We start from the raw sequence: 60948 nt of genomic DNA, 5'->3' as shown, positions 1-60948 counted from the left end.
GGAGAGCATTTGCTGATATCAATAAGACTGTTGGAGGGGGGAAAATCACGAAACCTTTCTCAAGTATGTTATATTCATTGAACATTTACATTTTGTATGATGATTTCCAGACTGGTAAATTAAAGTAAATTATATATCTACTGGATGCTCAGATCAACGAGAAATCTAATATTGATATTATCTACAAATTTTTTTTTCAAAATCTGACTAAAAACACAAAAGATATAAGAAATATGTGAAAATATAAAAAAAGTTACTTGTCCTCTCATCTACAGATTCAAAAATTAGAACGACGGGATATTTAATTTTGTTATCCTTAACCGAACGGATTGACGGACAGACAAACTGAATTATAGAGTAGTTACTACTTATAACTATATAAACATTAAACATGTTTGACATAAAAAATTACTTTATTCACAAAAAAATATTCAATATATTCCAAGAATAATAATACACAACACAAAAAAGATCAAAATAAATGATCAAAAATAAATGAATAAATGTGGTAAGACAATGAAAATATAATTTAATTATAAAATTGTTTAAATGATTTTTTTTCTTCATTATAATGAATTTGGTGTATAAAAGTTAATTCAAGTAGATTTAGTTAATTTGTTTTCTTCAAGATATTTTCTTTAAATTAGCGCAGCTATTTATCATTTTAGACATGGCCGTACGTCACTAAGGCAAAGAAAAGAAACACTTATAAAATACAGAAATATCATATACTCTGTAGAAAATTGCATAAATATTAAGGCAAGTTGATTTTAAAAAATAATATAAAGCTTTTGAGACATTACTCCAACTAAAAATGATCATAATTAAAGCAAAATTTATTAATTTTATAGCTGAAATAATATGTCTACACTAGGGTTGGGCCGGATACTTTTTTGGCAAGATACCGGATATCCGGTTGATTTCTAGTTCCGGATATCTGGCAAACGTTCGATATCCGGCAAATTAACGGATATCCGGCCGGATAACCGGATATCTGAAATTATAATTCAGCCGGATATCCGTTATACAGATAGTTTCAATATCCGGAATCTGGTAGGATATTGAAAATGGCCGGATATCCGGCCCAACCTTAGTCTACACCTTACAAATATTTGTGATGGTTTACAGTGATGGTAATACGTTGTTTTTAAAATTGCTCGTTTTTTTTAATCATCAGCTCGACTTCCATGCCTAATATTATATAAATCGGTTATAATAATTATGGATGTAGGGTCACGTAGCTGATTTTCCATTGATAAAAAATCGGTCCTACCCCAAACGTAGGAGTGGACAAACGCAGGAGTCCCAAACGTCGGAGTGGACATTGCTTAAGTAAAACCTAGGAGTGTCCGCTATTTTAATGACAATTTTGAATTTCTTTTATACCCCTGACTACAAAATAATGATTACTAGCCTGCCTAACTAAGAAAAATAACAGGACCGAGGGGGGGAGGGGGTTGAAAAAAAAATTCAATACTGAAAAAAAAATTTGGGACTCCTGTGTTTGTCCACTCCGACGTTTGTCCCAAAAATCCTGCGTTTGTCCACTCCGATGGTCTTCCACTCCTACGTTTGGCGTGAAACCAAAAAATCATTTTATTTATACGTTAAAAACTATTTATCCGTTAAATCATTCATCAAGGTTTATCTCTATCCGTTATTTGATGCATCTTAGCTATCCATCCATCTATTTATCTATTTAACCTAAGTTATTGAGCCAAGAAATAACCCAAGAAGAATTATTTGTAGTCTAATGTCCCTTTCCTCCCTGACCAAACTAAAAAATCCACAAAATTATTTTAAGAAAATGTTCCAACTATGTTTGTACCTGGAATCCTGATTATCCTGCTGGTCCTCCTGTTGATTATCTCCAGACCTGGATCTTGACCTAAATTAAGAAAATTTAAGCAAAATTGTACTTATCACTTATAGCGTGTCAGAATATTAATTTATAATTCAAATTGATCATTTTGTTAAAAAATTGCCTAAATACAAGATTATCTTTTAGGGCACGCCTATTCTATTTGAACTTAATTATAAATATGCATTGCTTTGCTTATAATATTGTACCTAATTCAATTGTCCTAGGAAACATTATTTCAAAATCAGATAAAAAGGATATTTGCCTCAAAACAAAACATTGTTGTAAAAAAAAGTTACATATCAGCATGTTTTAAATGGACGTAATAAGTTTCTGCAAACAAATATAAATTCTGCCTAATTTATGATGCAAAGTTTGAAATAAATAGGACAATTATAACATGTCTAAATTAACGATATGAACTAATCCTTACTGAAAGACAGAATCTAAATTATAGAAAAGCTTCACTTCAAGACAATTTCTACGAAAAGAATACCGTGAACGAGAGTTTTCATTCTTAGCTTCATGATCTCCGTTTCCGTTTACCCTGGCAGCGTCAGCTGATCTGGAGCGAGACCTGGCGGATCCGGACCTGAAAAGATAAAATACTTTTGTACACGATACAAGGATTACAACATCCAAAAGTAAAAAGAATCCTGAAATGAAAAACGAACAAGATAAGTAATTGGTGGGAGTACAATTCTCATACCAACGAAAAAGCGATCAGCAAAAATTCAGGAAACCTTTACGAAAGCATGAACTACAGACAGACATACAAAACAATGTATAGATAATATGCGCATATGTCATAGGAATCTTCTAAAAAAGTGACATAGCCTAGCTTAGTTAAAGAATTCATAAAAAAAAGGTTGTACCTATTTGACCGGGAGCGTGACCTTTTGGAGCCTGATCGTGACCTCTTGGATCCTGAGCGTGACCTTTTGGAACCTGAGCGTGACCTCTTGGAGCCTGAGCGTGACCTCTTGGAGCCTGAGCGAGACCTCTTGGACTTGGAACGGGATCTATTAGATTTTGACCTGAAGAATAAATGTCTTAATTTTTTACACTTTGCATAGATTTCCCTTTAAATTGTGACTGTCAAAATGATTCTAGGTACCATTTTTAAAATTAGTGTTTCTAAGGGGTTGTGATTAAGCCAATTAATTCAATTTGAAATTGTCGAAAATCGAATATTTAGTTGGCGTAAAACTTGTTATCTAATGTAACTAAAGGGAAGTAAGTAGGAAGGGGGGGGGGGAAATAAGGGTTGCGGGAAAATTTTCACTTAGAATTGTTTGTCAGAATAGCATTCCCTAGTCTCTGGTGTTTCCTGTCACATTTATTAAAGACATTAATAACACCTTCCTGAAAAGTAGCCAATTTGGGCCAGCATTTTCCGAGATCTTTGGCCTTTAGACAATAAATCATAGGTACTCCTTAATAATATAGAATAGGTTATTACCTGGATCTTGAGGACCTCTTGGCCTTCTTAGAGTCTGATTCATTCTTAGAGCGAGACCTAGACAGGAATAGTTTACAGAAATGGATATATGTTGAAAATTTATCGTCAATTTAGGTAGCTAATATGGAACTCATTCATTGGTCAGTTTGTTCATGGGAAAATGGGGTGGATGGAGGTAATTGTTATTTTAGCCAGCTGTGATTATCAATTTATCAAATATATCAAAATAAAGTGATTTTTTTGTTTAACTTAAGTTTGGTGAAAATTACCTAGTGTTTATTGTAAGCAAGATTTCTTGCAAATGACCCAACTCTAACTGCCCACTACTTTCTATCTTTGAATTATTTGTATTTTACCAATCAAATTTAAAATACATATTACCTGGAGCGCTTGGATCTTCTGGAGGACTTGGATCTGGAGCGACGGGAATTGGAGCGACTGCGTCGAGACCTTAAATAATAAACATATTTTGTGGCAAATACAAATAGCATTGTAGAGAAACAAATCTAATGAAGCTCATATATGTTCAGGATATTTATCGGGCTCGAAGCCTTCCTAATCAACACCATAGTCATTAATAATGGTAGAAAAATGCTTTGGCTTATAAACAGCCGTAACGTATTCCTTACTTATACATTTGGTAAAAACATATTTATGTAGTTGTACCGCTACAATTGAAAAAGTCATAAAAACCAAATATAAACGACTTGAAGATATAAAGATACAAAATATTCTTGTCACTCAACTTGTCATTAGTCTTTTGGCACTCCTGCGTTTGTACTAGGACCTTAGTTGGTTCCAGGACAAACGAAGGATTGACAAACGTCGGAGTGGACAAACGCAGAAGTGTCTAAATACAAAGTTCATGAAGTATTTCTATACAGGTTAAGTTAAGATATGAAATTACAAATTAATAAGCCCCCCCCGCAGGGGTTACGCATCAAAAAAATAGGTTAGATTTGACCACTCCGACGTTTGTCACGACTGCGTTTGTCCTAGGACCATTTAGTTAATATTATTCTTACCTGGACCTTGACCTAGAGCGTCTCCTGGATCTGGACCTGGAACGTGACCTCTTGCTGCAGTCAACCAGCTTGATAGCCCTGCCATTCATCTCATACCCGTCAAACTTGTCGATTGCCTTCTCCATATCGCTACGAGTTAAAAACTCCAACAAACTAAAAAATAAATCTGTAATGTAAAAATGTTATGAATAGATATTTTTAGCATCGTATTATAAACAGCTTTCCGCGGATATAAAAATAAAAAATTATAAGATCAAAACCAGTTGTGTTGTAACTTTGCAATGGAGGGAGGGGACATTGAAATGTTTATTATAATATTACCCAAAGTTTTTTTTAAAAATTTTCTTTGGGGAATTGTAAAGAATTTTGATTGGTTGGTGCATTTTTTATTTAAGAGTCTAAACATTTCAACCACTAATAATAATCTACAGAAAGGCTAATTTTATGCATCATTCGAAATGTACGTCAGTTTATAGGTAATTTCCATCTCTTTAGATTTAGGTATCTTTGGTACTAAAAATCAGGGAAAAGACCATGGCGATAAAATTATGCACATCCCTAATGACGATAAAGAAAATCACCCCTTTTGTAGATAAAATTAGTGGTTTAAACCTTTGAATACTCAACAATCAAGACTTACTAAAGTCCCCAAAGTTGTTAAGCCAACGAATAAGAAAACGTTATTATAAAACTTTGGGGACTAGTGCTACTAAAATTGCTTACCCCTCATTCTTGCGCTCCCTATGAGCATCAGCATAGCACACCTCAGCAACACGTCGCATAACATCCTTTAAATCCTGAACATCAACATCATCTTAATATCAACGCATACAAATCTGAGTGGTGGAATCATTGTGTGGGTTAGTTGGTTGTAAGAATTGGGATTTACGTGTCTGTTATTAAAGAGATCTCTACTACAAAATTTCAGAAATAGCTCTAAAGGGGGTCATATTTTGCGTATTTTCCGTAAAGTTTGGTGTTGGGTATTAGTCAAATGCTCGTATTAAGTTAAAATGTTTTTAATTATGACCAATTGTATATATTATGAAATGGTCTATAATTAAGAACAGTTTGACTTAATAAGAGCATTTGACCCAACACCCAACTTTATGGAAAATACAAAAATATGAACCCCTTTTAAAAATTTAAATTGAGTGGTTGTTCTTTCATCAAAAGTAAATAGAGGAAATGTAAAAAAGGACAAGATTTTTACAAAATAGAAAGATTTAAATGAATTACCTAGGAATTTATAATTAAAATTTCATTAAAAACACAATTCTTGTATACAAGACATAAAATCCCAATCCTTAAATTGGTTGTGTAATGTGCAGATACTGAAAAGTTAGTACAGGACAAGACAAAACATGCTGTAATTGGCGATTCCTTAATATTTTTAAAGATGTTACATACTGAAGCACTATTCACAAAATCGGGATCAACTGCAGTTCACGGTAAAATATTTCTGGTAACGAATATTTCCAAAAATCTGTGCATTTTAAAGGCTGCTAGCTGCCAAACGGCTGAACGTACAGATTATACCCGCACATAATTTTAAGCGGCATAAGAAGGCCTACAAAATAATCTGGAATAGCCAAGATCCAATGATGCACAGGGAAAGCTTCACTAAAGAAAAAACGCGTAAAACAGGTCTTTTTCGCGCATTTCTCTGCACTGCGAGATAATTTTGCATTATTGATTTATGATTTATTTGTAGGCCTTCTTATGCCGCTTAAAACAGTGTGCTGGCATGATCTGTACGTTAAGCTGTTTGACAGCTAGTAGCCTTTAAAATTCATAGATTTTTGGAAATATTCGTTACCAGGAATATTTTAACGAGAACTGCAGTTGATCCCAAAATCGATTTGTAAAGAGTTATCGGATGTATTAAAAAGTTAGTAATGAGTATGAATTTGAGCTAATATTAGTGAATTAAAAGGTTTCAGTTACAATTAGGATTTACATTCCAGTATGGCTTCGAAACTGATTACCTAATATCCGCTGGATTTGAACCGGTTTTCAGCTATACTGACAATCAAATTATTATTAAATATGAAAATAAAAATCATAAAATTATTACCAGTTTTGTTAGTCAAAGCTTTTGGCCCGTCGGGGCTTACAAAACTGGCTTTAATATTTTAACTTTTTATTTTAATATCTGCGGAAAGCTGTCTACAATACGATGAGAAAAATAAATATTCCCAATTTATTTAATGAAGGAAAATAATTTTTATGAAAATCAAATCTTAAGAAACCGCCATTAAACTAATCTAGGATTGTGTCTGGGCATGCAATTGCATGTGTGTTAGAATTCAAGGTGTCCCTATATAAAAAAATGTCTGTATCTTACCCCTCCCACTCCCCCCCCCCCCCCCCTTCACTCAAGTGCCCCTTGAGGCCTCTAGATAACGCAAGATAACGCATAGATAAGATAACGCAAATTGCCCAACTAAATTATGAAAACATCCCTTCCAACCTTTATATCAGCCTCCCATTCTCCCTTTATAAGGGGGGGGGGGTGAAGTTTTGACAAGCGTAAACCTGGCACCTAGGCTTTATCTTAGGACTGAGAGGATAGGTTATTAAAGATGAAGTCATTCTTATATGATGAATTTCACGAAGTTTTAAGATTTTTTGGATAGACCTCCAGGTGGTCTCTGTACAGGTAAAAATGAAAAAAAAATTTTTTTTTTTAAAGTTACAGGTCAACTTATAAAACAAAATATGCATCTTTTTTAATGTTATTCACATATTTGAAGAAAAAAAGATGCATATTTTGTTTTTTAAGTTGATTTCTAACTTTTAAAATTTTTTATTTTTTTTTATTTTTACCTGTACAGAGACCACCTGGAGGCCTGCAGCCCCGGAACCTGGAGGTCTATCCAAAAAATCTTAAAACTTCGTGAAATTAATCATATAAGAATGATTTTATCTCTAATAACCTATCCTCTCAGTCCAAAGATAAAGCCTAGGTGCCATGTTTACGCAAATGTGTCAAAACTCCCCCCCCCCCCCTTGTTAACTTTGCTTTTGATGTTATTATCATGCAAAGCATGTAAACTTAAATCTCTAGAACTTCTAAAATGGATTGAAAAATACAAAGTATACCTAGCTCATAGTTTTAAGCTTTAATGTAAGCAGAATGTAAGCACGTACATATTATAAAATTAAGAAAAACATCTATAACTTATGATACAGCTCATATGTGGTATAAAAATGTATGTATAGTAATATAAAACCACCCATTAGTAGTATATCAAATAACATAAAAAAATACCATAAAAATTATAAAATTATTATATCCCATTTAAAATAATAAACTAAAAGACAGATATATGTACAAAATAATAAAAACAAGCATATTCTAAAGGGCCACCCCCCCCCCCCCCCCTTCTTTACATATTTGGAAAGTCAAGTTGTTTCGAATGGAAAGCACTTAGACTATTTGGTTAAAAAAATTCTATATAATTATAAAGGGACTAAGCACCTTCAGCAGTAATAATAATCGTTTTTTGTGAATATACAAGATTTCTGATAATAGAGTTATATTAACAAAAATAAAGTTGTGCCACGGTTTATAGAAAAAATTTAAAATGATACAAATTTTTGTCCAAATAGTATCAAATATTTTGTTGAGTTCAATGTGTAATTAAAAGATCAAGACAAAATATCCTAAATGTACATTTTTATAGTTCATTTAGCTCACCTTAACAGAACTATCTAAATTTACCAAAAAATGTCTAACGTTATTTCTAGAAGGTGCTTTATATCACTTGCTTTATTTTCAAAACTTTGGGTCTAGCGTAAGGGGGGGGGGGGAGAGGGTGATGCAACCATCTCGTAATCAATGCGCAAATGGCACTTAGAATCCGAATTACGTTTTGAAACTTGGTAGGTCTATTTTCCCAAAATCCAACAATGATTTGAAAAGTAACGGCTATCAGCTGGCGACACAGCCGTTAAGCCATTTTTTTTGGAAATTTTCAGGGCAAATCCGCCACAAGCCCAATTATACTATCAAACTCTTTGCTGCTAAAACGGTAAAACGGCTGAGCCGTTAGCCGTTATTTTTCCAATTGTTTGTTCGATTTACTACTAGTACATTATATAGTACAATAACCGGGTATAATAGTATTATTATGCAAGCAAGCAACAAGCAAGTTAGAGACATTTAAAAAAAAATATTTTGTTGAAATAAAATGTTTAAAAAATTCCAAAACTGAGGGTTACTTTTCATTTAATTTCAACAATTCTTCAATTAGTGCAAAAAGTAGGTATAGTGTAGAATAACCAAAGTTACAAAGAAAGGTGCAGGAAAACACAACCAAATATGAAATCAAATAAAAACAATTGAGACACTAAACCTTTCATAGGAATAATAATAACAAAACTAATAATAATAATAATAAAAGACGGCAATACTAGCCATACCACGTGGTGGTGGTGTGCAGAGTGTGTTTGTGTGTGTGACTCACAGGTAGCTCAGCTAGGAGCAGGTCTGCTCTGCCCGCTGGTTATACACGGGGGGTCATCTTTAGGGTTACACGCGCCGTCGCATAGGTTTACGGGACATCAAAAGGACCATTTAGGACTCTCTGCAAGTCACTTGGCTGGCTTTATTTTTCTTTGACATCCATCAAGAGAGAAGCATATTTACCACTGTGGCAAATACGACATTTTAGCAGAAAACTACGACATTTACAAAATAAATGTCGTATTTTCCTGATCAAATGACGAAATTTGGCAGCTGGAAGACGACATCCTGCTAGCAAGGTACAAGGCATCCATCTTGCAATGTGTAGCCGACGAAGAATGGGGAAGGGGAACAACACGCTCATCATCTTAATGGTTGTCAGGACATTCTCCCCCCGGATTGGGAGGAGACACACTGCCGGCGGCGACATCCTTCAAGGCTAGGAGGACCAAACCGGACACACATTACGCATGCGCGGGGCTGCGCAGCGTACACACACACGCGCGAGGTACATCCCTCTTGGCTCCCGGGGTATGGGACACACACACGACCTCAGGGGGCTCACGGCAATAGAGGCCAGGCCAACTTTTAATAAGATTCAATAGTCAGCATTATTGAAAGAAAAGTTTAAAATAGAAGGACATGTTTTGAAAGAAAATGAAGAAAATTATAACTTTTAATTAAGATTAAAACTCCAGTTCTATAAACTTTACCAACCCTTACTCTAGCTACTCTTATCATAATTGAATAAAGGGAAAAATAACTTTATAATATGCTGGCTTTAAAAATAAGCATTTTATGCAAAACAGAACAAAACAGATGTGATTTTGTCATTTAAATTCAGAGTATAGACTAAAATGCTTATCTCTAATTGCCAGATCTTTTATGCCTTAAACGGACCAAACAAGTACTTGAAAAACAACTAGTGGCATAGCGCTGATATAGGGAGGGGTAATCATTGTAAATATATCGTAATCCAATTATCAAGTAAACTTAGATTCATCACAGAAAGATGAATAACATAGCTTAAAGGGGTAGTTGCATTTAAACTTGAATTTAGTGAACTGAATATTTTTTTCTGTTCAATAGTTTAAATTACATCTATTGGACATATAAAAATTTGAAAGAAATTTAATTTTCTACTAGATAGTTTTAAAAATATCAAGACTTGAAAATCATATTTTTTGGATATAGGCAACAATATTGCTGTCCTGTTTTCATAAACATAGCATAATGACTATTTTTGTGGTGCCTAATTGATTCCTATTTATTGCAATACAAAATCATTTATGTTAGAGGGTATTCTTGTAACTTATGCTTGCAATCAGACTCTTGAAATGCACTTCATGCAACTATCCCTTTAGGAATTTAAAAAATTAAAGACAATTGATAAATCTTTAAGTTAGATAAAGACTTTTTTTTATTACATTTTGGCATTAAATATCTATTTCTACGAAAACATATATGTATTTTTAACTTTCTTTGATGTATTTAAGTGTCCTACAATTTGGATTACGAAATATTTACTATAATGCCCTCCCCTTTGGTTTTTAACATAAAGATAACATTGCAATATTTGTTTTTCAAAGTATTTGTCCTTATCAGAAGCCTTATAAATGACCGACTTAAAAAAATTGAACTAAAAATGTAAATGTTGAATTACTAACCTGCCAAGATACCCTGGTGCTCAGGTTCTCCACTACAACCTTGTACTTGGTGCGCTGTGGAGGACCATATTTGTCCATCCAGGGGGCACGACTAAATAAATAATTATAGATAGATAGGCTGGTATTATCAATAAATCACGTTTAAACAAAGGTACAGCCATTTTTATGATCAGTAATCACATAAAATATATACATCCAAATACTAAAAGAATGTTTGGGATAACTTGATAAGATAATGGTTGATAATTAAATTGCTATCCATCTCTAAGATGATAAACAAAATTACCTCTTCTTTAATTTGTAGATTATAATTATTGGTTGAAAAGTTTAAACACTTCCATGGTGTAGAACTAACTGATCAAAATCTAACAAAAGACCTTAAAGTTTTTGAGACAACGAATATAATTATAACGTTCTTATAAACCTTTGGGAACCAGTCTAATTTAAGAGTCCAATATCCCCTCCCCCCTGCAAATATAATAGTTGGTTACTTACCGGCCAGTTCTCCTATCTCTGCTTCTGTCTCTCCTTGTTCCACGAGCTATCTCAACTTGTAGCCTGATAAAACGTTTATGTTATATTGTTATCAAATAAAATGTTAGTAAAATTAATCAATGGGACAATGAATCTAAATTCAATTCTTTGGTTGTCTTCGACTTTTGATACTGTGGAAATAAGGGGTGGGGGGGGGGGGGGGGAGTTCTGACACTTTTGCATAAACAGTGATTATATGCTTTGTCTTTGGACTGAGAGGATAGGTTATTAGGGATAAAATCATTCTTATATGATGAATTTCCCCCAGATTTAAGATTTTTTGGATAGGCCTCCAGGTTCCGGAGCTCCAGGCCTCCAGGTGGTCTCTGTACAGGTAAAAATTAAAAATACGATTTTTTTTTGAAGAGTTAGAATGTAACTTATAAAACAAAATATACTTCGTTTTGATTGTTATTCACATATTTGAAGAAAAAACATACATATTTTGTCTCATAAGCTGACATCTAACTCTTAAAATTTTTTTTTTTTTCATTTTTACCTGTAGAGAGACAACCTGGAGGCCTAGAGCTCCGGAACCTGGAGGCCTATCCAAAAAATCTTAAATCTGGGGGAAATTCATCATATAAGAATGATTTAATCCCTAATAACCTATCCTCTCAGTCCAAAGACAAAGCCTATAATCACTGTTTACGCAAAAGTGTCAGAACTCCCCCCCCCCCCCCCCTGAAACCAACTTAACGTTTCTATTGTGGCTAAATCAAAATGCTACTACTACTACCCCCAAAAGATGGTATTATGTGAAAGGTTTAGGGGAACGTGAATAAAAATTATCAACCTTTCTCCGAGGAAATCTCTGCCATCCATTCCATGAACAGCATCCTCTGCATCCCTGTAAATAAATGAATAAATATGGAGAAGCTGCGCTACTTAAAAACAAGTACCTAGGTATATATAGGAATCTAAAGGGATAAGACAATGGATGATAATTGATGTACATATCCCAAGTGATGATACACATAATATTTTGTAGATTACAATTAGTGATTGAAACGCTTTGACACTTGGAACTAGTGTAATAAACAGCCCAATGTGCACTCCCTTCCTGGGTAAAATGATATTAATGGCGGCTTCCATAAAGGCTAAGTCCAATGGAAAAAATCTAAATGGAAACAAGAAGAGTTTTATTAAAATCAAAGTGTAACCGTGTCAAATTCTTTCTTTAAAAAAATACAAATACGCCTATATATGGAATAATGTCTTTTCTTGTATTCATTCGAATCCGGTGGATAAGAACCGGTTATAATCCATACGAAAAAAATGCATCGTATTATATCAAGCTTTCTACGAATATAAAAATGTACAATCATATCCGCGGAAAGCTGTTTATAACACGATGCGAGAAATAACTATTCTTGTCTAAAGACCAGTGTCTTTCAAAATGTTAATTTACGTTTTAGAAAGGTTTCTATTTATCTTACTACCTATATATTTACTCCATACCTTGGGTCATCGTACTCGACAAATCCATATCCATATTTGACAAGAATATCTCTGATTCTGCCATACTTGTCAAACTTTCTCTCTATGTCTCTTTCCCTCACGTCTTTGGCCAGGTTGCCTAAATACAAAATTATCATTGGGTAAATAGAATATATATCTGAAAATATAAACACATAGGCATTTTGTCTTTATTGTAGTTGATGTGATATCTTTAGTGTTCTCATGTATATTGTATAGGGATGAAATACAACCATGCGAGGTAATGAAATATTTCTGGTATTAGCTCAAAGCCAGAGAGGGGGGAGTTATTTATTACACTATTTCTCAAAGTTCTATTCGTTGGGGAACTTTATTGAAATTTGATTGGTTGGTTTATTAAGTTAAGTGTCCAAACGTTTTAACTACTGATTGTAATCTATAGAAGGGAAAATTTGTTGAACATTAATTGATGTGCCATTGTCTTATCCCTTTATATCTCTGACTCAAAGCCCACTATACACCAACTAAAGATAGAAAAGCTACTATATTGTAGTTGAAAGTTAATGTGTAGGCAAAACTAAATGTTATGAATTTATATTTTATGCTATCAATGATAAAACCAACACATAAACCTATTAAGTAGCTAGGCTTGTAAAATACCTACCAAGATATACTCTACAACCTCTCGACATTTTGTGACAATTTTATCTGCAAAATAAAAAATTATCTTAGATAATTATCAATATAAAATATATATGTAAATTTTTGATATATAATATATATACCAATAAAAATATTAAAAATAGGTAGGTAACTATTAGTACCTATTAGATATAGAGATTAAAATATAGAAGAATATGTATAGGAGTATTCTTTTTAGATTCAATACGTTGTCATAGTAAGAGAAGCTTCAGTTTAAAAGTTTCTGTAATTGAAAGATAAAAGAAATATAATATTTAGTCTGCTTTGTTTACAATTTGCATGCGTTTTCCCTCAAAGTGCCAAACAAGCACAGAAACTCATCCCCTCCCCCTATTTAAAAAAAAAACAATGGGAGGGGAGATTTTTATTTGTTCTTTACCTCTGCGGCGACTTCATCAAGTATAACTTAACCCAACATAGCTTAAGATAACATATTAACAGACGAAAAACGCCCTCTTTACTTATTTTTTCTTTGTTAATATAATTCTTATATTTTTCTTTGTTAATATAATTCTTATAAAGGATGGGGGGTTTCTTTGCATCACCTAACACTTTGGGAGAAACCGTCATTTGTTTCTCAAAATACTTTGTTTACAGTTTAGAATTTGTTGGCAGTCAGATGTAATAACCAATGAGGAATCTTGATGAATGCTGGAACAAAGGAAGCTAGTGTGGTCCATCCCTCCATGGCCAACAGATCTTTTATCTGAACAAAAAAAAGATTTGCTAACAATTTTTTTTTTAATGTTGAACTTTTTCTTCATTCAAATTAAAAGCAGTGTCATTTTAATGTTAAAACAACCGAGTTAAATGCGAGATTCACATACCACAATTTAACTGCCAATTTTATTTAGGTAAATATGCCCCTTGGTTAGGGGAATCTACACAAAAAATATCTTCTTAAGTGGTTCTTTTTAAAATCATTTGATTTTTGTTGGGTCATTATGAAATGCTTTATTATATCACATTGTATGGAAATCTACATAAACATAGGCTGTGCAAATTAAAAGATTAGTAACAGAACGCTAACTTGAACTTTTTTAATGCCATGTTCTATTAGTTCAATAGTTGTTATTTTAAATAATAACTAGCGGCTTCGCCCCTAGCCTCTAGGGGCTTTGCCCCAAGAGGTTTGATCAAACAAATTTTTCGTATTTTAGATTTAAAATAAAAAAGAAAAAAAATTTTTTTTGGGGGGGGGTAGTCGACCCCACTATTTCAATTTTAGTTTTATAAAGAAAATTTTTTTTTTTTTTTTTGGGGGGGGGGGTGTATTTTTCATTTTTGGGGGGGTTAGGGGTGTCCGACCCCCCAAGAAAATAGTTATAAACCTTCCCGGGAACTATGAGAAGCTACCCTGTAAAGGAGAACCCGATCGGTTCAGCGGTTAGCGAGTTCCTTCGCTACAAACAAACAGACAAACACACAAACAGACAGACATCGTTCTACTTTGTATTATTGACTAGCGACTTCGCCCCTATCATCTAGCATACGCTGTCTGTTTGGTCACATAAATAGCCTTAAATCACCCAAAACACTTATCAAGCTTCCCTAAAAAGTAAACCCACTTCGTGCAAGCATTTTCCGAAATCTTTATCCTTAGTAAAAAACCTTACTACTTTATATTATAGGATTACCGTTCTGGTACAAATAGGCATCTGACCATCAACGTCACTGAAACCATACTCCCGTGCCAGATCCGTGGTTTGCAGGATTCTTCCAGTTTTCTTCATTATAGCAGGATCTTTAGTATAGGTTTAGCTTGTAACTTGACGAAAACAGTCTTGTCCTTGGGTAAAAAGCAAGGGTAGGACGGGACATTGGCCTGTTCATTACACTAGTTCCCAAAGTTTTTCAATATCGTTTTCGTATTCGATGGGGACTTTTATTGCTTTTCGATTGGTTAATTAATTAGGTTGAGTGCCAAAACGTTTTAACCAATAATTGTAATCTATAGAAGGGGTAAATTTGTGTACCATTACTGGGTAAGTACATTAATTTATCGACCATTGTCTTACCCATGGTAGAAAGCAATATCTATCTTCAAAGAAGTTATCAACAAATCACTAGGTAGATATTAAATTTCATAAAGTTTTAGGCTATTATTTACCCTACCCTAGTACCCATCCCTTCGAATACAAAACCCCTACATTGTACAACTCCATGCTGGGGGCGTAGCCACTTGTAATTTATATTGTAAAGTTACATCCCTGCCACAAGATAGACAATACTTTTTCCAGCAAACTCAATTGTTTCTCCTTTCTCAAATATCTTACTTGACCTAAATAAAAAAATTGTTATGTTACTTACAGATAAAGTTAATGCCGAAGCTTACGGGTTTTTGATAGAACATAACCATAGGGTTTATACTTGAGAAAATTCAGAAAGACACTTTTATATTGCCACTAGGGATATCCTAAGTGCCAAGTTTAATAGCATCATGGCTTACGTGAACTATAATACTAACTTAATTTTGTTTATACAAATATTATCAAATACTAACTAAAATTAATATGAAGTAACTAGTAAGGTTTCTTTTTATCCCTCTTATCTCCTTAATCACTGCACTGATCTTATTGAGTTTAAAGCTATTGGTATATAATTTCCGAGCAACATTTTTTTATAATTAAAATGCAAATAAAGGCTTAGGGTACATCCACTTAAGCAGAAATGTGGATCCAGATCCGGACTTTTTTGAGTCCAAGGATCCGGAGAAGCCTAATATTTGTCACCTATTAATTTATGTCTGTATATTTTATGTGTAGTAAAATATATCTATTTGTTGCCGTTTTATCTATGATCATTTGATGTGTCAATAAATCATGCTATTCCAGATAACTGGGGTTTAAATTATCTTTGTCTATTACAGATCAATAGAATGTGTGTCTGTCTGTATAGTGCTAATTATGACCCAATCTTTAAGGTTTAGGTTCAGACTTAAAAATTAAAAGTATTTTTGACTTCGAGATTAATGAACAAATATTTTTTGAAAAATTTGGTGATTTTATTTTTATTGTCAAGGATCCGGTTCCGCACTGACCAAATTTGGAGGATCCGGATCCGCATACAATCAATGCGGATCCACAACACTGCTTAAGTAAAGCATAAAAACATATTTGTTAGACGTTTCGAAATAGGAACAAGCACTTACTTTGTAAGATGTGGAGTTGGATTCTCGACAGCTGCTGTGATCAAATAATCCTAAAATATTTAATAATCGTATCATATAAAGCATCTAGTAAGGTTTTTAGTCTAAAGCTAAAGATCTCGGAAACTGGTAATCAGAATTGATTTTACTTTTCAGAGAAGCTTGATTAATATCTTTGGGTGGTATTTGGCTATTTTTCTGACCTAATTCGCCCTTCCCTAGATTCTAGGGGTCAAGCAACTAGTCCTATTGTATAAAGTAGTAAGGTTTTTAGTCTGAAGCTTTACATAATACCCGAGATGATTAATAATATTTTTCACATTATAATAGGTGTAGAGCGTTGCTTCCCCCCCCCCCCTTCACCAACCATTTGTTTATTTATTACCTGGATATATTCAGTTCTCACAGGTCCTGGCCACAGAGACACAGGCAACATTGTACTTATTACCTGGATATATTCAGTTCTCACAGGTTCTGGCCACAGAGACACTCAGGCAACATTGTATTTATTACCTGATTATATTCAGTTTTCACAGGTCCTGGCCAGAGAGAAATGCAGGCAACATTGTATTTATTACCTGGATATATTAGTTCTCACAGGATCTGGCCACCGAGACGCACAGGCAACATTGTATTTTTTACCTGGATATATTCAGTTCTCACAGGTCCTGGCCACAGAGACACACATGCAACATTGTATTTATTACCTGGATATATTCAATTCTCACAGGTCCTGGCCACAGAGACACACAGGCAACATTGTATTTATTACCTGGATATATTCAATTCTCACAGGTCCTGGCCACAGAGACACACAGGCAACATTGTATTTATTACCTGGATATATTCAATTCTCACAGGTCCTGGCCACAGAGACACACAGGAAACATTGTATTTTTTACCTGGATATATTCAGTTCTTACAGGTCCTGGTCACAGAGACACACAGGCAACATTGTACTTATTACCAGGATATGTTCAGTTCTCACAGGTCCTCGCCACAAAGAGACACTCTGGCAACATTGTATTTATTACCTGGATAAATTCAGTTCTCACAGGTCCTGGTTACAGAGAGACACACAGGCAACATTGTATTTATTACCTGGATACATTCAGTTCTGACAGGTCCTGGCCACAGAGAAATGCAGGCAACAATGTATCTATTACCTGGATATATTCAGTTCTCACAGGTCCTGGCCACAGAGAGATGCAGGCAACATTGTATTTCTTAAGTTCATGAGCACAATCAGCCGCCATCCTGTCACAAGCTGCCTACAATTTAAAAGAACGGTTACGTCAATAATATCTTTTGAAATTAATAGGGCGATTCTTTTCGCGTAATTTTGTAAAGGTGTGTTTTTTAGACTTGAAAACAGGAGTAAAACGCTAACAAAACTATTATTGACAAGAAACTTATTAGGTAACAAAGAAAGCATTAACTTTTAAGTTAAGTCCATGAAATATTTTCTAATAGTGGATATAGAATACGTGGATATTTTGAGAGATTCTCGCATACATTGAAAAATTTTCTTCCAACTAGCTAATATAAAGATTAGGGTTGGGCCGGATACTCTTTTGGTAGGATACCGGATAGTTTCAATATCCGGTATCTGGCCAACCCTAATAAAGGTACACCCCCCCCCCCATTCCACTCCCCCTAATAACTTTACCTCATCCTTCCCCTGACCATGAAGAAATATATTGACCTACAAACAACTTAGAAGACTAAAGGGTGTGCAAAAAAAAGCGGACATTTTTATTTTTTAAAATTGAAATTGCGCGGCTTGTGTTAATAGTAGAAAATTCTTATGCATATCGTTAGAACCTTTATGAACTCTAGTTTTTGGAAATATAGGAACGAATCCTGTGCTACGTATAGTTAGGGAGCTACGTGGTGAAATGTTCCTATTGCCTTAAAACTTAACTTGCGAGTAAACCAGAAAATTAAAAAAAATATTGAAAAAAAATAAACCTATTTTTAAAGCTTTTTAAATATTTGTATTTATTTGTCATATAAATCTTCTAATTGAATATGAAAAAATCTACGAATATTTGTATTAAAATCATTCTTTTACAATGGATCATTCAACAAGGTATCAAATAAAAGTTGAGATTGAAACTTTTATGAATAAGTACCCTGTAGCAAGCATAAGAGAGGTTAGACAAATTTTGAAAAGTGGATCTGCATCCCAGGTATGGAATAATCTTACAAGACAAACAAGACCTCCTTTCCTGGTGAGAAATTACACTAAATGCCAAGAAACAGGTTCGTCGTTAAAGCATAGAGGATTTAATGGGCGGAAGAAAACACCATAGAGTGTACAGAAAAGAGTGAAAAAAATGTTATTGAATAAAAAAACACCTGGATTAAGAAAAGTTGCTGCTACTACAGGTGTTTGTGTTTCTACTGCTAGAAATATTCTAAAATCATCGAAGGCTAAACCGTACCACAAATATAATATTGTTGTTAGTTTGTTAATAAATTAGTTAATTTTATAATTTTTCTTGAATACATTGTTTAAAAATAAAAAATAAACTTGTTTTGCAATTTTTTTATTTAATCTTTTTATACTTTGATATTTGATAATTTACTCGCAAGTTAAGTTTTAAGGCAATAGGAACATTTCACCACGTAGCTCCCTAACTATACGTAGCACAGGATTCGTTCTTATATTTCCAAAAACTAGAGTTCATAACGGTTCTAACGTCATATGCATAAGAATTGTCTACTATTAACACAAGCCGCGCAATTTCAATTTTAAAAATGTCCGCATTTTTTTGCACACCCTTTATAATAGCAAACTAAATTGACGAGAAGAATTTCCCTTACACAATATCCACTTATTGTTTATCCATTAGCCATTGTTTAATTATTACCTTTCCAATGCCATATGCACAATTGAATAGATACTTAAGTCCTCCAAAGGAGGAAATATTGATGATAACACCGCTTTTTTGTTCGACCATAATCTTGCTCGCCAGCGTGGTACAGATATAATGATTCCTCAGACCCACGCCGTTTATTGTATCCCAGGTATTGATAGGATCAGTTTCCCAAAATTTCTTTCCTACAACAATAAAAAATATAAATTTTCTGTCTTTTTGTTTATTGATACACAACGTGTGCACAAAATCTAAGTGTCTTCCTATTAAAAGTAAATCAAGAGAGGGGGAAGGGGTTAAATAACTTTATGTCCCCATCCACTGGGCCCTAAGCAGAATTAAAATTGTGTCGTTGAATATCAGCCAATAGCGTCGCAAATATTATTAAAGCAAAGTCGCTAAGAGAACAGAGATCAATATGCTAGCAGACGAAAAAGGTCTCCTACACTGGTGTGGTCAGAGTTATACATCTAGGTAAACTAAATACATTTATTTTATAACTTTAAAAAAAGGGATGGCATTTATTTCGAATTAATCCGCCAATTTTTAAACCAAAAATCCATGAAAATTTGGTTATTTAACTGGGACTAACCCGGAATCCGCAACAGTTTTGCATGAATCTAACCAGAATACCACCAGATTTCGTCCCTTGGATTTCCTTTCCTGAGATTGGTTTTTGATTCGAGTTTAATTCTCTTTCTTTGAAAGCTCTTAAATCTATTAAACCATCCATGAATTGAATACCTGTATTTGTAAAAATATGATTAACACCGGCATAGGCATTGTTAACCAACACATCCAATTTTCCACTTTGTTCATTCTTTATCCGATCAAACAAACCAAGCACGTCTAAATAAAGAAATTTATTTGAAAACACTATTTATTTTACAAAACTAGATGCTTCTTGATAGGTGACTAACAAATGTAGAGCAGCAATATGAATATATTCTGACGTATAAAAACATGACTAACCAAAATCATTAAAAAAATTAACCTACAGAAGTTTATTATTTGTCCTGTTATGGGTTTAAAATCCAAATGAAATTGATAAATTCCATATTTGCTGTTTTAATATATTCAGGTGATTGTTATGTAGTTAATATAAACTAGCGTCTAGGGACTCCACATACATTCATAGGGCAGACAATAAAGGACCTTAATGGTTACCTAATATTTAGAAAAAGCAGTAAATTGGAAGATATTAAAAAAAACACCCACTGCACCTGTATCATTAGCATGGTCCATTATAACAGGAACAGCTTTTCCACCTCTGTTCACAATTTCGGCGGCACAATCCTTCAAATTGCTCTCGGTTCTAAAATAAATTTCTGGTTTAATTATCCATGGTTATTAGTACAGCTACTCTATATTTAATGCATTTCGGTCAGAGATGATAAAAAAACAGGTTTTTTTACAAACAATTTTTTTTGTTTAAACCTGTTTTTTTTTGATAAAATTTTTTTTTGTTTTTTTTAATAATATCCAAATTATAGGCCTGCCCTCCCCCCTTTTTTACCCCTCTCCCTTCTTCTCACCCCCCAAATGGGGGGTGCCCAAATCTGCCCAAAAGGACCCAAAAAAAGCCATCCCAAAACCGCCCGACCGATTTGACAACCCTGACTGATACGGTAATTTAGGTTTTTGACAGTTATTTACTGTATTGTTTACGTTATGAAAAGTCAAAAGATATAACTGGAAAGATAGGCCTTTGTATAAATATTTTTTAAAAAAACCATCCCAACCTTGGTGTTTTTGGTTTTTTAAGTGGTTTTTTTATGCCATCTCAGATTTCGGTACGTATGTCATTGTCCATCCTACCCAATACAGCTATTGCAAATCTAAGTACCTTTACATTTAATTTATTGAAAAAACCTGGTAGTCATTGACAAAAAAAGCGAGCCCAGATATTCCATCCTGGGAGGGAGGGCACATTGGGATGATTATTACACTAGTCCCCATAGTTTTATAATAGTTATTTTAATCTGTGACTAAAAAAATTGGGGACTTACATTGAATTTTAATTGGTTGGTTCATTTATTTATGCGTTCAAACGTATAAACCACAAATTGTTCTATAGAAAGGGTAATTTTGTGTATCATAATGTGGATGTACATTAATTTAACGGCCATTGACATATCCCTTAAAGTCCCAGCATTCCATGATAAAAATTCTAGTGTACCTGCCTGTGATATACACAGTGGCTCCTGCCCCACCCAACTGTAAAGCTATCCCCCGACCAATGCCTCTAGCCGCGCCCGTCACCAAACATATTTTACCCTGTAGCCAAAAGAAATTCTAGCTTATGAAATAGTACGACTAGAAACTATTTTGGATTGATATTTATCGCATCGTATTATAGACAGCTTTCCACGGAAAAATTATAAGATCAAAACCAGTTTTGATCGCTCCGAGGGGTCCAAGCTAAATAAACTGGTATCAATTTAATGATTTTAATTTTAACAATCGTGGGAAATTGTATATAAGTGATGCTATACATGATCTTTTAGCGTTAATAAGAACCTTTTCTAATCCAGCAAATATTATTCGGTTTCGAAGTCACACTGGAATACAACGGTATTCATATGAATTTATTGTTACGAAAATATAGATTGACTAACAAAAAGTTTTCTTTATTGTCTTAAGCTAGAATATCTTTCCTGAAGGTTGGGCATTTTGCTAGATACACTTATTCTGAAATTATAATCTGGATGAATAATGTAGACAATTTTGGGGGATAATTTTTATACCTTTTCTTTAGAAGATTTTTGTTTCCAATTTTGGAAGATTTTTAAATGTACAAAACATTATTGATTTTTTTCTGAAATTCTTTAAAAAAGAAAAGGTACCAATTGGAATATTTTTTTTTTATAGACTAAGCTTTAATTATGAACTAGAAGTTTAAATAATATTTTGACTATGTTATAATAAACACTTAATTAGTAATTTTTATTAGTGTTATGTTTAAGTTCATAAATTGAAGCTTATTTAAACAGACATACAGTGGACATTACTAAAACAAATAAAATTACCAAAATATTTAAAAAGCAAATATTTATCTATTTCGGAAACCTTAGAACGACACAAAAAACTTCGCAAACACTAAAACTTCCCCAAAACAGAAACTTAAAAAAAAAAGAATATCCAAAACTTTTAAACGTTCAAAACTTGATAAATTCTTTGAGCAATAAAAATAAAAGATTTGGCTGTAAACTCAAGTCCAACATAATATCTGTTTATTATTAAATAATATATATTTATCAATTATATATTAGGTAGACCATAGCTAAGGAAATCAAGTAAAAAACTTGATTTTTTTATAATAAGGACAGGAACTTAAATTTTTTTTAATAAAATAAAAAACAGTAGAAAAACAATTTTTGTTTCCTAAATGTTAGATTTAAAGTGTAATTTACTACTATTTATTTATAAAAAAAACTAAGCTCCTGTCCCCATAAAAAAAATAATTTGATCACAATACAAGAAGATAATGAGATATAGATGATGGATAAACCTAAACAACTGGTTTATTAACAACAATGAGCAGCAAATGCTGGGATTCAAACCTGTTTGTCATATTCTAACCCTTCAATCAAAATAAACGTTGGACTAGTTTGGTTTCCGTTTAATTTAAAATTTTAGATCAAAAAAGTATTTTTTGTTGATGTAAATTATCTAATATAAATGTTTTCTATATGAAATTTTGAACATGATCTTGTTTTTTGAGGAAGAACGCCCAGAATGCTGCAAGGCCCAAACCGGTTCCTGAATTGAATAACAACTATAATATTTTTTGTTTTGTTTTAAAGGTTAGGTAATAAATATCAGGGCTTAGGGAGCTGTATACTAACTTGAATCCTAAATTGAACAAAAAATTGGAAAAGTAACGGCTGGCGGCTCAGCCGTTTAGCCGTTTTTTTGCCTATTTTCAAGGTAAATTCATCATCAATTACGTAGGAATCAACTTTTTAAAACATATTTTTGGTTTAATTCCTGTTGAATGATAGTAATAACCATTTTTAAAACTTGTAGTACCAACAGCTACCGTCTAAAACCGTTTGATAGCGTTTTGGAGTGGGAAAGAGTATCATGTGGAGATAGGTTTCGTGACTAATTTGCAATATAGATATCCAAAAAATGACAAAACGGCTGAGCCGCCAGCCGCTACTTTTCCAACTTTTTAATTTTGTTCGATTTAGGGAAAATAGACCAACCAAGGATTACTCATGCAAAAGTTCTGATCGAAATTCGAATTCTAAGTGCCATTTAATCACTGATTACGAGATGGTTGCATTAAACCCCCCCTCTTTTTAAAAATATTAGGTGCATTGGCACGGCTCCCCTCTGTGATTTTTTTTCATTTTGGGGTTTCCTATACCTTTAATGTTTTAACGGTAGTTACAAGTACCACATTCAAAATAATATAAAAAAAAATCATTCAAGAAGACCCAATCTAGTGTATACATATCAGTAGGACATATTGTGTATATCTTATATGACCAAACATATCTTAGGACCATTGTTTTACGATCTAAAAGCCGCTTAATCCTTTAATTTTCTGTTTATAGTTGTCATTCCTGTGCCCAAAAGAGCTTTTCTAGCGCCCGCTGTTGACTTGAAGAGGGCCCCGGTAAAAGCTCCGCTCACCATTGACTTGGCTTCTGTATCTTCCTCGCAAACTAAACAGATAATGGATATTTAATATTAAACAGAAAGTGATCACTTTACCCCCCCCCCCAATACTTTTTAATATGAGGGTGGTTTTGTGATTGTCTATTTATGCCTTTTTATTAGTCCCCAAAGCTGTATAATAATGTTATCTTATTGGTTGGCTTAACATCTTTTAGAATTTTATTGAATTTCGATTGGTTGGTTCGTTAAGTGTATAAACGTTTCAACTACTAATAGTAACCTACATATTTGGTACTTTTGTGTATTATCATTGGGGATGTACATTAATTTAACGGCAATTATCTTATCCCTTGAGATTCCTGGTTAAAATGTTGCACCTGTTTTAGTGAGAAAGAAATGTGTGAGTGAGTAAACGACAGCAATGGAACCCAAGGCATTCCCAACACTAGAGGATCCTTTCACACAGTAATTCAAAATCTGCGTTCTTCGCATTTTTCCTAAATAAAATTATGGTTATAGATTAAATAAACTTTATCATACCTAAGCCTTAAAAGTATGTTAATCTGTAATAACTGTACTTACATTCTTATCTATCTATATATCTATCAATCAATCTAAATGTCTATATGACTATCTATCCATCTACCTGTAAAATCGCTCTTGGCAGTTTTTCTAATTCCTTAATATTTTAAATAAGTACTTACATTCCTATCTATCTATTTGTATGTTTATTTATCAATATATCCAACTGTCTAGTTGACTACCTATCTATTTACCTGAAAATGTTTTTTGGCAGTTTGTCTTATTCTATAATATTTTAAATCAGTACTTACATTCCTATTTATCTATTTGTACGTGCGGGCACATTTTATACTCCCCATGCGCCCGTTGTTTTTAGATTACAACACCCCTTTCAAGTTTCACAGGGTTTTATATTGGCCCAGTAACCCTTGCCAATGTGTAGTAATGTGAAAATCTTAAAAAGCTTACAAATCGACCCGCTCTACTGTATAGTTGACTATCTATCTAACTACCAATAAAATTAACTCTTGGCAAATGTCTAATTCCATCATATTTTAAATAAGTACTAACAATTTACAAACCTATATAACTATTCATCTATCTATTTAAATGTTAATCTATCTATAAATCAAACTAAACTATCCAACTGTAAAGTTGACTATCTATCTATTATACCTGTAAAGTCGCTCTTGGCAGTTTGTCTAATTCCATCATATTTTAAATCATTACATACATTCCTATTTAACTATGCATATATCTTAATGTGTATGTTTATTTATCTATCTATCAATTATTCAGCTGTCTAATTAACTATCCATCTTTTTACCTGTAAAATCCCTCTTGGCAGTTAACTATTCATCTATCTATTTAAATGTTCATCTATTATAATTTATCTCTCTATCAAACTTTATTATCCAACTGTATCGTTGACTATCTATCTATTATACCTGTAAAGTCGCTCTTGGCAGTTTGTCTAATTCCATCATAAATTCCATAGGTACCACCTAGACCTGCTCCAATACAGACTGATGTTCCGATAGCTGTGAAAGATTTCTCCATCTACAAAGGAATAATAGGTAAATTGGAGGCAGTTATAAAGAAAATTTCATGATATTAGCTGTTTTAAGGGGAAGCATTAGTAAATACTAAGGTTTCCACCTACAACAGCTAAACTCAGAAAATATTTGTTTCCAATAATTTAATGATTTTTACAACTCGGGTATTTGTGATTAATATCCTAGTATTTTTTATTAATTATAACTCTGTGAAATACTTACCCCTCCACGTTTAGTTTCTTGATCAAAAAGATATTCTGGCGAAGATTGGAGATAGTTTGTGTCGATATTTAGGTATGGTGATAATCCCTGGAAAAATAACGTTCGTCAGTTATTTAAAAGTAACGACTGTGCCCCCCTAAAGGCCTCTAGGGGCACTTTAGGTGGTGGGAGGGGGGAATCAACCTACCTAATCCTATTTTTTTTTTTGTGGGGGGGGGATTTTTTCTAGTGGCGATGATTTAACTAAAATAAATATAAATCTTTCCAGTACGTGCCTACTAGAAGTTACATTGTAAAGGAGGGAGGACTAAATCGGTTTAGTGGTTATCAAGATCGTTTGGTACAAACAGACAAGACTCGAATACATCCTGATAGTTTTAATAAAAGAAAAAAGCTGCGGGGCTATTATGGTGTATAGTTAAGTGAAACATTGTCAAAGGTCTCCATTCGAAAATATTGTAATTTCAAAAATAGTTATTTTGATTGGAAGGCCTTCTTCTAACTGAAATACACCCTTCTAACGACAAGTACATGCATTATTTACTAACTGACCAACAAAAAATCCATTAGGTAAGTGTAGCTTTGTAGACAAATATAGAATCTGTACCTGTAAATTTGACTGTCTAGGGGCGCCTAAACCGCCCAGTCCACCAAACAGACTTCCCGCATTTCCTTCATTGTTTTCCATCATTGTATCAGTATCTTTATCTGTAACACACATTATTTTATATAAGGATGTTCCTGTTCACAGATCACCGGAAGGCGAAAGTAGTTTTAGAATTTACATTTTCCCGCATTTTCTCCCAACAAGGGACGGTTCGGATTTCGTTTTCTAAATTTTTCATTAGACTAGATAGGTATGTAAGAATCATAATCTAAAATAATCCCAGATAGCCCGTTTCCAGGGGTGTATATTCTGCATAAGATTTATTTTTTTTCCCCGGCTACAAATTTTTTTATTTTTTTTCCCCCCTTGTTTTTTCTCTTCAAGTAGGGGGAAAATGAAAAAATATTTAAAGAACTCTATATTTTATTTATTTTATCCCACATACCACACATTTTTTTAGTTTTTTTCTCCAAAGAGGGGGGGGAAATGGAAAAAATGTTTTCAGTTTTCTTAATTTTTATATTTTTTTTCCCTCCAACCACTTATTTTTTATTTTTTTTCCCCCCCCCTTAGCCGGGGATCCCATGCAGAATATACACCCCTGCCCGTTTCAAAAACTGCTTTTACCTTCCGGCGAACAGTGCAAAACCTATGAAATTATAATTGACATCCAACAATTTATAAGACAGGACAGACTAATATTCTTGTTAAAAAATGGCAAATACGTAAAATGAAACATTTATCTTAAAAAGACCCATTTAAAAATTTTGACTTAGGGTATAAGATTAGTTATTTGTCGCATCGAATTAAAGACAGCTTTCCGCGGATATTAAAATAATAAATTATAAGATTAAAACCAGTTTTCATTTTAATTCTGGTGGAATGGTGGTGACATATTTGGAAAATTGTCTGTAATACGATGCTATGCATTATTTTTAAGTATGGCTAGGAACCCGTTCTAATCCAGCTGATATTAATCGGTTTCGAAGCCATACTAAAAAATGTTAACAAGTATTTGTCTGTCCTGTTTTACTGTTTTCTTACAAACTTTCCTTCCCTGGGTGAAACAAAAACCATGTAAATAACGCTAACACTAACTAAAAAAATTTAATAAAATTTACAAAAAATGTGATTGGTGACAAAAATACAATTGTATCAAATAAGAAAATATATCAATAAAAAATGCTTTGTAAAAATACAACAATAAAAAATACAATTTCAAGATCTTTCTGTAAAAATAAAAAATAAAATGCAAAGTGAAATCAAAAAGTGTAAATAAATAAATAAACAAACAGATATAAAAACAGGAGTGTATTTTCTGCACAAGATTAAATTTTTCCTCCTGCGAAAAATTTAATTTAATCCCCCTAGTTATTATTAAATTTCTCATCATTTTAGACGATTTTGTCTCTGTAGATAAAAGGACAAGTAGCTTTTTGCTGATTTTTCAAATATTTCACAGAACCTTTGGTATTTTTTGGTCCAATTTTCTAAATTATTTCTTGATAATAGTATCAGCTGATGTTTTCGTTACAATTTTATTTTTTTTTCATTCTCCCCCCCCTAGACAGGAACCCATGCAGAACATACACCCCTGTATAATAAATAAATCGAAAATACAAGAAGAAATTAATTATGAATATCACAACATTTCATCACAATTAAAACTTTATAATGGCTATAACTAAGCAGGATACAGACCAATGTTATGCAATTCATCTGAAAATGAACCATATCCTTACATAAAAGTAACAGAATACCTACCTATAAAAATCTGTTCAGCATTTTTTTCCAATGAACAAAATATTTAGGTAAGTACCTAGTAACTAAAAAAAATATGAAAATAGTTGACACGTAAAACCAAATTCTTAATTTGACCCAGACTTATGCTAAATTATAGTAAATCTTCTTGTCTACAAATATCCCCAAAATCAACTGAACTTTTGACCTTTTTCTCAAGTTTAATAGGTAAAAATTGGACTTTTATGTTACAATATTGTGATTTTTCTAATAAAAATAAATAATACAATCCATTAATGTATACAAATCAATAACAAACACCTGAACACAGATTTTTAATCCAGTTTATCTGCAATTTTCCATGCGCCGACGGCATACCGCAGCCACAGCAGAAAAATATCTCTAAACATTTGTATGGCTGCCAGAACAGGATTCAACTTGGAGCCGTCGATTTCTGTCCACTTGACAGCCACCTCGCTCACCGGTATGTCCACCATTTCGGCGATTTTCAGCATCTCCACGTCAAACGCCCAACGTTCAATGTGGATTGATTTGAAGATCAAGGCGGCTGATTGCCGTGTTAATAATTTAAAGCCGCATTGGGTATCTCTGAGTGCAATTAATAGTTGTATTTAAGTTTCGAAGATTATTAGAGGATTATCTTGATAATGTCGGTAAATATTTAAGTTTTTATTTTGTAATTTGTGATTTATTTGCTAAAAGATAAAGATAGGGTAACTACGCGTTGGTATTATTTAAAAAAAATTAAATAAATAAATAATCAGATCTTTATTTGCTTGTAGCAGCTTTGTTTTGCCTCACTAAAATCAGTGAGGCTCGCTAAAAATTTAGAGAGGATAAATTTGCCTCACTAAAATTTTAGTGGGTCAAACTGATTTTAGTGAGGCAAAAGTTTTTTGAAGAATTTACCTCTGGTCTTTAACATAACTAATCTTCCACGAAACCATTAAATAAAACTAACTATCTAAGAGATCTTACTAGACAATGTAAAACACTAAGCTACTTAAGTCAATAGGAAAAAGCAATATATATTTATAAATACAAAAATGCCTGATATTTTTGACAGCAAACAGCCAGACACACAAATGAAAGCCATACATAAGGATTGTGCGGAAAAGGGAACGGGATGCAATACTTTCATCCTAGAAAAAAACATAACATTATTTACATTGTGATATCTAGATTTCCCTCACGTTTTTTTTTGTTAGTTAATTTATTTCTTGTTGATAAGAAACAGTTTCAAGTTGTGAAGGAAAGATTTTTAACATTAGACAAAGACTATTATTGCCTGTAGTTGGGCATTTTCTAAACTTGAAAGCTATATAACTGAAGTTTGAGTCTTTAAACTTGTGACAAGAATGAAGAGAAAAAAATGATTTGTCTTCAACTATTCCGTACGTCAAAGTTTTAGTAGGTATATTTTTATTTTTACTTCATGGATAACAAACATAGCATGCTTTTAAAGTAAAACATAACACTTACTAACCTGTAAATGAGCTCTGGACCCGCAAACCAGCCCCTGCCCATTTCTCTCAACCTTCCCCAATTCTTTCTCCATCTTTAACAACTCAGAAAATGTGGTTGCGCCATCCGCATCCGCGAACAGTAAGTTTTTGCCGCGTGCCCGCAACATTCCCATGCGGACGGCTCCGCCTTTTCCGCGGTTAACCGCACATGTTAGCACACGGAATTTGTCGGATGAAAGACCATAGGATTTGGCAAAGTTTTGTGCTATCTGACTTGTATTGTCCTAAAATAAGTTACATTTTTAAAATCTGATTTAAGAAAAAATTAAATAGTAAATTATAGAATATCTAGGTATTGATTGTACGCAAAAGGAGATTTTAAGTGTTAAGATTTAAAAGATTGTACTACGATTGTTGAATGTTTAACAAAAAATTAATATATTTATGGAGTAACAGTGCTACTATAAAAGACCAGTACACTGTACCAGTGTACCACAAGTGGCTATGCCCACCCATGGGAGAAATGAGGCAGAAAAATAGCCTACACCCATTCAAAGATTTTAATTTAGAAATAAAATAACCTGAAACCATCCTAAATACTATGTGAATCCTTTCTAAAATGGGAAACTCAACCTATTCAAAGGATAAAAATATCTTGACGGACTAACAAAAAATCTTACTAGGTATGTACTATAAATATTAGGATAAAATGCTAATACCTTAGAACCATCATCTACGACAATAATTTCATACGTGGATTTTCTTCCCTCTAAAAACTGAACACTTTCTTTCAGCATAACTGGCAACCTATCTTTTTCATTGTATGCTAAAATTTGACAGAGATATAATAATGTTTGAAGTGAAAAAGGAGTAGGGTGCCTTTTATATGAAACATACCTAAGTAAAAACTTTTACAATCTGTTGATATTGAAATATCGATCTGTAATTTGATTTATTGATTTTATCATCATTATCCTTCTTTAAAAGTAACAGAATATTTGTCTGCTCTGTCTGTAATAAATGATCTCTAAAACACCAGAACCAATATGGTTCTCCTTTAGTGTAGCTTTACATAGGTGCTGGGAAGGTCTTAACTGTTTTAGGGGACGGGTACCACCTTTACTTTTAAAACTTAAAATGAAGAAGAGGGTTCAACTCCCCGCCCCCCCCCCCCCTCCATTTTAAGGGCCCCTAGAGAACTCTAGTGACGTAGCCGATAGTAGTAAAATAATGCAATATTGATATATCTTTATCCCTGGTATAATTACAGAAAGATCAAGGCTCCACGGTGAATCTATACTGGGAAACAAACCTTCTTTACCATTATAATACTTTTCCTGTTATTTTAAACATGTTAAAGATTGTAACTTATTTAAGAATTCCCTCATAATACATAGCGATGCCATTTAGCATACCATAAACCCGACTTTTTTATGTAACCCTTCGTCTTTTTATCTCTGTTATAAATGTTAACTTGTTACTCCAATGTGTAAAAAAAATTAGTTATATTTCTTAAGTTTATTATTAGCTGAATCTTAAAGGATAAGTCATTGAACGTTACATTGATCTACATCTTTTCTATAACATTGGTTAAAAAGATAGGACACTGCTAGTTAAAACCAACCAAATAAGATTTAATAAAAGCACCCCTGTATTGAATCCAACGATTGAGAGAACTTGTCTGTAAATCTTTGGATACCATTATACATTACAATTACATAACATGTATATTCCTGGGTATGTGTAATGATATCAGGATACGGATGTGTAGTGATTCTCACTGCTAGGCTGCAGAGTATAAACACAACAAATATAAATATTATAATATATTGTACAAGTTCTAGCATACAGCATGGCGACTCCATAATGTTGATGTAAGCTTTTATTCGCTTACTTCTTCAGTTATTATATTTTTTTTTTCTGAAAAAGTATATACAATTAGTAAGTTAATTAGCGTAGAAACGACAGAACACTTTTAAAAATAAACACAATAAAGGGATAGTTGCACGAAATGCATTTAAATCGAATTTAGTGACCCTCATATTTTTTTCTAGCTGTTTAATGGTTTAAACTGTATTTAAATATTTAAAAGAATTTTAATTTTCTACCACGTAGTTTTAAAGATATTAAAACTAAAATAGTGACTTTTACCTACACTAATAAGACATTTTTGGACGTAACTCATAAATTGCCTGGTAAAAGTTTAAAATACCTTTATTGCTAACCTATATTTATAACATATTCTACAAAAACTTTTAAAGGTTCAATTCTACAAGTACGTACCCCCAACTTGTTAAATGCACTTCGTGCAAGTATCCCTTTGCATATATGAAATGTATACCTAGGTATTGGATGCCACATTCACTATTAAAAACAAAAATAATACAAAATATAAATGAAAGTGCTAGATAAACTTCTATGTTCTAAAGTATCTTGATGTAGTTAAACCAACAAGAAAAATAATAATAAACTGTAATACAGGATTAAATCAAACAAATTGTATACCAAGACAAGATTCTATTCAAAAGTTAAGTCCCAGTTTATAAGTGTAGTGAATATTAGTAGTGAATAAAGTAAACTGTAGACTAGAGACAAATATCATTAATTAACGATTAAGGACTCATTTAAATGAAAAAAATGCTCATAAATGTTTATAGTAATCTATAAATATATAGTTGTACGTTTAGGAAAAAGTTAATTACGTGATTTTCAACCTATTTCATCACCAGTAACTTTTTAAGTTTATTGTAAATATTAAAATCACTTCTAGTAAACGATACAAAAAAAAATTGCTTGAATTTCAAAAGATAAAATATTATAATAAACAAGTTTAATACAAATTCTTTATACAAAATTAATAAAACATTAATAAAATTTACACAAATTAAATAACATAACTTATTCATTTAATATTATTTAACTTTTTTAATGATTATTTTTGCTTTTTTTCATAAATTTGACGTAATTTTTATTGACGAAGGAGCATGGAGGCGATACAGTTACCAAATATGAAAATCAAAACAAACATTTTTCATATTTTTACAAATATTTAAGATATAAAGTTGAAATAATCTTAATAAATTTATAAAAAAAATAATACGTTATAATTTTATAAATTTCAGTTTTAAATCAGTTTAGACATAAAGTTAGAAATAAGTCAACGGTAGTGTAAATATTAAGTTCAGTTTTGGCAACTGTGTTTTTAGCAAGGAGATCAATGCCGCGTCATTTTATTATGTGTCATATAAGGAATTTGGGAGCATTAATTAATCTTACAGCGAGGCTCTGATCTCTTTGATAAAATTTGGAGGCAAGAAAAGATACCAACGGTCTGGTCTAAAGGTATAATCATAAAACTACCTAAGAAGGGAGATTTGTGATAATTGGAGAGGAATTATGCTGCTTTCTATCCCAAGCAAGGTCCTATGTAAAGTTATTTTAAACAGAATTTATGAGAAAATTGACAATAAACTGAGAGAAGAACAAGCTGGATTCCGTGCTGGAAGGGGCTGTGTTGACCAAATTTTCACCCTTAGGACAGTTATTGAACAATGTGTTGAATTTAACAAGCCACTCCATGTAAATTTTGTTGATTTCTCTAAGGCCTTTGAATACATACACAGACAAACACTCTGGAAAATACTAAGAAGCTATGGTATACCAGAAAAGATGATAATTATGATAACTAAATTTTATGACAACTTCCAAGCCTGTGTTTCAGTTGGAAACAATAAGACATCTGATTTCTTTAAAATAGCACTGGAGTTAGACAGGGATGCATTTTATCACCTATTCTATTTATATTGGTCATTGACTGGGTGATGAAGAAAACCATAGAGGACAAAAAACGTGGTCTTCAGCTGGGCATACTAGGACACCTAGAAGATATGGACTTTAATGATGACCTGGCACTGATTTCAGAAACAATTAAACATCCTTAAGCTAAGACAGATAGACTAGTCAAATATGCAGGACAAGTCGGGCTCTTTGTTAATGTCAAGAAGACCGAAATTATGAATATACCTACCTACAAACACTGATCAAACTATTACAATAAATGGTGAACAATTGAATCAAAGCAACAAATTCACCTATCTGGGGAGTGTTATCAGCAGTGAAAATGGCTCAAAAGCTGATATTAAAACCAGGATTGATAAGGCTAGGGTTGCTTTCAACAGTCTACACAACGTTTGGAATTCAAAGAAACTTGCTCTGAAAACAAAAATCAGACTTCACAACAGTAATGTGAAATCAGTTCTTCTTTATGGAGCTGAATGCTGGAGAACTGTAAAAACTGAAACAAATCAACTTAAAGGACGCCTGCAAGAAATAATACGCTTTAACTGCTGAAAGACTGCCACAAGAAGACCCAATACCCCAAATTTAAAGCCTTCAGCTTCAATAACAAAAAAGTTCTAGGCATTTCAAAATAGCATTTTATGTACAATGGAATTGTTGAAAGATTTCCAATGCTCATAAAAGAAAAAAACAATATTAAATTACGTCGCCTAGACACAAAATTATAACCTTATCTTTGTCAGAAACTTAGATTGCATGTAGCTAATTATATTTTTACAATAAAAACACCACATTTCTTAGTCAAAATCTATGAAAAAATTCGATTTAAATTGCATTTTTAAACGAAAATCATAGCGGAAACAAAGGTGTAAACTAATACAAGCTTAGCTGTGATTGGTTGTTAAGCTGATTCAGCCTTCTGATTGGCTACAGTACATTCGGTACAACGCAAGTAAAACTTAATTTTTTAAAATGATTTTGACTATAAAAATGGGTATTATTATTGTAAAAATATAATTAGTTACTGGAAACCTAAATTTTTGATAAAAAAAGCTTATAATTTTGTTTCTAGGCCACGTAGTTTAGTTTCAAAGTTTTCAACATGAGCATTGCAATTCTTTCAAAATTTTCATTGTACATAAAATGTCATTTTAAAATGCCAAGAACATTTTTTTTAGAAGCTGAAGGCTTCAAATTTGGGGTATTTGGTCTACTTGTGGCAGTCTTTCAGCAGTTAAAGCGTGGTATTTCTTGCAGGCTTCCTTTAATGCATTTCACAATAGTTGCTTAAGAAGAATTTGCAAAATATTCTGGCCAAACAAAATATCCAACCTTGAGCTGTATGCTAAGACCAAGTGCAATAGTATTGAAGCCAAAGTAAAATATAAAAGACTAAGGTGGCTAGGACATGTGTTCAGAATGGAACAAAATAGGTTTCCAAAAAAGTGCTTAAAATGGAACCCCACTACTGGTATTAAATGTAAACAGGGACGACCAAAAATGACCTGGAGGCAGAGCACGGAAAAAGACCTAATTAATTGAAAATTTACATGGGGAGAAGCTGAGAAACTTGCCAAAGACAGCAGGAATTCATGGAGGAACAAGGTGTCCATATTCTCTAGCCTTCACAGTCAAAAAGAGAGATGCGCCTGATGATGACAGCGAGGCTATTCCGTGAGATTTCTATGGTCGGACCTCCACGTGGTCCAAGCGGGAACATCCATCCGGATGGCTAACCGACCAGGAGGCCAGAGGAGACAAAACTGTAATGTATACAGGGCAACCTGGAACCTGCAGCCGTCTTTTTTTTTGGCAACGGAGGGGGAAATCAGTAGCCGAGTTCTCTTTCTCCTTAAAAAGATGTAGGCCAGACACTGTTAGTGCAAACGCACGAGCAGTAGGCAGTGTACTATCAGTACAGAACGCCCTAGAAGAAGAAGAAGAAGATTTCTGTGACGATAAGCTACCCTGTAAAGTAGAACCCGATCGGTTCAGCGGTTAGCGAGATCCTTCGCTACAAACAAACAGACAGACAGACATCGTTCTACTTTGTATCATAGACATAATTTTAATTGCAGAAGGGATAATTTTGATTCTTATTAATTCATTTTTCGTCCATTGTCTTGTCATATGATCGATTAAACAGTTCGCGAGATATTTCATTACATAAACATAGACAGGCAAACATCCTATTTTTCTGTTTTATGTTGTTTTATGATAGTGATCTCTGAATAATATCGTTCTTGTTTCCTTCCCCAAAACGAATCAATAACTCCCTCCCTGTTTTTAGGCCCCATTCTCCCCAATCATCACGGATAAAAGGATAACTCTGTTGCTTTTAGTTTATTGAAAATCAGATAACCATTATATATGCATTTTTATGTTGTTAATAAATTTTACGCGTTTTTTTAAAGAGTCATCAGCGAAAGATAAACCCCTTTCTGACAAAAAAACCTCCCTCTCTCTACTTTAGAATTTATCGACAACCCATCTCAATTTTTGAGAACTTTTAAAAAAGAAACGAGCTTAAAGAGTACATTTAGCTTTACAGGATTAGAGAGGTTAGAAAAGGTTAGGTTCATATACAAGTTAGCCCCACAGGGCTCGGGCACCGCAATTTAAGAATCCCCCGCAGGCATTCTTCAATGTCCTTTCATCCCTGATTACCTTACACGGAACTCGAATTTCTCCTTTCCCTTTTCCTCCAGCCACCTCCACATGTTTCCTGATATGTATTTATAAATCCGCAAATTAAATGTTTTTAAAAATGCGCGAAAAAAAATTAAAAATATATTTTTTTGAAAAAATGCTTCAATGGACAATCTTAATCGTTCAATGCTTAAAATATATTTTATGTGAAAAAATATTATAAAAATATTTTGGTAAGTGATATAAACACTTAATTTCTCCCCTACTTCCCCTTTCCACCTCTCTATTAATTTTCCCTTCAAAGTCAAGTTCCGAGGGTCATATTTTACTAGTTTAACATTAGGATTTGGATACTTTACAGTCCCATTATATGATGTGATTATTATACTTTATTGTCTATGGACCTAGCTGTAAGTGAAGCCGGCACTAAAACAACAAATAGTCGCCATCTTGAATTCTTCCATTTTCCCGACTCTCAACACACGCTTTTGCAGGTAGCAAACTTTTTATGTTTTATGATTTTTACATCTTTTTAATGGTTAAAAGTGCCATTTAATGATTAAATTCATAGATAGACTCGTTAAGAATCAAATAAAAGTATTTTTGTACCGATTTTTAGACAATTAATGAGTTAATTCTGCATTTTTTATGTTATATTTTGCACGTGATTATAATAGATAAGATTTTGCTTTATAAATAAAATGTCTTGTAAATATCATACTTTTAACAATTATTTGACAATTAACCTTTTAACTTAAAAGCTTTTTAAGTAATATTTATCTATATCTTTTACCTATACAAAATATTTTGTTAGTTTTTATTATGTTCCTTTTTGTTGAAAACATTTTTTTCAATAAATTATACCTATTTTATATATAGCCTATGTTATTGTTACATACTATTGACAATTTTCTTATTTACATATTTTTTCATATTTATTATAATTTGCACTTGGGAAGGGTGGGGGTTAATATATCCGCCCTTATTGTCAAAACTTCCCGTGGTATTGTTAATTAACCTTTCATGTGATTTCCCTACTAAAATTTAAACATATCTGTCTGTCTCACAGTGGCCCTAGCGTATCGATCTTTTGTTGGAATACTTGACCTTAACAGTTGAAACTGTCATAATTTTTTTTATTTTTAGGAGTTATGACTTTAATTTTTTCCTTTTTCAAAATTGGGTTGCATGTATTTTAATAGGACAATTTAAAACTATAATTTATTTCATCAATTCTACTGTTGTTTTACCAAAATTTTAACCAATATGTTTGGTCTATGAAATTTGGGGGATGTACTTCAATTTATCATTAAGATTCCTGTTAATATCTTTTATTAGCATGAAAATATTCCTATATAGATACATAGTTACTTAGTACTATTATATATTGATATATATGTGTTATTTTAGATCCAACTGGAACCAGAACTTTTTTGTGGGTTCTTATTTCATTATTGTATTTATTTTTTTAATTGTATTACCTACCATTATTGTTATCTTTAGAAAATATTAATCTAAACTCAAACATAAAAAAATGAAATCTCAAACCCTTTAAAATCACTGACTCTTCATGATGCAAAGCAACCGTAAGTTAAAACACAAAAGTAAAATCAAAATCACAATGGAAAAATCAAAACTAAGGGGTGTATGGGGGCAGCGCGTGGAACCTTACCCATCCCTGTCAAGCCACCCCGCGAGGGGAGTGGCTAGGGGTGGAGGGTTGTGGTGGATGGATTGATGGTGGCTGATGTCCTCCATATGCTGAGATGTGGAACGGTAAGAAAGGTTGCACACACTATTCTTACACATGAAAGTCTCCATTTAAAGCCATTCATCAAAAAAAACATACTCAAATTTATTCAAAAGAAAGGATTATTACCATTCAGGGGTAAGGTACAAGTATTCTATTAACAAATCGTAGCTTTATGGACATGATTCAGTATTTTTATGTTGGCAATCTCAAATAACATCAATTAAATCTTTGTTAAGCTACACTGACTTACTATACGATTTGTTTTTAGACTTGGAATACCAAAAAACTTAGACTAGAAAATATTTTTTTGCTTTCTTTTTCAGGCAATTTATTTCAGTTTTGTTCCAGAAGTCAAATTAAAAAAAAACATTTGGAATTATATAGTAGCTTTGCTACTAATAATATTTTAATTTGTAGCAAGAAGGAGACTGTTTGATTCATAAACATTTATATCCTTACACCAAAAGACTTTTCAAGTGATTTCAAAATGAATAAAAATAAACTTTACCTACCTACCTAGCCATTTTGATTGTGAAAATTAAATCAAACTAAAATCAACATTACTATCAACAGTCTAGAGGAGACTGTACCAAAATATCAATTATTTTTTATTTTATTATTTGTAAACTTTTGTTTTTCTTAATTTTGTTTACCATATCTTCTATATACTTTAAGTCTTAATTTTTTGTGAACTTTTGGTACTGTAAATGGTTGAAAATACTTTAATGGATTTTTAAAAAAAATTACCCCAAAAATTCATCTAATTTGTCTGTTTTTGTGTTTTCTATTTTGTATAGGTATTCTTCATGCCGTTTCTACTTTTTTCCCCTTTGGAACCAAAATTAAACCCATGAAGGTTTTTCCAGTTTGGCTTCGGAACTGATCAATATCTGCTGGATTAGAACCGGTTCTCGGCCAAATCTTGTATAACCTCTTTAACAGAAAATTTTATTACGAATATTAAAATGAAAAATCTAAATTAATACCTGGTTATTTAGCCCGGTCCTTCGGCCCAACAGGGCTAATAAAATTGGTTATAATCTTAAGATTTTTCTTTTAAAATCCGCGGTATGCTGTCTAAAATACGATGCAAGAAAAGGACTATTATTTCGTTAACTATTTTGTTTTCAACATTAAACAGTTTTCATAATTTTGAAAGATATTTTATCCAGACTTAAAATCCATTTATGTATTTTCAACCTCTAACTTTATTTCTAAAATTAACTATATAAAATATTTCAGGCGCCTCTCTTGTTTCCTTCCTTGTTGAGCTAAACTTACACACACACCAAAATGGCTGCCGAGACCCATGAGGATGACCGCAAGCTGTTTGTGGGCGCCCTCCCCCAGGAGGCAAAGGAGGAGGATATCAAGGAATACTTTGGACAGTTTGGAGAGATTGAGAATATCAATCTCAAGATTGATCAGATGACTGGAAGATCCAGGTACTTAATTTTTCAGGGATTTTAGGGAAGGTAATATAGGTGTATATTTTCCATCCTACTTCAATTTCTCAACCACCATTCCTCTTATTTCTTTCTACAATTAAAACGGTATAAAAAGGAATATTTCCTTATTTTCAATGCTGAGGGGAGGGGAAAGGGGGCATACAACTCTGTATGGGGAAAAATCAAGTAGTTGGTTGATGTTTGTTATTCGAAAATGTAACTTCAGAGTTTATCTCAAAGTCTTTCAAACTTTAAAAACCAGACTTGTAATGTTTTAACATTTCTTCAGTTCTTTCTTATCTACCTATCATTCTTAGCATATGAGTTATTGAATTTTATAGGGCACTAGTATAGTTAATAGGTAGCTACGTGCAGATACTATCTTAAGTTGGTCAAGTTAACGGAGTAATAGCTAAACCAGATGTGTTTTTATTTCTGTAATGCTGTGATACTTATGCACGTAATCTTAAATTCCCTATCTGTAACTTTTGTTTACCTAAAGTACCTAGGTACCTATTTACTACCTAACCTATCTGACCTTACATTGTTTAGGGGCTTCGCCTTCATCGTGTTCAAGGAAGTGTCCTCTATTGACGCAGCTATGGCCAATGACGCACATGTTGTCAAGGTAATTATCCATATAATAAAGTAACAGGATGTCGGTCTGTGTGCAAGTTTGCACCGAAGGATCTCACTAACTGTCGAACTGATCAGGTTCTTCTTTACAGGGTAGCTTCTCCTAGGTCCAAGAAAGGTTTAAAATTATAACACTAAAATTAAAAGAGGGGGGCGGGGGTAGTCGAAAGACTGATAAATTGAGACATAAAAGACAAAAAAATAGATAGGTAGTTTGAAACTATCCTAAACTTTCTTTGACTTTTTGATGAGCTTTCTTTCAATTATAAATATATTGTAGGGTAAGAAGGTGACCTGCAAGAAGGCTGAGGCCAAGCAGGGCAAGATCTTTGTTGGTAAGCTGCCAGCTGGTGACGCTCTCTCCAAGGAGGACATCCAAGCTCATTTCTCACAATTCGGAGAGGTAAGTTCAGGGACTGTAAATATCAGGATTCTAAACTAAATGGATAAGACAATAGCAAATAAATTGATGTACATCCCCAATTATGCATAAAATTACCCCTTCCGTAGATTACAAATGATGGTTGAAACGTTAGGAAACTTAACTTACTGAACCACCTAATCAAAATTCAATAATAGTCCCGAAAGTTCTTAAGCTTATGAATAAGAAAACGTTTTATACTAGTGTAATTAACAGCCCAATGACCCCTCCCTCCCTAGTAAATTACACTGGTACCCAAAGTTTTTACCTTGTTATCTCATTTGGTGGCACAGAGAGTCAAAAACCTTGGATATTTCTATTGAATTTTAATTGGTTTGTTCCAAACTAGCAGTGTCTTAAACTATCACTAATAAGGATGTACTTGTACAACAATTTAGCATCCATTGTCTAATCCTTCAAGATCCCTGGTTATTATTAAGGAATAAGGTTAGCCAAACTAATATAATAAGGGGGGGGGGGGGCGAAAGTGACACTTTTTGAAACCAAAACTAAAAGTCAACAAAGGAACTCAACTAAAAAAAAGAGTTACAGGTCTGAGATTTTGCATGGTAGTTGCTTTATAGGGGTAAAATATGGAACTGTTAAGAAACGGCGGCGCAACCGCCGAAAACCGCCGTTTCCCGCCGAATTTTTTTTTTGTCTTTTCTCGGCGGTTTTCGGCGGTTGCGACGCCGTTTCTTTACAGTTCCATATTGTACCCCTATAAAGCAACTGCCATGCAAAGTGTCAGACCTGTAACTTTTTTTAGTTGAGTTCATTTGACTTTTAGTTTTGGTTTCAAAAAGTGTCACTTTCGCCCCCCCCCCCCCCTTCCCCTTTATATTGGATATGGATAAATATGAAGGTCGTTGTTCCTATTAAGCGGTACCCATATAACATATTTTCAGGGGTATACATTTCAAGTTGTCTTCCCCTCCTCCCGTTCCAAGTTAAATTTCTATCTTAAATAGATAAGATAAGTCATTGTCACTTATCACTGTTTTGCTATTATGAAATCTTTAAAAAATGTTACTTATCTTTTCTCGGGGATGGGGGAAGTACTAATCTTTTATCTTTAGCAAGAGTCATTCTGGTAATGCGATAAATTAATGTTTACCAGCGGTGTATGCATTGTATATTCTGCATCGGATCCCTTTCTGAAGGGGGAGAGGCAGGGTTTCGGATCCGCATTGATTTTTTGCGGATCCGGATCCTCAAAATTTGGTCAGTGCGGATTTGGATCCTACCGAAAATATGCGGATCCTTGCGGGAATAAACAATGAAACAAATTTAAGATAATTTTTAACATTTTTTCACCTCATTGGTGAAAAACTAGAAAAATATATGGGAGGGACGATAATATAAAGAATAAAATAAAGAGTTCGCAAACCATTTTCCCTCCTCAGGGATAAAAAAAAACTATGGGGGGGGGGGGATAAATATTTTTGCAGCTGGGGGAATATACACCCCTGCCCAACTGACCTAACTTTTTATATTATTTTATTTAATAGGTTGTTGAGGTGACCCGCCCCGTGGACAAGAGCAAGGACAATGAGCCCAAGTCTTTTGGCTTCGTCACCTTTGCCAGGGAGCACGTGGCCAAGGATCTTGTCAAGCAGGTCTGTATATGATATATATGTTTCTAGTATGGCTTAAAAACCGATTAATATCCGTTGGATTAGAACCGGTTCTAAGCCTTACTGAAAAATCATGTATCGTATCGTTTTATATTAAGTTTTCTACGAATATAAAATCATATTATTAAAACCAGTTTTGTTAGCCCCGAGATGCCGAAGACATCTGCAGACACTTGTTTCTAAAAGCTTTACTCTGAAGTTAGTTCCCTATAACTCTATACTAATGGGCTGGGGGATTGGGGTTTCTATGGTAGACTACGAACAATAGGGGAAATTGAATGAAACATTATTATTTACCTATCCAAAATGCCATGATTAATATTGACGTTGAATCTATATTTCAGGGCGAGACCACAATCGGCGAGCACACACTCGAGATCAAGAAGGTGACGCCAAAGGACCCTGCCGCCGCCATGATGGGTTACGGTGGCGGAGCCGGCGGTATGGGCGGCTGGGGATTCGACCCGTACGGAGGCTATGGCGGTTTCGGTGGTTACGGCGACTTTGGCTATGGCTACGGCGGTGGACCCGGATGGGGCGGATTTGGAGGCGGCGCTGCTGGTGGAAAAATGCGCGGCGGAGCCGGCGGTCGCGGTGGAAGAGGGCGGGGACGTGGAAGGCCATACTAGACTTTGGTGGTCCGCCTGCTGCAAGCGTATGCCAAAGTTTTCACAAGAGAGCATTGTACCTAACCTTTTTTTTGGGTCATAACGGTTCTTCTAATGTCTACAGTGCAAATTTAAAACTTTGCAAAAGTCGACCTTAGATTAACTTAAAAGCCTAACTATCGTAACATATAAGTAATGTATTATTGTTTTTTTCTTCATATTAATTGAAATGCTGTTATTTTATTATTTACATTATCAAATTGTTCAATGAGATTAAAAATTAAAGAATTGCTGTGACCGAGCAGAATAGGCGTTAGGAAAATCATACACAGGGTTTCAGAATATTAACATCTTTTCCTTAGCTTTTTTCTGTTTGCTTGCTATGCATTTCTTTATAGTAATATCTGACACTTAATTTTTATTATACACCCTTGTTTGTACTCTTAATAGTTGTAGAGATGTACTCTGTGTACTAGTTTAGTTGTACTTCTAGTACATGTTATTTTGTTTACTTTTTACAATCTTGTGTAAACATATTATTAATATTATTATTGTCCTGTTATTTGTGCGTGCATTTAGTCCAGAATAAATGGGACTTTCATGTCTATGTTTTTACAAAAAAATGTTCACTTTTTTTAAAGCAAAGTTGTTCTGTATCTACAGTGTCCGTTTTTCAGTACATTATATCCTTACTAAAATAATTACATCGTGAAAAAAGGTAGTCAAAAATGGATTTAGAATACGTGGATATATTCACCCAGTAGGAGGAGGGGGGTGGGGTATCGTTGATTTAGCCAGCTGGGAGTATCGTTCTATTTTAGCGATGTAAAATCTGGTGCAATATCCAATTAAAAACATTTTGATTTTCAAAAAAATCTTTTATTGAAGAAAATAATTATGTACCTTTGATTTTTTAGAATAGTGGTCTCCTAAGATATGGTCTTTGTGTGATTGAGCTTTTCTCGTTGTAATTGAGTATTTTCTTAAATAGTTCATGCTTTTACCTATTTGGGGCGGGATTCTCCTAAGATTTCAAGTGATCATCTTAAGAACCCAAGGGCATCTTCCGCTTGTAATGGGATGCAATATTCTAACGCCCACTGGTGGATAGGTATTAGTTTAAGTAATGGACAATCAATTCTTTGATTGCTAGACCTTTGCCTGAGAAATCCTGACGGTGCATGGTAGTGAGTTGCGCCTGTTTAAGGGCTAAGGCATTCCCCCAACTCTTATATCGCGCACTTGACATTGCAGCAATAGGAACCATTTTAACGTCTTTAGTTATGACGCGGTGTCGCGCTGAGATTCGAACTTTTCACTTCTCCGACGACGAGTGGATGCGCTACGTTGATGTTGTAGCCCTAATTCTCTGAAGTTAGGATTCAGATGCACATTGAGACTGAAAGTGAGAATCCTTTGGTTAATCTTAGATTGGTAAGCTTCGCGCACAGCTGATTGTATTCTCTGTTACACTACAAGCTGACCCGCAATTCTCGTGGAAGCTAGATGCGCTACGTATTCGCCACGGTCGTATGTTAATAGTGATGTATGCTAGTCTATACTAGACAGTAACTAGGGTCACGTCGGTCAGTTCGTTCCAGTAAGAGAGTGTATTCAGTTACCTTCAAGTACTTCAACTTTGAAGGGAGGGGACAATGAAAGTATGCTGCCTTTTTTTCCCTTTCACGCCATATTTATCAGCTGAACATTATTATAATCAGAGGGATTATTAATTTACCATCCATTGTCCTAAACCTGCACAGATATAATCCCTCCCTTACTCCGCTATACTGATCCAGGGTGTAAATTATACTTGTACCCAAAGTTTTATAAATAATGTTCTCTGCTTGACCACTTTGGGTTCTTGTTAGGTTACTACTAAACTTAAGGGCCCAAACATTTTCACCATTAATTTTATTCTTCACAAGTGGCTATGCCCCTAGTGGCCTCTAGGGACACGTAAAATTGTTTCTTTCAATCTATTTTAAAATCAGCTATTTGCCAAAAATATTTTTTTTGTCGGTAGATGAAGTTAGTTATTTTTTTTCAAATTGCATAAATGTCCTCAGGGCGGCATTATTTTAATTTTTCGATTTCTCTGGGGAGGGTGGTGGTACCCTCACCCAAAATAGTTTTAAACCTTCACGGGACCTATGAGAAGCTACCCTGTTAAGGAGAACCTGATCGGTTCAACGGTTAACGAGATCCTTCGGTACAAACAGACATCCTGTTACTTTATTATAACTGGATAAGTGATAAATTTAATTATCATGAATGAATGTGAATATTTTTTCCGACTATTGTCTTATTCCTTAAATCGCTGTATAACTAAATGTTTTAATGGCCTATATAAGATTAATGATTGTGTTCAAATTTGTAAGATAAAATTACATCTTTTAAAAAATATACATTATATCTCTTATTATTTAAAGTGTAGGTGTGTGTGTCGTAGTGTCATAGTGTTCAGATTAGACTTTCGATTTTGCTAACCGCTGGACCAATTGGTTTATGTGATATATCTTCTATAAATTCTACTAACTTGTAAAAATATTTTATTATTGGGGAAATGTAGACAAAAAAAGTTTGGCAACCTAAACAGTAAACATGTGAAATGTGATTAAACAAGGATGTCTTAACCTCTTTTCGAGGAAGCTTTGTGTTTTTCAAGATCGAAATTAATTTCCTTATTCCACAATTCCAGTTCAGAAAAAATGTCGTCTTTGCTTAACTTTCCTAAAGAGTTGCGGCATTGTAAGATTGTTTATGTTTTGGTGACTCCACGTTACTTCTGATTTATATGTGTGTGGATAAAGACATTCGGAGAATTGAGTCGGGCCTAACATTGGTCTCAGAGTGCGTGAATAACCCTAGTATGCCAGGTGCTTAAACCATAAGAACTTCAGGTAGTTTTTTCTTCGTTTTCGTATATAATTGTATGGCATATAGGATGGATTTATTAAGTTTTAAGGCTCTAGCCAGCTACACATGAAACTTTATTATGATTCAAATATTATGTTTTAGTAATTTTTATGTGCTTATATTTATGCATTTAACAATGGTCTATAAACCAAATAATTTTCCTTTAAAACCAAAGTACCCAAAGATTCTTTAACCATAAGAAAAAAAGATTTTTTTTAGTGCTCAAAGTTTTAAGTTAACGAGTATTATTATATTCTGTTTATTAATTGATCTTGTAATTTCAGGACTTTGAAATAGTTTGTGTCAATAAATCTATACTCAAACCTGCTGTTGAACTTGATGGTTCCTGGTATTGGGGGTTTTGCCTTGAAAGACTAAGATCTCTAGAACTTCCCACAAATTCGGAAGTCACACTTAACCAAAGTGTTATGGTTAAGACAAAGGATGACAACATCGATAAAAGCGAAGCTATGAAACGATGGGACAAACAAACATTAACACTCGTAAAGTGCCCGAACTAAATAAGCAGAGTACAGTGTATAAGTGTAAACAAAATTTTAAGTAAATTTGTGGCAAAACTGCTTAAATACAGGATACTGTTTTAGGACATGCTTACATTTTTAGGACTTGATTATATAGATATTTTACTTAAAAATTTTACCATGTTGTAATAGGAATCAGTATTCCAAAAATTAATTATTCCAGATTAATAGAATAATTATATCATACAAAAAGAAATTTCAAAAAAGTATAAAAAATCAGCATGTTATAAATGGACGAACGATCAGTTGCTAATTTCCTACCTGAATGTTGCAGGAATCAACATTTAAAGTTTGAAATCTATAAGACAATTCTAACATATTTAAATTAATTTAAAAAGCTAACCGTTCCTAACCTGAAGACAAATAAAGAAAGCTGTTATTAGTGTGTTAAACATTTTACTTAATCCAACTTTTTAAAGTAGGGTAGTGCGGGGTTAATGCGGTAGGGGGGTCTAATTCCTGTCACTCGACCAACTTTTTTAAAACCGTTTTTTAATGGTGTTCTAAACGTTTGCGAGAGATCTTCAGAAAAGCAAAGTTGTAGTTTATTGCCTATACTTTCATTTCTTACTTCAGCAAATTTTTGTCAGATCACTCCTTCTACCTATGATTTTTTTGCCCTCAAAAAGTTGCAAAAAATTTGCAAAAAAAAATTTCAAAATAGGCCATGTTCAATCTAAAATTGTGAAAAAATGTTAAGTCCTATCGACCCCCGGGTTTTTGTAAAATGAAAGATATGGCATTCATTTATCGTTTGCAATTGGAGGCGTTGTTCTAACTTGATTTTTTCATAATTTTTTTTTCGTCTCAAAAAAAGGGTCTATTCCGGTCACTTTTTTTACTTTTTTTTATTACTGTATTTATAAATTTATAATACCCTAATGTTTTATTTAGGTGATCTGGAAGCATAAACAACCTAAATGCATGACCTAAGCTTTAATCATTGCCTTGCCTGTTGTGTGATGTACATTACTAGTCATTTTACTGCTTGTATTATGTCATGTTTTGTTGCCTAAGCTTTTCAATTTGTAAAGACATTAAAAATTTTTCAGACACATTTTTATAGTAATGGGAAGAGTATATCACCCAAAGGAATGCCTTAAATATTTTCCTGAAGATGTATCAGCTGCATTGGCTCATGTAAGAAGGGGTATGTCTATTAGAAAGACTGCTAGAAGATTTAAAATTCCATATGAAACCCTTGCATCTTTTTCGTATAAGAGGGTGTTCGAGATTTTTGCGCGGTTTGGATTTTTTATGTCAAATCGGCTAGGATTAGACTAGAAAGGAGTTTAAGGTGTCTATAGAAAGCTCTTTGTATGTCCTAACAAAAACTCCCCAGGATATGGGTTCTATCTTCAAGATTTAGAGTACATATTCAAGATTTTGCATTTTCAAAATTCCTGTTGCATAAAATGTGTTGAAATATTAGAGTTAGACCCCATATCATTTCGAGTTAATTGTCAGGCATGTAATTTTGCATCTTTAGACACCTTAACCACCCTTGTAGGTCAATCCTAGCCAATTTGAGACAAGAAAAAATGTATCAAAAACTGCTGTCAAAACTGGCAGGATTTTTAAAATTAAAAATTTTTTGGGAAAAAATCACTTTTTTCAAGAAATTCCAAGACCTGCGAATCAGAAATTGCCTCTAATTTATGTATAAAGCTTAAAAAAACCTAATCATATAATAAAAAGTATGATTTTTTTTTAAAAAGTTTGCATGAAAAAAATTGATGTTTTTTTTGCGATTTTACCGACTTTTTTAAAATGGGCAAAATGTGGTCAAAAAATTGTCTGATCTGCATGCGACTAGTACTGTTAGAAAGCTAATGACCTCAGCTTTCTACCCATAGTTTAAAATGTTAAAAAAAATATTTTAAGGGGGTGTTCCACCCCCCCAAAGTCAACTGACCGAAATAGCCCCACCGCACCGTGTTCCAGAAAAGCCAAAATATGACAAAAAATCATAGAGAGTGTATATTCTAAAATTTTGATCAAATTTTATTTAAATAGCAATAATTATCCATATATCTTTCATTATAATAGCGAAATTTTGAATATCTCCATCCTGGCTGGCACAGGATTCCAGCAAACCTTGAAGGGTCATACAGGTAAAGAGCAAAAATATTTTGTTTGCCTTAAACTAAGCATTTTAAGTTACCAAATACTAAAATATCCTATACTAGTACATTACATACCTATATGAAATTTACGTGTTCAAGTCAATTTCAGGGTCCAGGTATGATCCTGCAGGTCCTGATCCCCCAGAAATCTTTAAATAGCTCTTTAAACCGTAATTTTTGACCTATAGACTTCAAATCTTAAACATAAGCTTTTCTAACAAGTATATATGACCTACTAAAATTATAAGAAAATCTGCCGCCGTTTTCCAGCCGCCCGCCGCCGCCAAAATTTATATTTTGAGATTTATAATCTAAAGTTTACATACAGATAAGCCTATTTCTTATTTATTTTCAGTGTGTTTATGTAGGGAGGGAGGGGACAATGGGCTGTTTATTATAATTGTCCCCAAATTCACCAAATAGCGTTTTCTTATTTGTAGGCATAACAACTTGTGGGACTTTTATTGAATTTTGATTGGTTGGTTTATTAGTTGAGTGTCCAAACGTTTCAAATACTAATTATAATTTATATAAGGTGCATTTTGTGTATTAGCATTGGGAATGTACATTAATTTCTCGGCCATTGTCTAATCCCTATAAATCTCTGATATGTAAGAATTACATTTTATTTTCAATTTACCTGAAAGGAGGCAATTTCTATCTTAAACAATACAAATTCTACTTGTCTTATTTTAATAAGTATGGAAGCACCTTTGGCAAAAGGTTTCTTAATAAAAGGGTGAAGGGAGTAAATAATGCTACGAATTAAATAAGAATATATATTTGAACTAGAAAACCGCATACAATTTTTTAGACTTCTAGCTTTAATGTGTTCAGATGTGGATATAAGTTGGGCATTTCCCCCCCCCCCCCCCTCCCCAACTAAAAAGGTAAAATTTTTCAGATAAGAGCCTAGATATTTAGGGATAATCTTCATTTAAAACTTTTCTTTACTTTTAGTTTAAATAAATATGTATTTAAAATAAGTAGAAAATAAATTACTTTTATATCTTAAAAAATTGTTATTTTTTAGTAGACCCTAGTATCTAAAAGGCTTGAAAAAAACAAACTTCGCATACATTCGCATACACAGGGTAAAGTTCTCTGATATTATACATACATCTAATATCACCATGTAAGAGGGTTTGCTTGCGCTCTTTTGCGCTTAAGAGATCTGAAACCAAACGTAAAATTTTCATTAGAAGAAAATTGTCTATTTTACAGAAATTGGGTATGCTAAGAAAACCATCTACAATTACAACAAAAAATGGAGATTTGACTTCTTTTAAAGGCTATACGTATAAATTATTACATACTGATTCCAAAAATATATAATACTTAAAAATAGCTTTAAAAATAAAGGGTCAACACTGTTTTGAAATGTAGTTTAGTTGACCTTAAAAATAGTTGTTTACAATGATGAAAAGGAACTTAATTCCATACCTCTGGTATAATTACACAGAAATTTCTTATTTTTCATAGTAAAGACCTAATTCTTTCGGCTTTATTTCCAAAAACTTGTGTATATTACTAAACAATTGTTTAAAAGTGTATTTTCCAAAATGTAAAAAACGATTTTTTGTCACTCTCTGGAACATAGTGCACCGGTGGGGTTATTCCGGTATAGGCCAACCGCCGCCCTTAAAACCGATTTTTGACCGACTTCTAGTTGCGAGATCTTAACGGGACCAAGACAGGCTTCTTTGTTATTGCCATATCTTTCATTTGCACTCTTAAAAACCGGAAAAAGTTTTTAGGGAGGATGTTTTTTTTTAAGTTGAAGCAAAAAATTGACCGGAATAACACCACACTACCCTAGCTAATCTACTTTATAATTTGAAATGTCCTTCCGCATGAAACGACTAAGAGGAAACGTGATTTTCTCGTCTCCTTTTTAAGATAAAAACCTGAAATTTTGAAGGATTAATTAAGTTGCCATTCTTCATATTTTCATCAAGTTTCGTAAAGATTCGTCAATTGATTGGGATGCTAGATCGATTTATACATTTTCAGGTTTAAATGATTTTCTCGACTTCAATTCAAGATAGACGGCTGAAATTTTGAGGGATTCAATAAATTCAAATTCTACATACTTCTATCAAGTTTTTTTTTTTTTTTGGGGGGGGGGGGAGGTGCCTGTTTGATTCTTAGACTTTAAAGTTTTCATGATTTTCTTACTCCTATTCAAGATAGACGGCTTAAATTTTCAGTGATTGAATAAGTTCAAATTCTGCATATTTCTATCAAATTTCATGAATATTTGCTTTTGCTAATTTGATTCCTAGATTTTAAAATTTTTATGGTTTTCTTTACTCCTATTCAAGATAGACGGCAAAATTGATTTTCCGAAATTAAAAAAGTTCACATTTTACATATTCCCACCAAGTTTCGTTACGATTTGGTTGTTGGTAAAGATAATTTTTTCGGTTGTCCATCCATAATTTTTGGTCTTCGCTACTTATGGATGTTGTCATTAGTGTTGGGCCGGATATCCGGCAATATAATCTTTTATATTTTATAACAAAATCTCTGCTATTTTAAATTTTAAATGGCTGTAATATTCTTATTATTGAAACTAGAAGAACAGTTTTTTCTAAATATATGTTCGTCTTTATGTAAATTTTATATTAGAAATCTCAAAACATAAATTTTGGGTGCTACTGCAAACTGGCGGTCGGCAGGTAAACGGCAACGGATTTTATGAAATTGTAATATGTCATTGAGACATATGAAAAAGCCTACGTTTAAAATTTGAAGTATCTAAGTCAAAAATTGCAGTCACAAAAACCGATAAAAGATTTCTTCAGACCTGGAGGTTCAGGACTTGCAGGATTAAAGCTGGAACCTGAAATCTACTTGAACACCTATATTTCATATAAGGATGTACGACTATAGGATATTTTAGTAATTGATAATATGAAATGCTTTGTTTAATTACAAAAATATTTTTACTTTTTACCTGAATGACCTTGCCAGGTTTACTGGCATCCTGTGCCCACAAGGAGGTATTAGAAAAATTCCAACTTTCAGTCAGTGTGATACCCATATTTCGAAAGTCACTCAGATATAGCCCTTTACCTTTCATACACGGACAATGAGATAAAAAAAACAGAGAGGGGGGGGGGGGCTGACAGGCGTTCAACGCCACCTCTCCGCCCATCCTCCAACCGTTAGGGGTTAATATTACAGATTGAGGGTATTAATAGTTCAGTAGACTATTTGCATAGAAGAATAAGAATAGTTATTTCTCACATCGTATTGTAAACAGCTTTCCGCGGATATAGAATGTACAATTATAAGATTAAAACAAGTTTTTTAGTCCCGAGGTGCCGAAGGCACGGGATAAAAAACTAATTTTAATCTTATGATTGTATATTTTTATATTCGTAGAAAGCTGGATATAATACGATGCTAGACATAGTTTTTTTCGTATAGATGAGAACCGGTTCCTATCCACCGTATTCGAATGAATACGAGAAATTGTTTTTTCCCTCCCTTAAAAAAAATCTTTGACGTTTTTGATTAAAATCTAATTTTTCAACCACCAATTGAAATCTAAACAAAAAGGGAAACGGCCATTGTCTTATTTCTTTAGATTCCTGAGAAATAAGGAAATATTAAAATAACTAAATTAACAATTAACTGATCCTATTAATTCAGACGAAGTAAGAACCTTATTATAAAATAAATTTATTTCTTAAAATTTTGAATTCGGTAACCTTGGTATCAAAGTAACAGAATGATCTCGCTAAACGATATAGTTCTCCTTTATAACGTAGCTTATCATATTAACTAATTTTGGGGAGGGTACCACCACCCTTCCAAGATTTCGCCCCTAAAGAAATGAGCCCTCCTTAAAAATAATTTTCTTTACTTTTTGAAACTATTATTTAAATGAGAGGAAGTCAACTTGAGTGCATCTAGAGGCCTCTAGGGGCGTATCCTCTGGTTATCAATATAACTTTGATAAGTAATAATGAGTAAATGTAGTGTTTGATTGTGTTATTTCAATATAAAATGAAATATTTTAGGCCAACTAGGTTATCAATATAACTTTGATAAGTAATAATGAGTAAATGTAGTGTTTGATTGTGTTATTTCAATATAAAATGAAATATTTTAGGCCAACTAGGCGCTGCCACATATATTTTCCTTGGAGAGGTATTTCAACATAAAATGAAATATTTGTTGTTGTATACGTATTTTAAGCCAGATGCATGCGCAGATATTTGCCAAATTTCTTCATAGTATGAAATATTTGTTGCTGTTGAAACATTTTAGGTTAGCGGCATTAGAGCCGGGTTAAGCAACAGGTCTGTCTGTACCGAAGGATCTCGCTAACCTATGAACCGATGTATTTCTCTTTTACTATGTAGCTTCTCACGGGTTCCGAGGAGATTTTTCTTTTAAAAACAAAAATTGAAAAACAAGATTGACATCATCCATAAAAGCGAAGCTCTGAAACGATATGACAGACGAATATTAACATTTGTTGAGTGTCAGAACTGAATATACAAAATATGAAAATATAAGGTTTGACAAAATTATACCAACGTAAATTTGTTGCAAAACTTCTTAAATACAGAATTCTGTTTAAGGACATACTGACATTTTTAATACTTGATAAAAGAGATGCTTCGCTCATAATATTGTACCTTATTGTAATAGGAATCAGTAATCAAAAAATCAGATCAATCGGATGTTTTTGTCACATAAAAAATTGTTATTAAAAAAGTAAAAAAATCAACATGTTTAAAATGGACGTACGGTAATGATTATAGAGATTAATATATTAATAGTAATGATTATAGAGTTGCTATGCTTTCTAAATCGTACCCAACTACTACAGGAATCACCATGCAAAGTTAGAAATCGATAGGACAATTCTAACATGCCTAAATTAACGAATAAAAGCTAACTATCTTGGACGGACGGACGGACGTACGGACCGACCCTAATTATAGAAAAGCTTCGCTTTAAAAAGGCACCCTTCGTCAGTGTCCCTAGGGGCGTCGAGTCTAGACATATTACTCAAAATACCCTTGTTTTAATTTCATTTTTCTGCTAACATAAAAAGTTACTTTAGGGGCCTAGAAATACATGTACAAAATTTCAGCTTTCTATCTCTACTGGCGACCTAGCGCCAGGCATGTAAAATATTAACAGACTAGAGTCGGTGTTCTAAAATTATCCCGCTATTGGCTAGATTGAATATTAATCTTTTTCTTCCATTGGCCAATCCCTGAATATTAATCTTTTTCTTCCATTGTCCAATCCCTGAATATCCACCCAACTACAAAAAAAAGTTACTATTCATAAAGATTACTACAACTTTAGTTTCGTTTTTTTCATCATTTTTCAAAGATTAAATATCCCTCTCTCACTTCCCTTTCCTTTCGTCTTTTTTAAATTTCATTATCTTTATTTAAAACTGTATTTATAATTTTGTCTTTCTTTCTTTAAAATGTTTTAGGATCCTAGTATTTTTTTGTTTCGAATTATCGTCCTGAAATGGTTAAAATGTTAAGTCAAATGTTAATTTTTGGTTTAATTTCTGAACACATTACGGGAGCATCGCTAGTATCAAATTATTTTAAAACTAAGTTACTTTGATTTACTATTTTATAAATTTAGATTTTTTATTTTATGAATAGAAATTTGATACTTTAATATAATTCAAATAGAAACATGAAATAAAAAATGAATTTATTCTTCTTAGAGTAAAATAATTGGTCTTGTGGTTCTGGTCAATGAGAGTTTATTATGGATTATTGGAGCACTATGAGTATTAAACTCTCTACTATTGGAAGATTCGAGCTCATTTATAGACGTTTATTTCCTATATAGATCTTACATGGATCTTGATGCAATAAAGCAAGCTGTTTTATAAAAAAAATCTGTTGAAAATAATTCATAAAGTAAAAAAACAGAAAAAGTAATCGCTCAGATAGGTATAGAATAACAGTAGCACGGCGGTATTAACAATATCTCAGCAATGTGCTAGTTGTAGACTTGGACAAAAGATTTATGGGATATCATATCTTTAGCCTTATGTGTTGAAATTGAAATATGCAGAAGAGTTAAACCTGCACATTGCTGAGATATTGTTAAAACCGCCGTGCTACCGTTATCTGTTGATATTACATGCCTGGCGCAAGGTCGCCAGTAGATATAGAGAGCTGAAATTTTGTACAGGTATTTCTAGGCCCCTAAAGTAACTTTTTAGGGTAGCAGAAGAATGAAATTCAAAAAGGGTATTTTGGGTAACAGGTCTAATGGACAATGACATCTGAAAAAAAGTAACCAAAGATCAGTGTCATAACAAATAAACATTAAACTCGATAAAATAAATGACCATTTCAAAATTTGTAATTGTCTTTTGAAACATTTCAGACAGAAAGACAGAGAAAGTGACCGTTTTGGCATTATTAGGGGTATATTATAAAATATTTTGATTGTCGTATATTAATAATCTAAAATAGGGACTTAGCTTTTACAAGGAACACGTAAATCGATCAAGAAGCACCCCAACTAAAAATGTAAATATTTAGAGTATGAACTTATTCAATCACTGAAAATTTCAGAAATTTATGAAAACTAGGGTTGGGACAAATTACTGTATATTAAAGTAGCAAAAAAATTTCTTCATAAACTGGTGTTTTATAATATAAAATTAAGGGTAGAACTTAAAAATTAAGTAACTATTAAATGATCTTTCTTCTTAGCAATTAATCTAATGAACTATTACTACCCTCATTCTGTAATATTAACCCCTAATGGTAGGAGGATGGGCGGGGAGGTTGCGTTGAACGCTGCCCACCCCCCCCCCCCCCCATCTGTTTTTTTCTATCCCATTTTCTGTGTATGAGAAAATATAGAGTTCTATAACTGAGTGACTTTTGAAATATGGGTATGACACATAACTGAGAGTTGGAAATTTTTTAATACATCCTTCCTGGCGGGCACAGGATGCCAGCAAACCTGGTAAGGTCATTTAGTTAAAAAGTAAAAATATTTTTTTACTTAAACAAAGCATTTCATGTTATCTAATACTAAAATATCTTATTGTCGTACATCCTCATATGAAATATTGGTGTTCAAGTCGATTCCAGGTATAATCCTGCAAGTCCTGAATCTCCAGGTCTCCAGAAATCTTTAAATGGTTCCTGTGACCGCAATTTTTGACTTGAAGACGTCAAATTTTAAACTTAGGCTTTTTTATAAATCTTCATGACATATTACAATTTTATAAAATTCGTTGCCGTTTACCTGCCAACCGTCGGTTTGCAGCTGGCAGCTGCCAAGTACTGCTGCCACCGCCAAAATTTATGTTTTGAGAATTCTAATATAGAATTTACCTAAAGATAAACATATTCAGAAAAAATTGTTCTTCTATCTACAATAATAAGAAAATTACAGCCATTTAAAATTTAAAAAAGCATAGAATTTTTTTTGTAAAATATAAAAGATTATATTGCCGGATATCCGGCCGGATATCAGGCCACACCGGTTATCCGGCCCAACCCTAATGAAAACTTAAAAGTTTATGAGTTGTCATCATTGTTGATAATTTTGTTTATAATTTATATATTTCTTTCAGCAAATGCGGAAATGCATAGTCTATTTAATCAGTTTAAATCATAAATTTTAGTCAGTTATTTTATTTTTTAAGAGCATTACTCAGTGTGTGTCTGTTTATTGCCAGTGCATTGATAAGAATATAATTAATTATTTGAATTTTTCCTTATTTTACCTATAAAAATTTTAGTCCAGCAAATATTAATTCATACTGGAATAGTTATTTCTCGCACCAGCTTTCTTCGGATATAAAAACTGGACAGGAATATCATTCTCATTTAAACAAAAAACTCATTTTTTATGCTAAAAAGTGGTTTAATTTTGGTTTTTAATTTTCATTTATTTCCCTGCTATGATCATTTATATCCCTGATATCAAGTTTCTTTTAATAATTAATAAAAATTCTAAAATCTTCCAAAAAAAATTAAAAATCTTCTAAAAATGACTACCTCCGGGAAATAAATGACTACCTCCAGGAAATAAATGAATATTTACATCCACTATTTAAGGGGTTGTTTATATGGGAATGTACATTTATAAGATTAAAACCATTTTTTTAGCCCCGAGATGCCAAAGGCACGGGGTAAACTGGTTTTAATCTTATGATTGTATATTATTATATTCGTAGAAAACTGGATGTAATACTATGCTAGACATAGTTTTTTTGTATGAATGAAAACCAGTTCTAATCCACCGGATAATTCACTTTGTCTGTCCATCAGTCAGTCCGTCCATAATGCTATGTGGGCAATGCAATTTCTTTCGGTTGCTATTAAAGACATATGGCTGAAATTTTTTATGAAGACTCCCCATGTCAATGAGCATCAAGTGTATAAAAGGTTTTGTGATCTCTAAGAATTAATGTACATTTATTCACTAAACATCTTTTTAATAATTAGTTTTGACTTTTGTCTGTTTGTCCTTCCTTGAATTTTTAGTGCTTCGCTATTTATAGTTGTTGTCATCTTTGTTTACTTTTCAGAAGGGCATTTTTGTTAATGGAAGTTAATCTTGTTTATTATCATTTTCAGATGGATTTTATCAAAGGTTTAGTCGGAAAATTTGGGTCTGGATTAGCTAAAGGGCTAACAGTAGCTACTGATATTTGCAGGTTGTATCATTGTTTATTTGAAATAGTGTAGTGTAGTGTGTTTATTGGGTTGAAGCGAAGTTTCTCTACAAAATTAGATCTTAGTGAAGCTGTCTGTCCGCTCGCGCTCAGCACACTACACGTTTCTACGACAAACGTAGGAGTTCCAAACGTTGGAGTGGACAAACGCAGGAGTCCCAAACGTGGGAGTGGACAAACGTAGTAGTGGGAGGGACAAACTTCGGAGTGTACAAACATGGGAGTAGCTTCGGACAAAGTAGCTTCAGACAAAGTAGCTTCAGACAAAGTAGCTTCAGACAAAATAGCTTTAGGACAAAGTTGCTTCAGGACAAAGTAGCTTTGGGATATTTACTTAAGAAAAGTAGTTGATGAATTCACTGAGTGAAAAAGTCTTTGATACTTACCAGCTATTTATTGAAATATATTTCGGTGGACATTGCACCCTCTTCAGTCTTGAGTTTAGTTGGATGTTAAAAGAAAAATAGTCTCCAATAGTAATAAAGGTCATGTCCACAGTGCTCGGACCCCTGGCCTGCCTATCTGTGGGCGCTCGGACCCCTAGCCTTTAACTTAACCTAACCTAACCTATGTTAGCCTCAGAACACTTATTTAGGAAAAATATCATCAACTGATTATAAATAGGTGGTTTATAATTTCGTGGATTTTACAAAAAAAGATTGGTTGATTTTTACAATTTTAAATATTGTTTTTACAATTTTTGATAATGTTTTTACAATTTTTTGGTTAGGTTAGGTTAGCCAGGAGGCCGAGAACTGCGGCCATGACCTTTATTAACAATGGAGGCTACTTTGTCCAGAAGCTACTTTGTCCTGAAGCTACTTTTTCCTGAAGCTACTTTGTCCAAAGCTACTTTGTCCAAGATCCAAATGAGAGCCCATTTTGCCATATCTTTAAGATATTATGAAAGATATGTTAAGGTTTGATAATCAGATGAGAAATTTTTTCATGCACCTTCTCTTTAATTATACTGTAATACTCTCTTTGTTTTTAAGTGTTGGAAGCAAACTTTTTCCACCATTGGGAATTCTGGAGACTACATTAGCAGGAGCAAGTAATGTTGTTAGCACAAGTCTTGAAGAAATACAAAATAAACCTAATTTTTCATCCTCATCACAGAATGATGTGAATCAAATGAGTAAGCATGTAGAAATAGAAAATTCTGCATTACAGAGCCATTTGAAAGAATTAGGTAGTAACATGAAATCTCAATACTCCTCACTGAAGAGTGAAGTCAATAGCATCAATAGTAACATCAATGAGCATTTTTCTACAATAGAGAATAATGTTGACAACATGAATAGAAACATGAACACCAATTTTGAAGCCATGAAGAAAGATGTCCATAACTTGAATGAGAATATGAATACAAACTTTACATCTATGAAGAAAGATGTAAAAGATTTACATGTGGATATGAGTAATAACTTTTCATCCATGAAGGAAGATATTAAAGATTTACATGTAGACATGAGTTCTAACTTTGCTTCTCTGAAAAACAATGTGAAAGATTTGCAAGAGGATATGAAATCACAATTTAAATCTTTTGAGAAGGAAATGAAGGTAAACACTTCTACAACTTGCTTTGTCATATTTAACAGCAAGTTTTTAAAAGTTTGAAATTGAGTTTTCAAAATTGTTATATTTCCAACCAGGATAAGGTTTTGTTAACAAAACTATCAAAATTAGAGGTATTACTTTAATTAAACATAAGCAAATTGAGATTAATCCTTCATTTGTGTATGAAAATTGAAACATTGCAAGTTATAAAAATTATGTATTTATTTATTTACCAATGCTAGAGCATATTTCAAACAGCTGCTAGATAATGTCTTTAGAAATAATGAAACATTTCACAAGTACTAGTTAGTTTTAGCTGAAAACATTGAAATACATTTTTTTTTAAATTTAAAAAACAATGATTAAAATATCCATCTGTGAACACATCTAATAATGTTTAAGCTAATCTTTCTTCTACTATTTGTAAAAATTATAATTTGTCTTCAATATTAAAATCATTTGGATGTTGTAATTTTATTCACTGTATTTTAGGACACTACAATTGATTTTCTTGATGAAATATTTGAGTTGAGCAAGAAAGGAGGAATGAACACAATTCATACCCAGTACAAATAGATGCTCAGACATATAAATCCTAATGATTGGGCAAATGAATTTCATCCACATGCTCTAAACTTTGCAAATTCAAGTGCAGACTTTGAGCCTAAAAACTTAATGAAACTCTTCAAACATGTCTTAGAAAAGAAGGGATACTTTTAAAATTAATCAATTACATTATAATTAAAAGCTCTAAGTAAAGTAACATTTTTTATCCCTTATCAAGAGGCTTTTAAACTTAAAGGGCAAATATAGGTTGAATATGATATGGGCTCAAAATATAGGTGCAATTATATACTTTTAGAATATCTATGCCAAATTTTAAAATTCAAAAAAATCCTTAAGTAAATATTTCAATTTTAGTGTCTACCTCAACATATGATTAGTCGAACAAAATAATTTTTTTTAACCATTATAAGACCTTTTTTTCACTATTTTTCTTAAGTCTAATTGATTGTTATATTGGCATGCATCTTATGTGATAATTAAAATGTTTATTTTCTTTAATTATATACTATTTTATTTAAATTTTAAATAGTGTCAAAAATTTTGCTTTATATTGCGTCATAAAGATAAATATTACGTTTTTAAATTTATTTTCTCTACTAAGATTTTAGATTGATTCATGATAAATACAATATATTTATATAATAATATATAATATATATAATATATTTACCCTATTGATGATGCGTAACACAAACACACACACAAACATGATGCAATTTTTAGCAAAAAAAAAAATTTAATTTTGAAATATTTTTTTAAAATTAGTGGTTTAGCCCTCCCTTTTTCAATGTACTTTTACAAAATTATGTTATGAAAAATTTATTTGATCAAATTAAAAGTTGCAGCATCCTTTCCTTTATCAAATCCTTTCCTCTTAATTATGACTATGATTGAACATAAGCTTTATAATTCAACCTTCCTACGCAGCCTTGTGTGATGCAGGGATGTTTGGATTTCTTAGGGAACCACACTAGTTACGCGAAATGACGTAATTATATCGACGAATCGTTTTGGTTTTTGGCTATAAACGGACTTATACAGTTAAACTGTTTTTAAACTCTTTTTGAATGGTATGTCAAAAATATACTTTGACACCTGTAGAATCATACTGCAAAGCCAAAAATGAGAACAATTGCCCACATCAATTTTTATTAGGATTTTAAAGTTTATTTTTTACTGTGGATTAAATAATTTTTACTGAATCGTGATGTTTCTTTCCTTTGTAGATAAAATACTCAGCTTTCAAAGTGTTTTGCTTTGTAAATATTGTATGCTAGTATACAGTAAAGTTAGGTCTTTTGATTTTATCTATCAATACTAATTAAAAATTAATTCTTTACAATATATCAATGAATTAACATAAAAATGTTTCATGTCTATTATACATTAAAACACATAAAAATTGACTGTAAAGGGTTAAATAAATTAAGATGACAACAAATGTTTATGTAATACAACAAATTTATTTTTGTCACATATACAAATATGATATAAAATAAGATTATTCAAACATATTTTTAAAAATATTTTTAAAAAGTATGTATCTTTAATGAGTAGGATTTTCATTCTTTTCATTTTTATTAAATAAAATTATTTAACTACGTTTGAAATAAGTCACTTTGTGAAAACACTCTTTCAGAAATTATAAAGAATTGAAATGAAAGAAGATTTCTTTTTGGTTTAAATTCAGCATTATGTTTTTTATTGTTTTATGTCAGATTTTTCAATGAAATTTATTGTTTTAGAAAAAAAAAATTATTTCCATTGAACAGAGAAATGTTTTTTTTTATTGTATCAGTATAAAGTGAATTATATAAAATTGTTCACTAAGTTACAATATTACATGAAGTAAAAAAAGACCTTTTGATCTGGTAAAAATGACCAGAGCAACATATAAAATTAATTTTTAAATCCCCCAAGAAAAGTTTATTGGGGACTTAATTCCAATTTGGGCTCTGCAGTCTGATTCTATAGGTGTCCTAGTATATTTTTGACCCCCCATTAAAAAATAGTTTAAAAACAGTTTAAATATGTCAATGTCTTTAAGTTATTTATAATCTATATAATTGCACGCTTGAAATAAGCTCATATCATATCAAACCTATATTCGCCCTTTAACATTT

At 32.7% G+C, this 60948-nt stretch overlaps 6 protein-coding genes across 29 annotated transcripts; 2 read left to right on the top strand and 4 right to left on the bottom strand.

Annotated features, from left to right (window-relative positions):
- Positions 1 to 394: 394 nt before the first annotated feature.
- LOC145323696 (serine/arginine-rich splicing factor 5-like) lies at positions 395 to 13192 on the bottom strand. 9 transcript variants are annotated; one of them, XM_080166148.1, is made up of 14 exons: positions 13125 to 13192; positions 12482 to 12599; positions 11817 to 11870; positions 10982 to 11044; positions 10487 to 10577; positions 5072 to 5145; positions 4349 to 4501; positions 3705 to 3773; positions 3324 to 3380; positions 2737 to 2898; positions 2358 to 2453; positions 1829 to 1888; positions 1090 to 1191; positions 395 to 888 (listed from the first exon to the last, which is right to left on the bottom strand). In XM_080166148.1, the coding sequence occupies exons 1-13, from the start codon at positions 13150 to 13152 to the stop codon at positions 1167 to 1169; spliced, it is 1050 nt and encodes a 349-aa protein (XP_080022274.1). In that variant the 5' UTR covers positions 13153 to 13192; the 3' UTR covers positions 395 to 888; positions 1090 to 1166. The 9 variants fall into 9 exon arrangements, with proteins under 9 accessions (XP_080022274.1, XP_080022272.1, XP_080022275.1 ...); XM_080166146.1 differs by having other exon boundaries at positions 395 to 870; XM_080166149.1 differs by having other exon boundaries at positions 395 to 865.
- On the bottom strand, positions 13163 to 21958 carry LOC145323700 (dehydrogenase/reductase SDR family member 1-like). Of its 4 annotated transcripts, none has more exons than XR_013881064.1 (11): positions 21853 to 21958; positions 21372 to 21472; positions 20416 to 20507; positions 19937 to 20041; positions 19187 to 19377; positions 17477 to 17581; positions 16314 to 16363; positions 15375 to 15443; positions 14800 to 14908; positions 13708 to 13868; positions 13163 to 13452 (listed from the first exon to the last, which is right to left on the bottom strand). XR_013881064.1 is itself a non-coding variant. In XM_080166161.1 (10 exons), the coding sequence occupies exons 1-10, from the start codon at positions 21862 to 21864 to the stop codon at positions 13761 to 13763; spliced, it is 942 nt and encodes a 313-aa protein (XP_080022287.1). In that variant the 5' UTR covers positions 21865 to 21958; the 3' UTR covers positions 13694 to 13760. The 4 variants fall into 4 exon arrangements, 2 of the variants coding, with proteins under 2 accessions (XP_080022287.1, XP_080022288.1); XR_013881065.1 differs by having other exon boundaries at positions 13163 to 13332; XM_080166161.1 differs by lacking the exon at positions 13163 to 13452 and having other exon boundaries at positions 13694 to 13868.
- On the bottom strand, positions 21882 to 26342 carry Tim23 (translocase of inner mitochondrial membrane 23). The gene is made up of 6 exons (XM_080166163.1): positions 26228 to 26342; positions 25621 to 25707; positions 25291 to 25402; positions 24199 to 24318; positions 23770 to 23868; positions 21882 to 22957 (listed from the first exon to the last, which is right to left on the bottom strand). Exons 1-6 carry the CDS (start codon positions 26339 to 26341, stop codon positions 22881 to 22883), a joined length of 609 nt encoding a protein of 202 aa, XP_080022289.1. The 5' UTR covers position 26342; the 3' UTR covers positions 21882 to 22880.
- wol (Dolichyl-phosphate beta-glucosyltransferase wollknaeuel) lies at positions 26324 to 32458 on the bottom strand. 12 transcript variants are annotated; one of them, XR_013881056.1, is made up of 7 exons: positions 31192 to 32458; positions 30712 to 30795; positions 30174 to 30282; positions 29475 to 29738; positions 29039 to 29130; positions 28176 to 28576; positions 26324 to 27987 (listed from the first exon to the last, which is right to left on the bottom strand). XR_013881056.1 is itself a non-coding variant. In XM_080166157.1 (7 exons), exons 1-6 carry the CDS (start codon positions 31317 to 31319, stop codon positions 28303 to 28305), a joined length of 951 nt encoding a protein of 316 aa, XP_080022283.1. In that variant the 5' UTR covers positions 31320 to 32458; the 3' UTR covers positions 26324 to 27987; positions 28289 to 28302. The 12 variants fall into 12 exon arrangements, 4 of the variants coding, with proteins under 4 accessions (XP_080022283.1, XP_080022284.1, XP_080022285.1 ...); XR_013881057.1 differs by having other exon boundaries at positions 26324 to 27964; XR_013881058.1 differs by having other exon boundaries at positions 26324 to 27911.
- Positions 32459 to 36213: 3755 nt separating this feature from the next.
- On the top strand, positions 36214 to 42705 carry LOC145323695 (RNA-binding protein squid-like). 2 transcript variants are annotated; one of them, XM_080166145.1, is made up of 7 exons: positions 36247 to 36395; positions 37312 to 37677; positions 38897 to 39099; positions 39655 to 39730; positions 40019 to 40141; positions 41671 to 41778; positions 42141 to 42705. In XM_080166145.1, the coding sequence occupies exons 3-7, from the start codon at positions 38948 to 38950 to the stop codon at positions 42423 to 42425; spliced, it is 744 nt and encodes a 247-aa protein (XP_080022271.1). In that variant the 5' UTR covers positions 36247 to 36395; positions 37312 to 37677; positions 38897 to 38947; the 3' UTR covers positions 42426 to 42705. The 2 variants fall into 2 exon arrangements, with proteins under 2 accessions (XP_080022270.1, XP_080022271.1); XM_080166144.1 differs by lacking the exon at positions 37312 to 37677 and having other exon boundaries at positions 36214 to 36395.
- Positions 42706 to 56565: 13860 nt separating this feature from the next.
- LOC145324305 (uncharacterized) lies at positions 56566 to 58339 on the top strand. Its single transcript, XM_080166920.1, has 2 exons — positions 56566 to 56680; positions 57694 to 58339. Exons 1-2 carry the CDS (start codon positions 56568 to 56570, stop codon positions 58316 to 58318), a joined length of 738 nt encoding a protein of 245 aa, XP_080023046.1. The 5' UTR covers positions 56566 to 56567; the 3' UTR covers positions 58319 to 58339.
- The last annotated feature ends 2609 nt before the right edge of the window (positions 58340 to 60948 follow it).

The sequence above is a fragment of the Acartia tonsa genome, chromosome 7, assembly GCF_053477335.1.
Source record: "Acartia tonsa isolate MP-2025a chromosome 7, ASM5347733v1, whole genome shotgun sequence".
Classification (NCBI taxonomy): domain Eukaryota; kingdom Metazoa; phylum Arthropoda; class Copepoda; order Calanoida; family Acartiidae; genus Acartia; species Acartia tonsa.
This window is presented reverse-complemented; position numbering and strand designations above follow the sequence as displayed.

What these genes read in the sequence shown, in the direction of transcription:
- LOC145323696 (XM_080166148.1), bottom strand. Translation starts at nt 13,152, where the DNA reads ATGTCGAGAGGTTGTAGAGTATATCTTG. An exon ending in AGGTTGTAGAGTATATCTTG is followed by an intron (nt 12,600 to 13,124) that starts GTAGGTATTTTA and finishes TTTTGTATTTAG; the next exon opens with GCAACCTGGCCAAAGACGTG. An exon ending in AAGAGGTCCTCAAGATCCAG is followed by an intron (nt 2,899 to 3,323) that starts GTAATAACCTAT and finishes TTTATTCTTCAG; the next exon opens with GTCAAAATCTAATAGATCCC.
- LOC145323700 (XM_080166161.1), bottom strand. An exon ending in TGAGAACTGAATATATCCAG is followed by an intron (nt 16,364 to 17,476) that starts GTAATAGATACA and finishes TAAATATTTTAG; the next exon opens with GATTATTTGATCACAGCAGC. An exon ending in CCAACTCCACATCTTACAAA is followed by an intron (nt 15,444 to 16,313) that starts GTAAGTGCTTGT and finishes TTTTTTATTTAG; the next exon opens with GTCAAGTAAGATATTTGAGA.
- Tim23 (XM_080166163.1), bottom strand. Translation starts at nt 26,341, where the DNA reads ATGTGTGTTACAGATAAAGATACTGATACAATGATGGAAAACAATGAA. An exon ending in AAGAAACTAAACGTGGAGGG is followed by an intron (nt 25,403 to 25,620) that starts GTAAGTATTTCA and finishes ATTCCTTTGTAG; the next exon opens with ATGGAGAAATCTTTCACAGC. An exon ending in TAGAAAAGCTCTTTTGGGCA is followed by an intron (nt 22,958 to 23,769) that starts CAGGAATGACAA and finishes TGTTATTCAATT; the next exon opens with CAGGAACCGGTTTGGGCCTT.
- wol (XM_080166157.1), bottom strand. Translation starts at nt 31,319, where the DNA reads ATGGAGTCGCCATGCTGTATGCTAGAACTTGTACAATATATTATAATA. An exon ending in CCTGATATCATTACACATAC is followed by an intron (nt 30,796 to 31,191) that starts CCAGGAATATAC and finishes ATGTTTAAAATA; the next exon opens with ACAGGAAAAGTATTATAATG. An exon ending in GGTCCAGAGCTCATTTACAG is followed by an intron (nt 29,131 to 29,474) that starts GTTAGTAAGTGT and finishes GTTTTTTTCTAG; the next exon opens with GATGAAAGTATTGCATCCCG.
- LOC145323695 (XM_080166144.1), top strand. Translation starts at nt 38,948, where the DNA reads ATGGCTGCCGAGACCCATGAGGATGACCGCAAGCTGTTTGTGGGCGCC. An exon ending in ATGACGCACATGTTGTCAAG is followed by an intron (nt 39,731 to 40,018) that starts GTAATTATCCAT and finishes AATATATTGTAG; the next exon opens with GGTAAGAAGGTGACCTGCAA. An exon ending in ATTTCTCACAATTCGGAGAG is followed by an intron (nt 40,142 to 41,670) that starts GTAAGTTCAGGG and finishes TTTATTTAATAG; the next exon opens with GTTGTTGAGGTGACCCGCCC.
- LOC145324305 (XM_080166920.1), top strand. Translation starts at nt 56,568, where the DNA reads ATGGAAGTTAATCTTGTTTATTATCATTTTCAGATGGATTTTATCAAA. An exon ending in GTAGCTACTGATATTTGCAG is followed by an intron (nt 56,681 to 57,693) that starts GTTGTATCATTG and finishes TTTGTTTTTAAG; the next exon opens with TGTTGGAAGCAAACTTTTTC.